The sequence below is a fragment of the Neoarius graeffei genome, chromosome 8, assembly GCF_027579695.1.
Source record: "Neoarius graeffei isolate fNeoGra1 chromosome 8, fNeoGra1.pri, whole genome shotgun sequence".
NCBI classification, from domain to species: domain Eukaryota; kingdom Metazoa; phylum Chordata; class Actinopteri; order Siluriformes; family Ariidae; genus Neoarius; species Neoarius graeffei.
The window spans coordinates 27,190,976-27,263,064 of record NC_083576.1 but is presented as its reverse complement, the minus strand read 5'-3'; the positions used below and the strand labels follow the sequence as shown (position 1 = coordinate 27,263,064).

General features: G+C 43.5%; 2 protein-coding genes across 4 annotated transcripts in view; both read right to left on the bottom strand.

Annotated features, from left to right (window-relative positions):
• Window positions 1-5,453, bottom strand: part of nup62l (nucleoporin 62 like) — a 40,519-nt gene extending 35,066 nt beyond the window's left edge. For 2 of the 3 annotated variants that reach the window (XM_060927502.1, XM_060927504.1), the window contains exon 1: window positions 5,273-5,373. The gene's annotated coding sequence lies outside the window, so the exon portion shown is untranslated. The other variant, XM_060927503.1, reaches the window with a different exon arrangement.
• Window positions 5,454-29,960: 24,507 nt separating this feature from the next.
• On the bottom strand, window positions 29,961-69,311 carry cnga2a (cyclic nucleotide gated channel subunit alpha 2a). Its single transcript, XM_060927501.1, has 6 exons — window positions 69,205-69,311; window positions 68,919-69,029; window positions 68,496-68,666; window positions 35,427-35,534; window positions 35,023-35,129; window positions 29,961-31,381 (listed from the first exon to the last, which is right to left on the bottom strand). The coding sequence occupies exons 1-6, from the start codon at window positions 69,309-69,311 to the stop codon at window positions 29,961-29,963; spliced, it is 2,025 nt and encodes a 674-aa protein (XP_060783484.1).
• Between the last annotated feature and the right edge of the window lie 2,778 nt (window positions 69,312-72,089).

The following is a 72,089-nucleotide window of genomic DNA, read 5'->3' as shown; positions in this document are numbered from 1 at the left end:
CCGTCTAAGGGCCCGAAGATCACGGGCACCCAGTATGGTTTTCCGGCCTTGACCCTTACGCACACAGATTCTTCCAGATTCTCTGAATCTTTTGATGATATTATGCACTGTAGATGATGATATGTTCAAACTCTTTGCAATTTAACACTGTCAAACGCCTTTCTGATATTGCTCTACTATTTGTCAGCGCAGAATTAGGGGGATTGGTGATCCTCTTCCCATCTTTACTTCTGAGAGCCGCTGCCACGACAAGATGCTCTTTTTATACCCAGTCATGTTAATGACCTATTGCCAATTGACCTAATGAGTTGCAATTTGGTCCTCCAGCTGTTCCTTTTTTGTACCTTTAACTTTTCCAGCCTCTTATTGCCCCTGCCCCAACTTTTTTGAGATGTGTTGCTGTCATGAAATTTCAAATGAGCCAATATTTGGCATGAAATTTCAAAATGTCTCACTTTCGACATTTGATATGTTGTCTATGTTCTATTGTGAATACAATATCAGTTTTTGAGATTTGTAAATTATTGCATTCCGTTTTTATTTACAATTTGTACTTTGTCCCAACTTTTTTGGAATCAGGGTTGTATTTCAGATTCATATGTTATACATCACGCCAATATTCTTGTGTCACATATCACAACTCTGGCTGCAGAATGCCAGGACACTGTAAAAACACACACTGGCACCGCTTTATTTGTTTCAGTGTAAAACAACCAAAGCTGGAATATTAAAGAATATTTTTATTATGGCTATATTATGGAATATCTGTGCAAAAAGGGTTTGTCTGTTTTTTCTTTCAAAGTTTATAAGAAAAAAAGTCACTATCAAGGAGATGGAAATTGCAGGAAACTTGCTGTTCAGTACAAACATGAGAATCCTTCCAATGTTAAACACCTCACGGTTAATCTCACCACAGCAATATTTAAATATTTTTCTTAAATATTATAAGAACATTCCATATTTAATCCATTTATTATTAAGCGTAGACTACATGGAGCCATATACACCAATCAGCCATAACATTATGACCACCAGCAGGTGACATGAAATTATTGTACCATAACTGGAACCAGGATGCTCAAATCATTTCAATCATGATATTTTTATTTTGGGGGGGAGAGAAGAAAAAAAAAAAAAGAGACCAGAGCTTAAGAACAATTTAGGAAGAAAAATCAAAAAGAAAAGAAAAATAAAACCGGGAGAAAATCTCGTGAGTGGCCAGTGGATGGGGAGAAGTTTAAGTTTGTTTCTCTCTCTTTTTTTTTTTTTAAAGTGTTAGTCAACAGGCTTTCAGACAGGACAGGGAAACAGAAAAACTCCTTTGCACCGTCTCCTCCAGCACTGTTTGCCTCAGTCAGCTTCTTGGAAAGGGTTGGGTATTCCATTACTCCAGAAATAACATTGTCCGTGTCCACGAGTTGCTTGATTCCTCTCAAGGTAATCCTTCAAGCAGACCACCAGAGAAATGAACAAAACTACACTGCACTTCCGCAAATTGTTTGAGTACTCCCCCACAGACTCTTCTGCCATCGGCCCACTACTGATTCCCCGTGCTCATTCATAAAAGAGCCCGCCTCTTGACAAAACGTCATCATGTCAATCGGTGTCAAAAGATGCTGAAATGCCAAAAAACACCCCAGCAACAAAAGGCAGGGAGTAAAATGAGGACAGAAATAAATGCAAATGGTATTGTGATTAATATTTTTATTAATAAAAATAGGTTCTTGCTACATTATAGAGAATATTACACAGGTGTGTAAAGAGATCAAGTTTATCTTCAAGTGGTGAATATATTCATGAGTGAAACCACTTTCAACACAAGAAGATAAACTTCATATCTTTGTGCAACCATGTAAATGTTTTTTACATTATATGGACACGTGTGCGCGCGCACAAAAAAATAAATTCCTCTCCATTTCAGCCAGCATTAATTTTTTCAGCAGTTTTTGCTACAGTAGATCTTCTGTGGGATTGAACCATATAGGCTAGCCTTCATGCCCCATGCGAATCCATGAGTTTTCCACACCCATGACCCTGTCACCAGTTCACAGGTTGTCCTTCCTTGGACCACTTTTGGTAAGTACTAACCACTGCATACTGGGAACACCTCACAAGATGTGCCATTTTGGAGATGCTCAGACCCAGTCATCTCACCATCACAATTTGGCCCTTGTCAAAGTCACTCCGATCCCATTTTTTCCTGCTTCCAACACAACTTCAAGAACTGACTGTTCTCTTTATGCCTAATACATCCCACCACTTGACAGGTGCCATTGTAATGAGATAATGTTATGGCTGACACCTAATTCTATGGGTTTTTTTTTTTTTATTTTCACACTGTAGAATGATGCTATGCTGAAGGCATCAAAATGATGAAATAAGTATGGAATTATGTGGTAAACAAGTCAAAACATTTTATATTTCAGATAATTCAAAGTAGCCAGTGTCCAAACTTTTGACTGGTGAGAGGGAAAGTACTGTATGCAAAATACAGATATGCTGTGGCAAAAAGATGCCTTCAAAAATGAAATTAAAAGTTTCTGCATTTAAAAAAAAAATGTATATTATATATAAATTTTTTAAAAGGAGCAGTGAACAGTAATAAATGAAAGCATTTGGGGTGACGCCCTTTACTTCAAAATAAAGAACGAGAGAGAGAGAGAGAGAGAGAGAGAGAGAGAGAGAGAGAGAGAGCGAGAGAGAGAGAGAAATCTCACGTGCAATGGTCAGTTTTATCAGAAAATGAGCGCGAAGTTTTACTGAGCATCCAACAGAACCAGCCACAGATCTTCTGGACAATTTGACACACTTGCTTCTTGTTTTTGCAGCAAAACAGGGTTTTTTTGCACTAAATGGTACCCTCACATAATATTCTGCTTTCTTTCTTTACTGAGAGCCAAACTTTTTTTGTAACTTAATTTTGGAAGTCCAAGAGTGTGCTAGTCCCAATATACAAGAATAAGGGAGATGTACAGAGCTGCAGTAATTACAGAGGGATAAAATTGACAAGCCACACCATGAAGTTATGCGAAAGGATATTGGAGGGGAGATTGAGAAGAGAGGTAGCAATCTGTGAACAGCAGTACAGGCAGTGTTGCCAGATACTGCTGACGTTTTCCAGTCCAAAATATGTTCAAAACCTGCCAAAATGCACTTAAAACCGCCCAATCTGGCAACACTGAGTACAGGTTTATGCCAAGGAAGAGCATGTCGGATGCAATTTTTGCTTTAAGAACGTTAATGGAGAAGTACAAGGAAGGCCAGAGAAAGCTACATTGTGTGTTTGTAGACCTGGAGAAGGCATACGATCGAGTGCCAAGAGATGAGTTATGGTATTGTATGAGAGAGAGTGGAGTGAATGAGAAGTATATTAGAGTGGTGCAAGACATGTACGAGAACAGTGAAACAGCAGTGTGGTGTGCAGTTGGAACGACTGAATGGTTCAAGGTGAAGGTGGGACTTCAAGGATCTGCTTTGAGTCCTTTCTTGTTTTCCATAATGATGGATAGCTTGACAGACGAAGTGAGGCAAGAGTCACCATGGAACATGATGTTTGTGGATGAAATTGTGATGTGGTGAAAGTAGAAAGGAGGTTGAGCTGGGTTTGGAGAGATGGAGGTATGCATTGGAATGAGGAGGAATGAAGGTGAGCAGTAGCAAAACAGAATACATGTGCATCAATGAGAATGGGGATGAGAGCGTAGTGAAGATGCAAGGAGTAGACATAAAGAAAGTTGGTGAATTCAAGTACCTGAGGTCAACTGTGCAGGAAAATGCGGGCTGCGATAGTGAGGTGAGAAAGAGAGTGCAGGCAGGGTGGAGCAGTTGGAGAAGGATTTCAGGAATCATTTGTGATAGGAAACTCCCAGCAAAAGTGAAAAGTAAGATGTATAAGAACAGTAGTGAGGCCAGCTATGATGTATGGATTGGAGACCGTACCCTTAACGAAGAGGCAGGAGGCAAAGTTGAGGATAGGAGTGACAAGGAAATGTATATCAGGATAAGGAACGAGCACATATGGAGAGCTTGGGAATTAAGCTAAGAGAGATGAGACGAGACTGAGATGGTATGGGCACATCCTGAAAAGAGATGCAGAGCATGTTGGAAGGAGAATGTTGAGGATGGAGCTGCCAGGCACACGAAAACAAGGAAGGCCAAAGAGGAGATACATGGATGTGGTGAGAGGACATGAAAGTGGCAGGTGTGGTAGAGAAGGATGCGGAAGACAGGGAGCAATGAAGATGAAAGATCCGCTGTGGCGACCCCTAATCGGGAGCAGCCAAAAGAAGAATTTTGGAAGTCTAATATTTGTATAGACGAAACTATGTAGAAGTCATAAAATACATTTATACAAAAAAAAGTGCTATAATTACAAAATTGGGTGCCCTACTGTCGCTCTACAAAATCACGAGATAACAGCGTTCCGCGAAAATACTAAACATTTCATCATTTAACACAATATCGTCCGGTGGATTGACGCACCAAAGCTCTTTCCGTTCCCGGTTGTAATCAAACAGATCGTTCATTCTGTCTTAGATGCGTTTTTGTTTGTAACAAGGCCATTTATACACTCGTTCATGAAGAAAAATAGAAAAACCCGAGAAGTGACTAAAAAGAGCAGAATTTTTCCCTCACCGGTGTTTTCTACAGTAGCGTTACTGTCCGGTTAAATGACGCATGCGCCGTGTTCTGGACGGAACAGAACCAACACCAAAACTCTGTACAGTTCTTTTAACAGTCAGTTGATGTTTGATAATACGGAAAAGTCTTTAAAACAAGAAGAGCAGAAGCAATTAAAAAGACTGATAGACAACTGTTTCCCCCCACAGATGCTCATTTCAGTTGAAACTTATTTCATGACAGACTGGGCAGAGAAATGAACATTTACACATATTTAAACTTCATACTGTGTCATTCCACCGGACTTGATAGTAAATCTTTTTAAATCTCAACACCGATCCTGCTGCTCTACAGTGGGTCTATCAATTAACTTTTACACTATTTGTAAGTCCTAATGATGAGAATACGTCAACGGATAGCGCACCAACTAGTTAACTAGTTCAGGAAGTATAGAAATACAATCGGACCAAACGCACTAACCGTGTCGTGTGAAATACCTTAAATATAAACAAGACTCAAAAACGACTCGAGCTCGTAATAACTGCAGGAAAATAATTCATCAGGTCACAACACCGACATGTTTCGCTTGATCAGCTAGTCACGCGTTTGCAAAACTGTTTGGTTCTCTGTAGCTAATTAGTAAGATACAAACCTTCTGACGTCACTCACTTTCCACGGAAACAATATATAATGCTATAAAAATAAATTCAACTCAAATGCATAATAGACATGTTTTTTTTTTTTTAAATCACTCGAGTTACCTTAAAAGAAATGCGCTGCCATTCCCAATTCAGAGCAAAGCGCGGAAAACATACGTCAAAACTCCGCGTCGGCTGTCAACAAAGGGCCCCAAAGTGTCTCTGATCTGTCCAAGCAACTTGCCTGTTTAAAATCAGAGACTTGAGTGACAACTTTGTAATATCTGGGAGAACTCTGGACATTTTTGAACGGCTGCTTTCCTGATATGAATTTTTTTATCCGCGACGGGGTGTTTTACGTACATTAGATTAGTTTTTTTTATTTAGTATAGCGCTTTTGAATGGTCTCTTCTGATTGGTCAGAATGCGTTGATTAATCTTCAGCCTTGACAATAGTTTTAACAAGAAGAAAAACAACAACTTTATTTATCACACGTATACTTAAACATAGTGAAATTCCTTTCTGCATTTAGTGAACACACACATGCGCACGCACACATACACAGAGCAGTGGGCAGCAGTTGGGGGTTTGGTGCCTTGCTCAAGGGCACTTCAGCCCAAAGCCGCTCCCTGTTAACCGAGCCGCATGTCTTTGAACTGTGGGGGAAACCGGAGGAAACTCACGCAGACACGGGGAGAACATGCAAACTCCACACAGAAAAGCCCCCATTGGCCACTGTGCTCGAACCTAGAATCTTATTGCTGTGACGCAACAGTGCTAACCACTACACCACTGTGCTGCCCAGTTCCATCAATTTTAGAAATTTGGTTCGTGGACTTTATCAAAAATATTAATAGTTGTATTTTATTACCTAATGGTTCCACTCCCAGCTTCAAGATTAAATGTAGGAATCCGTCAAGGATGTCCCATCTCACCATATTTGTTTATCTTAGCTACTGAAATGCTAGCAGTCTACCTTAAAAATTTTAATGACATTAAAAAATTAATGTATTAGGTACAGCTATTATTATTAGCCAATTAGCAGATGACAACAGTATTTTTAAAAGCTAGACATCAAATTTCAATAACTATTGAGAAAAATAAAAAAAATTCTCTCAACCTTCTGGATTAACATTAAATTTTAAAAAATGCTCATTGTTTGCTATACATGAAATGCAAATGAAAGCTATGTGTAATATCCCTATTAAATCAGAAATCAAATACCTGGGAATTCACCTCACAAAGGACCATAAACTAAGTCAATCATTGAACGTTGAAAGCAAACTAAAAGAATGTAAAGCAAAGTTGAATTCTTGGCTCCAAAGAGATTTATCAATACTAGGCTGAATTTATCCATCCATCCATCCATCCATCCAGCTTTATTTATAAAGCACTTTAATAACCGCAGTGGACCAAAGTGCTGTTACAGTAAAATAAATAAAAGACATAAATAAAAGAAAAAAATACACAAAATAAATTAAAAGGCATAAAAGAAGGAGAACAACATCACATCACATCACATTATCTCTAGCCGCTTTATCCTTCTACAGGGTCGCAGGCAAGCTGGAGCCTATCCCAGCTGACTATGGGCGAAAGGCAGGGTACACCCTGGACAAGTCGCCAGGTCATCACAGGGCTGACACATAGACACAGACAACCATTCACACTCACATTCACACCTACGGTCAATTTTAGAGTCACCAGTTAACCTAACCTGCATGTCTTTGGACTGTGGGGGAAACCGGAGCACCCGGAGGAAACCCACGCGGACACGGGGAGAACATGCAAACTCCACACAGAAAGGCCCTCGCCGGCCCCGGGGCTCGAACCCAGGACCTTCTTGCTGCGAGGCGACAGCGCTAACCACTACACCACCGTGCCGCCAGGAGAACAACAACAGCCCTATAATAAAAACAAATAAACTAAACATCTGACATGGTGTTAAAAGCCAAGGAAAAGAGATGGGTTTTAAGAAGGGATTTAAAAACAGTCAAAGAAGAGGCCTGTCTAATGTGCAAAGGCAGATTGTTCCATAATTTAGGAGGTGCAACAGCGAAAGCATAGTCCCCTCTAAGCTTAAGCTTAGTTTTAGACACACTCAGGAGCAGCTGATCAGTTGACCTGAGAGAGCGGGTGGGAGTATAGTGGTGTAACAGCTCAGAGAGGTAGAGTGGTGCAAGACCATTAAGGGATTTAAAAGCAAATAAAGGAATTTTAAAATAAATCCTAAACTGCATGGGTAACCAGTGGAGTGAGGCTAAAATGGGGGAAATATGCTTATATTTACATGTGCCAGTTCACAGATGCGTGGCAGCATTTGGACTATCTGGAGACTGGCAATGGAGGACCCACTAGCCCCCATATAAAGCGCATTACAGTAATCCAGCCGAGTGGTGACAAAGGCATGGATTACTGTCTCAAAGTGCTGCTTAGAAAGAATTAGCTTTATTTTGGCCAGCTGCCTCAACTGGACAAAGCCCGATTTGACAACTGCCCTGACCTGACTGTCGAGCTTAAGATCAGCATCCAATTTAACCCCTAGGTTGGTGATGGTTGGCTTAATATAATTGGCCAAGGACCCCAGATCTACAGAAGGGGTCCCAGTGGTGCCACCAAACATCACCTCTGTCTTATTTTCATTAAAATTTAAAAAGTTAAGAGCCATCCAGGCCTTTATGTCATCAAGACACTTGAGCAACGGCATGACAGGGTATGCATCATTCCTTTTAAGAGGGACATAGATCTGACTGTCATCCACATAACAATGGAATGAAATGCTGTGCCTCCTAAAAATGGAACTGAGCAGGAGCAAATAAAGAGAGAAGAGACCCCACACGAAAGAGGAGTGGAGGAGGATACAGAATCCCTGAGGCTGACACAAAACGTTTGCTCTGCCAAGTAGGATCTGAACCACTCCAAAGCTATGCCCCTGATGCTCACCCACTGCTCCAAACGAGAGAGTAAAATTTTATGATCCACTGTGTCAAATGCAGCAGTTAAATCTAAAAAAACCAAGAATAACACAGTCACCGGAGTCAGTAGCTAAAAAAATAAAATGTCATTAAAAACTCTTAAAAGAGCTGATTCCGTGCTGCGTAAGGTTTTAAAACCGGATTGGAAAACCTCTAGAATATTATGTTCTTCCAGAAAGGCCATTAACTGACTATAAACCATCTTCTTGAGAACTTTTGAAAGAAAAGGCAGTTTGGAAATAGGCCTGCAATTAGCAAGAACTGCGGGATCTAGAGCAGGTTTTTTAATCAGAGGTTGGACTACTGCATGTTTAAAACTTTCAGGGACCACACCCGAGGACAGACTGCTATTAATAACTGCAAGGACAGATGGCCCTACAGTGGAGAAAATCTCTTTAAATGATCAAGGAGGGACAGCATCATTTGGAGAACCTGAGGGCTTCAAATGACCAACAATCTCCTGGAAAGAAAACAGAGTCACAGGCTCAAACCTGTCATAAACAGCAGAGCAAGGGACAGAGACTGAAGGCCAATTTATGCTGACAACGCAGTCCTCGTAGATGGCGTCGCAGATGGCGTCTGCGTAAAGGCCAATTTATGCTGACAACGCAGTCGTCGCAGATGGCGTCTGCGTACCCTTCGCAGACACTCTGCGCGCACCTCCCAAAAATTGTGACCACCGCAGAAGCCTCGCAGACAAGAGGGCTCTGATTGGTCCACTCTACATCCGCTGTACACGCACTTCCGCTTCCCTATTTTCCCGGTTTGGTTTGTTTTCACTACCGCCATTTTTAAAAACACGAGCAAAGATGGAGCAGCACAAAGAGCGGTTGATTGAGGAAGTACGTACATCTATACAACTCCAGTTCTAGTCATTATAAGTAACCGGAGGATAAACACTCCACTAACCACACCCACCAACTACTCCTCGCGATTTCGCGACTTTGCGCCCCCTTGTGTTGTGGCGGTGAATAACATCGCACACGCCTATTACTCCCCGCTCAACGATAAATTACAACTGTCTCTGAAAAGCTATCTGCGAAAGCCTTGTCGCAAGAGCATGCAGAGGCCCTGAGGGTTCATAAGCAGAAGGCAAGATAAAAGCCCTAGTGGAAGTAACCTTATTAATAAAAAAGTGAAGAAAGGTTTCACAAACAGCAGGGGAGGGCTCCATGCACATAGTCTGCGGGGCATTAAGAACCGAGTCAGTGATCTTGAACAAAACACGAGCCTTATGACAATTTGACAGAATAATATCAGAAAAAAAAATTCTTTTAGCATCTTTCACAGTTGTCTGATAATGACGCCAGCAGTCCCTTAACATTTGAAATGACACCTGCAGTTTGTGCTTTTCCACTTGCGCTCAGCTCTACAGCACTCATGTCTGACAGCACGAGTCATGTCATTCAGCCAGGGCTCAGATTTAGTTTTAGGCTGCCTGGTTTTTAATGGAATCGAAGTATCTAAAACAATTTGGCAGATAGAGTGAAACCATAAGCTAAGCTCCTCTGTATTGTAGGTACAGTCCATCTAAGAACTACAACAGTCCCTTTAAGGACTACAACTCCCATCACCAGCTTCCGCGTTGACCTGCGTCATACGGGGGCTGGATCACTAACGTCACATCCTCCATGAAAGCATAAGAAACCCGGAAACTCGTAGCTCCTCCTCTTTTGGCACCGTGATTTCAACAAGGACACAAGGAGGACCTCTCTCTCGTCATGGATTTCAAGCCATCCAGACACAAAGAGATACCCCGCACCAGAAAACCCAAGAAAGACGTCTTTTTCTCTGCAAGATCCATGATTCAGCGCGATTTCTTTTTGTTTACCCTTGGCCACGGTAGACTCCAGAATCGCGCGATTTTTAAACTCAGCTTGAGTTACAACCGGTTTTTATTTCTATTATCAAGTACGTACAAACTGCCGCCAAGCAGTTAATTTAAAAGTTAGGAGCGACCAAAATTCCTCCTAATTAAAGCGCTGTGCACGTTATTCTGATCAGAGACTTTTCATCACAAACGACCATCGGACCAAGAAATTCTCTGCTCTTTCTACAAAAGCAACTCACGTGCTTCACAACGGAAACCCCAAAGTCTCGGAACATCTCTTCATAATTTTGCTAAAGGCAAGATACTGAGTAAGACTTGGCATTTGGGCAAAACCTAGTCTTAGGAATTAGCTTTTATGAAGTGTGAATTTAAACTCAGGAACAGTTTAAATGTGTACACTGTAAACACGCAGCGTGTTGAATTAGTTATTGTTTTGATCTCTGTTTTGTTTAATAGATAGGTTGCATGTTCTTTCTTTCTAATACTTTAATTTCATTATTTACACACATCTTGACCTCATCAAGATTTCAGTGGATTCAGTACTGTTATAAGCTAGTGAAATTAGCCTACGGCTAATTCTTTTGTCCCATTAGCATCCAGGGCTAATTGTATTGTCTCAAAGGAGAACATGTGGCGGCCCTCCTCCACAGGCCTCACAAACACACCTTAGCTAGCATTCCTTTGTCTTAGCTAGTGACACAAGGCTAATCTGTGTCTCCACGTGGTCAAACACACCTCAGTTAGCATCCCATGCTAGCCTTTCTTTTGCTAGGCCATAGGCCTTACCACGTGGTCACCAGACCTTTCACACACAAACACATGCTAGCTAGCATCCCTTTGTCTTAGCTAGCGACACAAGGCTAATCTGTGTCTCCACACGTGGCCAATACATCTTAGCTAACAACCAGAGCTAAATCCTTTGTTCTCAAACCCCACATGGTGACACACCTTCCTTAGTTAGCAACACAAAGCTAATTCTTTTGTCTTAGCAACCAAAACTAACTCCCTTGTTTTCACTTATGGCCCTTTTCCACTACCCTTTTTCAGCTCACTTCAGCCCGACACGGCTCGCGTTTCAACTACCTTAGAGCAGCATGACTCAGCTTGCTTCAGCCCTACTTAGCACCCAAAACTCGCACGGTTTTGGAGTGGGGCTGAAGCGAGCCAAACCGAGCCGAGTAGGGCTAGGGGCGTGAGGAGACACTCCCCTGTGCACTGATTGATGAGGAGGAGTGTCCTCACATGCCCACACACGCCCCACGAGCACGCTGGGATCTGTAAACACCGTAAACCCGGAAGAAGAAGAATTACGAATTACGATAATTTCTGAAGCCTTATGCGCCTCGCCTCATCTATACGCTCTTGCCAGTATCTGTTGGCATTGTCGGTGACAACAAGCCACAGCACCAAGACCAGCAACACTAACAACTCCATGTCCTCCATGTTTATTGTTTACTATCCGGGTCGTGAGACTACCGCTTAAAAGGTCACTGATGTCACTGTTTGTGCCGCCTAATGACATCACGTGACGTCCACCCACTTTCGCTAACTCCACCCAATGTGTCCACCCACTTCCAGCCAGCATGGTTCAGCGCGGTTGTAGTCGAAATGCAACGCCAACAGCCCCACTCAGCTCGACTCAGCCCAACTCAGCACGGCACGGCTCAGCCCAACTCAGCCGCGTTGGTAGTGGAAAAGCGGCAATAGAAACACGTGGTCAACTCCCACACACACACACTACATGTTTCATGCTTAATGTTTAATTTCTTTTTTTTTTTTTTACACACACACAAACACACACACGCTCATCAAGTATATATCATATTTGTATATATTTCAACTTCCATTATCCATTTTTTTTATCTGTTATAATAAATTCATTTATTATTGAAACTGTGTTTATTTGTGTTCCGATATTTCTGAAGTCATACAATCTCAAAATAATTCAAAGGTGCATATGATTTATGTGATATGGTAAGTGATCATAATAATTTGGAATATACCATAATTTAGCTGTTTGGTAATTTATTATTAAGCACCAAAATTAATGGTATTATTTAATGAGACTGATTCCATGAGTGATTTAATGATATGAGACTGATTCAATGAAAATGATCCAATGAGACTGATTCCATGAGTGATTTAATGATAATATGAGACTGATTCAATGAAAACGATTCAAATGAGACTGATTCAATTTAATTATTAACCTTCAGAGTTAATCATATTGATCACTCAATTACCCAAATGCACCTACAGTATCGTTACACATAGACTCGGGAATGGCACAGTTCTGATTAAAAACAGCCGAAAACTGAACAGCAGTGAAAGAGTTAATTTTCCATTCTTTTTAACAGAGCCAAGGCCAGGGAGCAGACGAACAGGCTAAACCGACTGTCTGCTAGCTGCACAGAGTCGTCACTCAGGGTCCACTACATCGAGACGGTGTCTGTTCCGCGAGCTCAACAAAAAAAGTAGAAATTCTCAGAGAGTTTGTTCCAGTAACCTAATCAATATAAAATTAGATCATACTGACTGTACAGCCACTGCCAGCACCTTTGATCTAAAGGTGGGGCTATTAAATATTAGATCTCTTACATCTAAAGCGCTAATGGTTAATGAACTTATTACTGATCAGGAGTTTAATGTACTGTGTTTAACAGAAACATGGATTAAACCAAATGAATATATAGCATTAAATGAGGCTAGTCCTCCTGGATACAGTTACATACACCAGCCTCGTCTAACTGGCAGAGGAGGAGGCGTCACGGTTATTTATAATGATTATCTAGGTGTAACACACAAACCTGGTTATAAATTTAATACATTTGAAGTTTTTCATACTAATATAATATATATAGCCTCGAAAAATAGGTCTACCCAGTTAATTCCGTTACTTATTATTTACAGGCCCCCAGGGCCATATTCTGAGTTTCTTTCTGAATTTGCAGATTTCATCTCAGACCTGGTTATTTCCTTAGACAAAGCTTTATTTGTCGGAGATTTTAAAATTCGCTTCGATAACCCAGAAGACCCTTTGAAAACAGCGTTTGTGTCCATTTTAGATTCAGTAGGGGTTAATCAGAATGTCATAGGACCGACCCATAACGGTGGTCACACCCTCGATCTAATACTAGTATTCGGGTTAAACGTAGAAAATACTTCCACAGTCTGAAGTTCTCAGATCATTATCTCATCTCCATTCAAAATATGTCTGAGTAATAATATATGCACCTCACCACGCTACTGTATTAAACGTACATTCACGTCAACTACTGCACAGAGCTTTATAAATGATCTCCCAGAGCTGTCAACTTTGATTGGGTCACTGTCAGCCCCTGCAGAACTTGATCAGGCAACTGAATGCTTCGAGTCAACATTCTGCCATACCTTAGGTAATGTAGCTCCTCTTAAAAGGAAAATGGTCAGAGACAAAAAAATTAGCACCCTGGTATAATGATGACACTCGCACATTAAAACAGACCACTCGAAAATTGGAACATAAATGGCGTCAAACAAAATTGGTAATGTTCAAATTAGCATGGAAGGAGAGCTTCCTGAAGTATAGAAAAATTCTTCGTGCTACGAGATCAACATATCTCTCCTCCCTAATGGAAGATAACAAAAATAGTCCGAGATTCCTATTTAATACTGTAGCAAAATTAACCAGGAATAAGTCCACTATAGACACATACATACCTGTAGTATGTAGTAGCAATGATTTCATGAATTTTTTTCATGACAAAATTGAGAATATCCGACAAAAAATTCAAACTACTAATTTAAGGTCAGACAATGTAAGTGACCCTGTAGTTAACAATATAACTGTATCAGGTCATCACTTAGAATGTAATTGATTGATGTAGGCTGTACAGTCAGTATGATCAAATTTTATATTGATTAGGTTACTGGAACAAACTCTCTGAATATGTCTACCTTTTTGTTGAGCTCGGGGAACAGACACAGTCTCGATGTAGTGGACCCTGAGTGACGACTCTGTGCAGCTAGCAGACAGTCGGTTTAGCCCTCACTCACCTGGAGGAGAAAGATTCATCTGTGAGAATGCTGTTCATTGACTTCAGCTCAGCATTCAATACCATAATACCCCAACAGCTGATCTGCAAACTGGACAAGCTGGGCCTCAGTACCTCCCTCTGCAACTGGCTACTAGACTTCCTCAGCAAGAGACCACAAGCAGTACGTGTCGGCAACAACACCTCAAGCACCATCACGCTAAGCACAGGAGCTCCACAAGGCTGTGTGTTCAGTCCTCTGCTCTTCACCCTGCTGACACACGACTGCAAAACAACCTACAGTACCAACCACCTGGTAAAGTTTGCAGACGACACAACTCTGGTGGGTCTCATCACCAACGGCAACGAGACGCACTACAGGACTGAGGTGGACCTTCTGGCCAAGTGGTGCAGAGACAACAACCTCCTGCTGAACGTCAGTAAGACAAAGGAGATTGTTGTCAACTTCCAGAGAGGCCACAGCCAACACCTGTCACTGACCATCGATGGTGCTGCTGTGGAGAGAGTGAGAAGCACAAAATTCCTTGGAGTGCACATCAGCGAGGACCTCTCCTGGACCAACAACACCGCAGCACTGGCCAAGAAAGCCCAACAGCGTCTCTACTTCCTGCGCAAACTGAAGCACGCCAGTGCCCCACCACCCATCATGACTACGTTCTACAGAGGGACCATTGAGAGCATCCTCTCCAGCTGCATCACTGTATGGGGCGGGAGCTGCACTGACCACAACAGGAAAGCCCTGCAGCGTATAGTGAACACAGCTGGGAAGATCATCAATGCACCCCTCCCCTCCCTGCAAGACATATACACCACCCGCCTCACCCGCAAAGCTCTCACAATCGTGAGAGATGAGACTCACCCAGTACACAACCTGTTTAGCCTCCTGCCCTCTGGAAAGAGGTACAGGAGCCTACGGTCCAGAACCACCAGACTCACCAACAGCTTCATCCACTAGGCCGTCAGGATGTTGAACTCCCTCCCCTTTCTCCCATCACTGACAGCTCCACCCACCAGACAGCAAAGAAGTTAGGATCTTCCCCCCCGCATGGGAAAGACTCTGACTCAGGAACACCCCCCCCACCATACACACACAACACACACACACGGAAAGACTCTGACTCAGGAAGCCCACACACACACACACACACACACACACACACACACACACACACACACACACACAGAAAGACTCGAACTCAGGAAAGACTCTGACTATAGAACTGCACTATGTGACTTTTGCACCTTTACCTGCACTACCTCACTTTTTTTACACACCATACACTGTTTCTTGTTGCTGCTGCCCTCCACGGAAAAGACTTCTCATTTGCACCTTTACCTGCACTACCTCACTTTTTTTTACACACCATATACTGTTTCTTATATTTTAAGTTCGTTTCTTAGACAAGGATTTTTTTTTTAAGCTTGTTACCTGGTTAACAGTTTCGGCGAGAATCTCCCGCCTTCTTCAGAAACAGTCACCAGATGTCGAGTGGTGACGTGCCTTATCAGCTGATGTTGCGTTACGGAGGCGTAAACGTCCCGCCCAATTTGACAGGTAGTTCACACCTCCTGCTGTCAGGTTGCTCCTCCAGGACGGCGCTCCAGGTGTGCGACAGCGCGTACGCTCCCTCATCCCGGTTCATCATCCTCTGCGCCCGCTTACGTATCTCCACTGCCTCTAAAATCCAACGCTGGAATCTATTTTCTTCAGCGCGAATGACTCTGGCCTCTTCCCAATTCATTATGTGATTTTGCCGTTTGCAGTGGTCTGAAATGGCTGATTTTAGGTTTTCTTGGTTTGCTTTTTCTTTTTCGGATCTTGTGAGTCTTTTTGTTGTTTCTTTTTCACACTCTATTTGGTGTTCTTTCCTTCGAGTATGGAAGCATCTGCCCGTTTCACCAATATAGACTTTATTACATGAACGGCAAGGGATTTCATAGATGACGTTGCATTTGTTGTCCAGTTGTATTTTGTCTTTGGGGTGAACTAGCAGCTGTCGGAGGTTCTTGTATGGTTTGACCGGGGTGTTGATGTATTTCCTCATGGATCGTTGGATGCGTTCTGTGACTCCTTTTATGTATGGTAGTGTGACAAAGCCCCGGTTTGTTTTTTCGGTGTTTTTTCTTGTTTGTTTGTTTTTTCTTTTATTTGTGTCTGTAATTTCCCTTTCCGAATGTCAAATTGGGCGGGACGTTCACGCCTCCGTAACGCAGCATCAGCTGATAAGGCACGTCACCACTCGACATCTGGTGACTGTTTCTGAAGAAGGCGGGAGATTCTCGCCGAAACTGTTAACGAGGTAACAAGCTTTAAAAAAAAAATCCTTGTCTAAGAAACGAACTTAAAATATCTGTAATAGTTAGACATAATGAGCATCCACTACATATTAAAAATAAGTTATGGAGAAGATTATGCCAAAGAGGTACGCTACCTGGAAAAGCTAGGAAAAAAATTGGCGCGACAAAGAAACCATCTCCGCTTCAATCTCCGCTGCCGAGACGAAGGCATCGTCCCAGCAAGCCTCTACATTAAAAATCCAATTCCAACAAGAAACGCAGAAAGGACCATCGAAAAAGCGCGAATGACTCTGGTAATAGAAAGAATCAGATGCACGACTAACAAAATCAACAATTTAAACACAGAAATAGCACAAAGAAAACAAGATTTCAAACGCCGGTTCAAATTCAGCAGTGAAATGGAAAAAAATATGGAAGAACATCTGAATGCAATACAAGAACAAGAGTTTTCAAAAACAAAAACACGCCATATTAAAAAACTGAACAGACTTATCAATAAGAAACAAAATAAATGGACAAGCAAACAAACGAAAAATGGATTTGCAACCTGTCTAAACACACACTAACAACAGCAGAACGCACTATACTCTCATGGGGACTAAACTATGCCATCACACCAAATAAAATCCCGCATGAAGAATTCATATTAGCCACGGAACTAGCGTGCAATATGTAACAGGACCAAGGACAGAAGGCCGCATTAAGGAACGAAATAGCAGGTATCCTCCCCTCAGCTAAACCGCCACCCAGAAACATAACCAAACAGGAAATGGAAGCCATCAGAACATTTACAAAGAACAAGAAAATAACAATATTACCGGCTGATAAAGGGAGGACCACGGTTATCCTGGACACTAATCAATATGAAAAACAAATGAATGAAATGCTCACGGACCCAAACACATATGAAGTATTAAAAAAGACCCGACGGAGGAAAAGAAAAAAGACTAAAACTATTACTCAAACCGTTACTGGACGACAACAAAATCGATAAACAAACATACAACCACTTCATCCCCACAGCAAACATCACCCCCCGGATATACGGCACACCGAAAATTCATAAACCCGGAGCACCACTAAGACCCATAGTAGACAGTATAGGATCAGTTACCTACAACCTTTCCAAGACACTGGCAGACATAATCAAACCACTTCTCGGACTTACGGAATACCACTGCAAAAACTCAAAACAACTGGCGAAAGAATTAAAGGAAATCAAGATAAAAAAGGATGAAATGTTTGTATCACATGACGTCATATCCCTCTTTACAAAAACACCGGTCACAAACACTCTCAACATAGTAGAAAACCGGTTAAAAGCAGACAGACAAAAAACGCACAAAACTTACAGTACAGGACATAACAAAACTATTACATTTCATTTCCACTTCCACATATTTCCAATTTAGAGGCATAATCTATAGACAAAAAGAGGGATTTGCAATGGGGGACCCGCTATCTGCCACTCTATGTAACTTCTTTATGGAGGATCTGGAAACCCGAGCCATAGAAACAGCACCGGACGACTGCAAACCCATTTTCTGGAAACGATATGTTGATGACATTCTTGAAATAACCAAAACAGGCCACACACAACAACTCACGGATCATTTAAACTCCATAGACAAGACAGGCAACATCAAATTCACACACGAAGAGGAAACGGACAAGACAATAGCTTTTTTGGACTTAAAAATACACCACACAGAAGAAGGGAACATTAGAATCACAACATACAGAAAACCTACACACACCGACCAATATCTTCTCTGGACATCTGAACATCCCATCGCACACAAAATGTCAGTCATCAGAACACTATACGACCGAGCACAGAGCATCACAGCGGAGAAAGACAGACAGGAGGAGGACCAACACATCCAACAGGCATTAAAAAACTGCCAATATCCACCGTGGGCAATTCGGAAAGGGAAATTACAGACACAAATAAAAGAAAAAAACAAACAAACAAGAAAAGACACCGAAAAAACAAACCGGGGCTTTGTCACACTACCATACATAAAAGGAGTCACAGAACGCATCCAACGATCCATGAGGAAATACCACATCAACACCCTGGTCAAACCATACAAGAACCTCCGACAGCTGCTAGTTCACCCCAAAGACAAAATACAATTGGATAATAAATGCAACGTCATCTATGAAATCCCTTGCCGTTCATGTAATAAAGTCTATATTGGTGAAACGGGCAGATGCTTCCATACTCGAAGGAAAGAACACCAAATAGAGTGTGAAAAAGAAACAACAAAAAGACTCACAAGATCCGAAAAAGAAAAAGCAAACCAAGAAAACCTAAAATCAGCCATTTCAGACCACTGCAAACGGCAAAATCACATAATGAATTGGGAAGAGGCCAGAGTCATTCGCGCTGAAGAAAATAGATTCCAGCGTTGGATTTTAGAGGCAGTGGAGATACGTAAGCGGGCGCAGAGGACGATGAACCGGGATGAGGGAGCGTACGCGCTGTCGCACACCTGGAGCGCCGTCCTGGAGGAGCAACCTGACAGCAGGAGGCGTGAACTACCTGTCAAATTGGGCGGGACGTTCACGCCTCCGTAACGCAACATCAGCTGATAAGGCACGTCACCACTCGACATCTGGTGACTGTTTCTGAAGAAGGCGGGAGATTCTCGCCGAAACTGTTAACGAGGTAACAAGCTTAAAAAAAAATCCTTGTCTAAGAAACGAACTTAAAAATATCTGTAATAGTTAGACATAATGAACATCCACTACATATACTGTTTCTTGTTGCTGCTGCCCTCCACGGAAAAGACTTCTCTATGGAACTACACATGTGACTTTGCACCTTACCTGAACTATCTCATAAGAACTGCCTTGGGCCCTGCAATATAACAACTTACCATATGCTGCTTCTGAATGCTGCTACACATTATTAACACATTATTATTTATCACATTATTCTACATAATGCTGCTACTGTGATGACCTCAACTGGACTGCCCTGGACTGTGCTGTACTGTACTGTGTGTCTTATATACTAGTCTTGTTCTTATCTTCCTGTCTTTAGCCTAGATTATTTTTCTAAATGTTAAATGTTTCAATTTTTTTTAATCATTACTTTATTATTACTTATTGCTTGTTACACTGTTATTGGTCCTGTCTTGCGCTTTAATGTTTGTCTTGTTAATGTCAGCTATGTTTGTCTATGTCTTTACATGGGATAGAGAGAAACGTAATTTCAATTTCCTTGTATGACCTGTGCATATGAAGAAACTGACAATAAAGCTGACTTGACTCGACTTGACTGTTCATCTGCTCCCTGGCCTTGGCTCTGGATTGTCAGAAATTAACTAGGCCTGTTCTGAGACTATGACCTATGCTACAGGAAATGAGAGCAGCACCTTCCTGAGTGGGATGGATACCGTCCCGCTCTAACAGGCCAGCAGTGGCCTCAAAATTAGCCCAATTATCTATAAATCCCACGCTGTTTTCAGACCACCACCTGGACAGCCAGCAGTTCAGCGACCATAACCTGCTGTAAGCTACATCGCCACGCCGCATTGGGATGGGGCCAGAGCATACTACAGCATCGGACATCGCCTTCGCTAATTTAAACACCTCTACAAAGTTACTCTTAGTAACCTCAGACTGATGAAGGCGTATATCATTAGCTCCTGCATGGATAACTATCTTTGAGAACCTGTGCTTGCCTCGGACCCTAAGATTACCTGCTATGTCCGGCGCCCTGGCTCCCGGTATACACCTGACTAAAGCTGCTGCTGCCCCTAAAGGCTGAGCTAATTTCAAGTGCCGTATGATAGAGTCCCCATAACCAGAGCTCTTTCAGGTTTCTCAGAGGGTGCATCACTAAGGAGAGCAAACCTGTTCGACACATGACGCAGAGAGGAGTGGTGCTCCCGTGGGCGAGCCTCAGCGGTAGCTTTGGCTCTAAGCTTATGCCGCTGAGCCATCACCCATTCGGCCCACTGTAAGGGCTCTAATGCCGGAGTTGGGGGATTACTAACTCCACCGAGGACATCCAGACTTTCCTCTACAGAAACTACACTATCATGCTCACTGACCTTCTCTAAAGCCTGGACACACGCTTCAAGCACTGTAATCTTCTCCGTCAGAGAGCTAACTAATTTGCACTTATTACAAATAAAGCTATCGCTAGCGACGGAGGAAGAATGACTAAACATCCTGCACTCAGCACACTGAACAGGCTGAAGGTGTGCCATGATGAAAAGATTCATGTACCTTAATCAAAGATCTGTTGATATTAAAGCAGATCCGATGTGGATGGCCTCCGCTTGTGGTCTTTGTGTTAGTTTCCACTGTTATGCTGATGACACACAGTTGTATGTTTCTGCAAAACCAGATGAGAGACCCAGCTTAATAGAACTGAGGAATGTGTAAAGGACATTAGACACTGGATGCTTATTAACTTCCTTCTGCTTAACTCTGTCAAGACTGAATTACTTGTACTAGGACCACATGCAGCTAGAAGTAAGTTTTCTGATTACTTGGTAACTCTGGATTGCCTTTCTGTTTCTTCACATGCAGCAGTAAAAGACCTCGGGGTGATTATTGACCACAGTCTTTCATTCAAAACTCACATTGATAACATTACCTGGATAGCTTTCTTTCATCTCAGAAATATTGCTAAGATAAGAAATTTAATGTCACTACATGACACAGAAAAACTAGTTCATGCTTCCGTTACCTCCAGGTTGGATTATTGTAATGCCTTACTGTCTGGATGTTCCAATAAGTGCATAAACAAGCTCCAGTTAGTTCAAAATGCAGCAGCAAGAGTCCTTACTAGAACTAGAAAATATGACCACATCACCCCTGTCTTATCCACACTGCATTGGCTCCGAATCAAATTTCGTATTGATTATAAAATACTATTATTGACCGTCAAAGCACTGAATGGTCTCGCACCACAGTACCTGAGCAAACTTCTGGTCCTTCATGATCCGCCACGCCTACTTAGATCAAAAGGTGCAGGCTATCCGCTGGTACCTCGTATAGTGAAGGTTACATCAAGGAGCAGAGCCTTTTCTTACAAAGCTCCACAGTTATAGAACAGCTTTCCAAGTAGTGTTCGGGAATCAGACACAGGCTCAGCATTTAAGTCTAGGCTGAAAACATATCTATTTATTCAAGCCTTTTGTTAATGGTGTTTATGAGGTAAAGGTGTAGATCTGGAGGGTCCTCAGACATAGAGTGTTTTGGTAAACTGGGATGTATGGATGCTGTCTGTCCCCCACTCGCTTGCTCACTCGAGTTTGTTGACTGTGTAATGGCTGGCTGGTTTATGTCCCAGGGCTCCCTCATGCCTGTTACCTTCTGGCTCTCCCCTTTTAGTTATGCTGTCATAGTTAGTTTTGCCAGAGTCCCTGCTTGTACTCAGTACAAAATTTATACTGTACCTACTTATTCAGGTGACATTGGGCATACCTATGTAGGTGCAATCAGTTAATTATTGAAATTAAGTGATCAATCTCATTAAATCAGTCTCATTAAATTTGAAGGTTAATAATTAAAATGAATCAATCCCATTGAATCGTTTAATTTGACTCATTTGAAGTGAATCATTCAGGTGAATCATTCAAATGAATCATTCAAGTGAATCATTTAATGAATCATTTAGTGAATCATACCATTAAACCTGGTGCTTAATAATAAATTACCAAACAGCTAAATTATGGTATATTTCCAAATTATTACGATCACTTACCATATTGCATAACTTATATGCACCTTTTTGAATTCTTTGAGAGATTGGGGACTTCGGAAATATCGGAACACCAACAAGATGAATACACACAGCTTTGATAATAAATGAATTTATTATAACAAAGATAAAATTGGATAATCAATATATACAAGCATGATATGTGTGTGTGTGTGTGTGTGTGTGTGTGTGAGAGGCCTTGTGTGTGAACAAAAAGCTAGGATGTGGATTTCTAGCTGAGGTGTGGTTTATCAGGCTTGATGGCCTGCTGAGCACGTGGTAGGCCTAGATTAGCTTTGTGTTGCTAAGCAGACAAATGCCGCTTTTCCACTACAAACGCGGCTGAGTCGGGCTGAGCCGGGCTGTTGGAGTTGCATTTCCACTACAACCGCGCTGAACTGTGCTGGCTGGAAGTGGGTGGACACATTGGGTGGAGTTAGCGAAAGTGGGTGGACGTCACGTGATGTTGTTAAGCAGCGCAAACAGTGACATCAGTGATCTTTTAAGCGGTAGTCTCACGACCCGAATAGTAAACAATAAACATGGAGGACATGGAGTCGTTAGTGTTGCTGGTCTTGGTTCTGTGGCTTGTTGTCACCGACAATGCGGACAGATACTGGCAAGAGTGTATAGATGAGGCGAGGCGCATAAGGCTTCAGAAATTCTCGTAATTCGTAATTCTTCTCCTTCCGGGTTTACGGTGTTTACAGATCCCAGCGCGCTCGCGGGGCGTGTGTGGGCATGTGAGGACACTCCTCCTCACCAATCAGTGCACAGGGGAGTGTCTGCTCACGCCCCCAGCCTCACTCGGCTCGGTTTGGCTCGCTTCAGCCCTACTCCAAAACGGTGCGAGTTTTAGGGGCTAAGCAGGGCTGAAGCGAGCTGAGTCGTGCTGGTTTTTGGTAGTCGAAACGCGAGCCGTGTCGGGCTGAAGTGAGCTGAAGCGAGCTGAAGTGAGCTGAAAAAGGGTAGTGGAAAAGGGCCAAAAGGGAAGCTGGCTAACGTGGGCTTGTGAGTGAGCACATGGTGTAGGCCTTTAGGCTTAAGCAAAGATTAGCCTAGCTTGCTAACGACAAAGGAATTAGCCGTGTGGCTAGCTAAAAAAGGGTGTGTTTGTGAATGGCCCTATGGCCTAGCTAAAGTGTGTTTGTTAGGCCTGGTGAAGCCTACTGAGCACGTGTTGCTAAAGACAAAGGAATTAGCTTTGGATGCTAATGTGTGCTAAAAGAAATCAACCATAGGCCAATTTCACTAGCTTATAACAGTACTGAATCCCCTGAAATCTTAATGCGGTCAAGATGTGTAATAACTAAATATGTTAGTAGTAAAGAAAAGCATGCACAGCCTATCTATTAAAAACAATTGAGATTAAAACAAAAACAGAACAATTCAACACGCTGCATGTTTAACAGTGTAACAGATAAACCTGGGTTTAAATTCACACTATTTCAATAAAGCTAAATTCCTAAGACTAGCTTAATTATTATGCCCAAATATATTTTACTCAATATCTTGCCTCTAGCAAAGTTCTGAGAAGATGTTCGCCATTGCAGAGCTTCGCTGTTCATAAAGCACGTGAGTCGATTCCATGGACAGAAAACTTCTCTTGATCCGACGCGTCGTTCGTGATGAAAGGAAAGTCTCTGATTAATGTGCACAGAACTTCAATCAGGAGGAATTCTGGTTGCTCCTAATTACAAATTAAAACTGCATTTGAGCTGCAGTCGTGACGTCACTTCTAATACGAATAAACAGGTTGTAACTCAGGTTGAGTTTAAAGATCGCGCTATTCTGGACTTTTACCTTGGCCAGTGGTTAAGCACAGAATGCGCTGGATGGTAAATCTTGCAAGAAAGAAGTGTTTTCAGGTTTGAGAGCATCTCTTTTATGCGTCTAGATTCCTTGGAATCCGGACACGAGAGACAAAGAGCGGAGCTTCCGCCTGGACTTATGCGCGCATGGCGGACTGACGTAGATGATCCCGCCCACGCGTGACGTAGGTCACGCGGAAGAGGACTGGGAGTTGTAGTTCTTAGAGACAAAATGGCGGCATGATACCTACACCTAACAACCTGTGTTTTCTCCCCCCCCCCAAAAAAAAAAATCTGTCCCTCTGAGTTACATGTTGATCCTGGGATTGAGGTGTTGACCTCTTCTGCTCCTCAGACCTGCCTGATCCATCCTGATGCCCTATGTCTGGTTGGAGTCTCATCACATCGCTCTTGTGGAGGACGGCCCCAGATGGAAAATTGGAAGTCACACTTGGATGATGCTCTGGACACTTGCAGGAATGCTTTTATGGCTGAGGACTACAGTTGACTTGCTAACTTTAGGACTGCAATTGTCATGAACAGTTTTGCACTCAAGTTTCCATTAATGAAGAGTTATAACATCAACGAAACTGACTTCATGTTAAAACTGTTAATGTTATAGTCATGTCGTCTGTTGTCCAGGTGAGGATGGGTTCCCTTTTGGGTCTGGGTCCGCTCGAGGTTTCTTCCTCATGTCATCTGCGGGAGTTTTTCCTTGCCACCGTAGCCACGGGCTTGCTCACTGGGGATAGATTAGGGATAAAATTGGCTCATGTCTTGGGTCATTCAGATTCTGTAAAGCTGCTTTGGGACAATGTCTATTGTTAAAAGCACTATACAAACAAACTTGACTTGAGTTAATAATACGACAGCACCAAGCAGCAGCGCAAGGTTTAACAGTGTTACAAGCAAGAGTAACTTCAAATAATACAGGCGTATGATCAGAAAACACTGCGTCACAAATCTCTAAGTTAAGAACAGGCAAACCATATGATAAAACAAGATCAAGTGTGTGTCCTTCTTCTTGTGTGGGACCAGACACAGACTGCACAAGATTAAAAGAATCAATGAGATGCAAAAAAAAAAAAAAAAAAATCCTTTGCCATTGGCTTATCAGGACAACACACATGAACATTAAAATCCCCAACAATAAGGACACGATCATATTTAGGAATAATTTCAGCCAAAAAAATCAGAAAAGTCATTTACAAAGTCTTTATTGTATTTGGGAGGCTGATAGACCACTGCACACAGCACTGTGTGGGAGTGACCTAGTTCAAACAAGCTCAGTTCAAAACTGGTGAATGAGGATAATAGCGATAGCTGCTTACACTTATAGAGGCTGCATTTATGGAACAAAAATGTAAAGTTTGTCAAGATGCATTTATCCAACTTACTCCAATTCTATTCCAAACAAATTAATAAAATCCATCAACCAAATTAATAATTTAATTTGGAGAAACAAACCACATTATATGAAAAAAGTAATATGGTTAAAGAAATAAAAGATGAAAGCCTAAAAGTTATTGATCTTGCCTTAAAGGCAGACTGCCTTTCAGATTTTTCAAGTTTAGGTCATAAATATTTTTTTCCCTGACACCCACTTATTTTTGTTTAGTGGACTGAAAGCTAATGAATTCAAATCACAGACTTCCAATTTTGTTAGTTTTATAAAAAATAGAACAATTAAGTCTGTCTCATCTGCGCTGCAGAGGATCAGCACGCCTAGGCTCCCACCTTTGCCTGCCACCCAGCTCACCATGCACCCAACCCCAGTGCCTGTCCTTGCGGGTGGTGAGCCCACATGGCGGCAGTGGCTCCATGTAATTTCTTTGGGCTGTGCCCGGCTGGGCCCCATGGGCCAAGACCGGGCTACCAGACGCTCGCCGTTGAACTCCCCTCCCAGGTCTGGCTCCAGGAGGAGGCCCCAGTTTCCCACTCCTGGGCGAGGTGCTGCAGCTCTTTCTTTGCCGATTAATTGGGGTCTTGAATCACTCTTAGTCTGGCCTCTCCCCCGGAACCAATTTGCCTTGGGAGACCCTATTAGGGGCTAATGCCCCCGACAACACAGCTCCCAGGATCCCCGGGACACTCAAACCCCTCCACCATATTAAGGTGGTGATTCTTCAGAGGGGCTGGCCCATTTTGACCTTGGGGTAGACCCAGAATATTGACCCAGAAGAGCCTAACAAGGAATTGCTTATGTACCTGGGATGCACAAAATAACACAGGAGGTCAGCAGGGCAGTGCAGGCTTGCATGCACAAAAGAAAGCTAGCATGGGGAGAGATAACGAATTAGCTGTACACACGTGTGCTCTGTAAACTCCGACATAACATGCTCAAATTGACATTAAAAATAATATAACATACACTGACAATGACTACAAGTGTTCAGACGCAATCTACATCAATGAGTGTTGATTTAGAATGTTAACACGAGCATGAATATTTAATTACATTCGGAGCGCTGTTTACATAGAACTTACCACTCGCTCACTCTCCAGGAACTGTGAGAGAGAGCCAAGCGGTTCTGCCTCTAGAGGTCGGTATTCACGTGAAAAGCTGGGTGCAAGTGGGATCAATATATATACTGTTACAGTTACAAATTTGAAACAGGAGAGAAAAATGGAGGGTGCAAGTGTGTGAATGAAACATGAAAGACTGATTACAGTAATGGAAAGTGAGAAGAAAAGACATTATGTTGAGAAGGAAAGGAAATGCAGGACCAAACTAATAAATATCGGCGGTCAGCGAGCACCCCGGTGTGATCAGCTGTTTGTTTAGCGACAGAATATTGGAACTGTCAGTGTATAAAGTAAACCTGTCAATTGCAGTAATGCAACACTGTGGATGCCAGCTGCCGTAAAACGCAAAAGAAGAAGAAGGTAAACCTGCGCATGCGCACACAGACTTCCTCTGTCTGCTTGACTGTGCGAAGTGAGTGATTTCATGTACATTATCTGCTAGGGAATCCCCTCAAACTAAATAACTTCCCAGCCACAGAATGACTTTTTTTTTTTTTTTTTGATATTACAAAAATAAACATATATCACAATGACCAAATTTCAGAGGGAACTAAATTTCACCGATTTTATGAAATCAAAAGGCTATCTAGCTTTAATGGAACTTTGAAAATAAATTGGGTAAAATCTTGGCTCAAACATGGCAACTCCTTTTGGTATTGTATTCCAAATCACTGATTTCATAAAATTGGAGGATTTAAATTTCTTCTTCTCTCAGACTTTGACATTAATAAACTTCCTGTATCATTATCAGAGTTCCATAAACAAATTTTGTGAAAATGTTGTTTGTACATAACTTCACCCCACACAACCATTCTCTGGAATAATAGGTATATGTTGTACTGGAATAAATCTTTATTTTATGAAGATTGGTTTGAGAAGAATATATGATCTATAGCTCACTTCATGGATGAAAATGGTCATTTATTAGACTATGAACAATTCTGCACTAAGCACAGTTTCAACCCTTCTAAATCAGACTTTGTTAAATTATATAAAGCGATACTCCAATAATTTGTGTTTCTAATGTAAAATATAATACATCAACCTATACAGCCACAACTGTATGCACTATCAATTCAGGGGATTTTAATCTTGGACAAGGAATGTAATAATCATTTTATTAGAAACTATCTAACAGAGAAATTATTCACTGGAAGACAGGACAAAAATGATATCCAGATAAAACATGAAATGTCTTGGGTTCTGTCTGCAATGAAATTCAAGGCAAAGTAAATTTAGAAAGCACTGCATTCTTTTTTTTTTAATTTGCATTTTCCAGACTGCCTCAACTGTTTCTGATTTGAGGTTGTAATTCCTGAGAAGAAATGGCTCAGAGAACCAACTCATTCTCAAACATCATCAAAAGTTCATACTTTAACACGGTTCTGTTCTTAATCAGGTAGTTGGCATGTACACAAGTGTTTCCTCCAAAATTTTATATTTCACCTTTAAAACTTTCATTTTAGACAGAGACTTGAGAATTAACAACTAGAGCATGTTGTATAAAATATAAATATTAAGTTAAAGACAGTACACCTAAAGAGAGTTCCCACGCATAACCTCAAGTACCACATCAGACTAAAGGATGCTCCAAAGGATTATTTTATAGTAGGCATATCCGACGCTCACTGGCCGTGGTGTGAAAATTGCGCATGCAGACGCTCATTTAAGTTTCCAAACCTGTCATTGCTTAACTCTTGAATATTTTCTATCATGAATACTATGATTAAAAAACTTATAATCTCTGCTTTCCAAAGAAATTTATCTCGTTAAGATCTGTTCAGTACTTTGGGAATAACGGAAGGTTGAATTTGGTACAACAGAGTACGCTCTCTGCTCATGGGATGTCGGGAAACTGCCGGTGCTTTTCGAGTCACGGGAAAGCAGTCAGGCTCTCTTCTGATGGTTTTCCGACTGGATTACTCATGAATATCAATCAGATAACTTTTATAGGGATGTTCTCTAGCTCTCACTGTTTCTGATGAAGTATTCAGCAAAATTTTCCATTGGCTAGTTTTGGTGTTATGATTCACGGGAGATTTTGAAGTGAGTTTTCAGAGCTTTACCTCCTTATTTTTTCAAATCAAACTGATTCATGTAAATAAATAATTATTTTAGACTATAACTGTAGTTGTTTTGATGAAAAACATTGAGATATTAGTGGTCGGAATGATATTTTAAAAAAACGGAAGTCAGTAACGCGAATGTCAATTTCAATTCAATTAAATGGAATCCTTTATTGGATGTGGCTCACAGTTTTTTTGAGGTTAGCCTTGAAAGCTGTGAATATTATCATTTATATTCTTTCATATAAACACTAGTAGACCCTACTTTTGAGAAATACAAAAGGCCTACAGAGCACAAAGAGGGTATTAGAAATAGTCTTTGATTACTTTTTTTGAGTTTACCAATTTAACGGTTTTACCTAATTCGCATAATTAATACTAATTAAATACTAATTTGCATTTTTTAAAACTAATTTTTCAAACTTTGTATTCAGTATACAACCAACTATGTACCTGCCAATTTCCATGTAAATATCTTAAAAATTAGAAAAGTTGTTTAAAAAACAAACAAACAAACAAACAAACAAACAAACAAACAAACAAACAAAAAAACATTTGATCTCATTTGTTAATGAGGCCCATTTTGGACCATGTTATCCTAGTAGCCTAATACATAATGGCAGGTTTGTTTTTTTTTTAATTAAGCCATTTTTTCTATCTTTGATTTCAAATATCTCAAGAACGGATAAACACATTTTAATTCTGTAAAAAGTATGTTGTTCTGTATTCAATTCTGAATTAAATGAGCGCAGTTTCAAATAATTTGGATTGAATTTGAATTTTCACCTGATATGCCTATTTACAGATATAGAGCATACAAACATACAAATGAAATTCAAAGCATCAGCAAAATGTAAGTAACATACAAGGATATCTGTTTAAGAATATATTTTAAAGAACATTTTCAAGAGTAACTGTTCCTTTAACTGTTCATTTAAATGATAAATAGGCACCTTGCGCAATTACACATTAGAAATACATTAAACCTATATGTACAGAACTGTATAGCTGAAGTGGCAAGTTGGATGAGCTTCAATGTAGTAAAAGCTGTTAGACTGCTTTCAGTGCTACAAAATAATTTTTGCAATGATAATTCTAATGCTAAAGAGTCATATAAAAACTGTCTGAACTTTAATTTACACAGTCAAGTCTCAGTCAATCAAAATTATGCAACCTACAAAAGCTGTAAAATTGCTCATAAATAAATAATCATAAATATTAATAAAACTGCAGCTTAAATAATTCAATGAAAAATTCTAGCCTACAACATGTAATCTTCTATACATGTGTGTGGTATATTATACAGTATATACTAACATTTAGCAGAATAATATTTTTTAAATATAGTGCTTTTTTACATATATACAATCTTTCTATGGTTTCACAATGGCTTGGTTTTTTGGAGTGCCACTGAAGTCAATGGAAACAGTTGTGTTCACAGCTGAATGTTCACCTCACTGTGAGTGCCGTCGCCATCAGTAGTGCTCTCATTGCCATCAGACAGACATCCACTTCCAGAACCTTGCAGCCTGCACTCCAGAGCAGTGAGCCTCTGTTTGAGCCTCTGCTGAGTGGCTGTGTACTCCCCCAGCAGTCGGGCAAACCGGGTCTGCAGAGTGTCCAATGAGGCCTCAAGCTGCTCCACTTTCTCCTCCATCTGTTCACCTGTAAGCCCCCGAAGTCCCAACTCCTCAAGCAGGCCCTCTTTCCGGAGGATCTCCCGGCCCCTCTCCTCCAGTACTTTCTTGGCATCAGGGTATTCCATCACAGCTTCCATCAGATCATCCTTGGAGAGACAGAAGAGGTCTGAGTAGCCAATGCTGCGAATGTTAGCTGTGCGACGGTTCCCCATTTTGCTGCCTTTGATGTTGAGAATGCTGATCTCACCAAAGCAGCTGCCAGATGTCAAGAGGGCATACTGAGTCATCCCATCATCAGCTACCACTGCTAACCGTCCTTCCTTGATGATGTACATCTCCTTACCAATGTCACCCTTACGACAAACATAGTCACCAGGGCTAAAGACCTGAGGACGCAGCTTTAGGACAAGCTCCACCAGCAGGCCTGCTTCACAGTCCTGAAAAATGCGTACCTTCTTGAGTGTTTCCAAATGTACATTGATTGCAATCTCAGCCCGGAGTTTGTTGGGAAGGTTTTTGAGCACTTCTTGCTCATCAATTGTCTTCTTGTTGGTCCAAAGGTAATCAAACCATTTAATGACCCGGGCCTCCAGCTCTTTGCTAACCTTGCGGAACTTCATATAGTGCTTGATCGCATCGATGCGGGCTTGGAATTCGGCACGTGTTGCATTCATATTGGATATCATGGATCCTACATTGCCAACAATGGTAGCAAAGATGAGGACGCCGACTAGGAAGTCAAAGATCACAAAGATATATTCTTCATCACGTTCTGGTGCAGGCATTTCCCCAATGGTGGTGAGTGTCAGTGTGGACCAGTAGAGGCAGTAGATGTAACTTCTGGTCAGGGTGCCAAACTCTGGATGTGAGATGTTGGGATAGACCCACTGGTCTGACCCAAAGCCAAGAGACTTGGAGATGGCAAAGTAGATGCAGGCATTCCAATGGATGATAACCAAGATGTAAAGTACCAGGTTTCCAATGCGAAAAATGTTTGGGTAGCTGGTGCGAGTCTCAGTGCGGTCAAAGAACTCAAACATGCGAGAAAAGCGCATTAGGCGATTGAAGCGTAGTTCAGGCACATGGATACCAGTGACAATATAGGCCAGATCTGTAGGCAGGATGGACAACAGGTCTAGCTTAAACTGCAGGGTGATGATGTAACTCTCTCTTAATTTTTTGAGGTCCTTCACGAGAAGACCCTGCTCCAGGAAACCTGCAGTGTGGCAATCATCCATGTAAGTGTGTTTCAGGTAATGACAAAAGTAATATCTCAGGCAAGTAAAAAAGGTAAAGCTGTTTTTTGAAGTTTAAACTTATACCACAGCAATGTCAAATGCATGATTCTGATTGGTCAGAAGTGTTGATTGGTTTTCTATAACAGCTCAGATCGTAAAGCCAACAGTAAGGTTCGTGTTAATGTAGTCTTTCAATTCTAAGTACAGTACCATTTCTATAGTAACAAATTACACAGGGAGTTGTATGGCAGATGCTATACATAAACTGATTTAAACAATGTGTGTGTGTTAATATGGTGAAGTCATCATTGAAGAGATATTTATTTAGCATTTTGGGAATGAGTCTCCAGTGTGAGTACTTTGTAAAGGTCAGAGGTAAAGCAGTTTGTTTAAGTTTTCCAACAAAGTAAAGTATTCACAGTGAAAGTCCTTGTGGTTTCTCTCTACCATGACAAGTTGCGATTATTATGATTATTATTATTATTATTATTATTATTATTATTATTATTGGGCGGCACGGTGGTGTAGTGGTTAGCACTGTCGCCTCACAGCAAGAAGGTCCTGGGTTCGAGCCCCGGGGCCGGCGAGGGCCCTTCTGTTTGGAGTTTGCATGTTCTCCCCGTGTCCGCGTGGGTTTCCTCCGGGTGCTCCGGTTTCCCCCACAGTCCAAAGACATGCAGGTTAGGTTAACTGGTGACTCTAAATTGACCGTAGGTGTGAATGGTTGTCTGTGTCTATGTGTCAGCCCTGTGATGACCTGGCGACTTGTCCAGGGTGTACCCCGCCTTTTGCCCGTAGTCAGCTGGGATAGGCTCCAGCTTGCCTGCGACCCTGTAGAAGGATAAAGCGGCTAGAGATAATGAGATGAGATTATTATTATTATTATTATTTTGTCTCATTAACTTTGCAAGACAGAATAAAGAATAGCTGGTGAAGGAAATTGTGTCCCGGACATATCACAACATTAAATATACAGTGGGGCAAAAAATTATTTTGTCAGCCACCAATTGTGCAAGTTCTCCCACTTAAAAAGATGAGAGAGGCCTGTAATTTTCATCATAGGTACACTTCAACTATGAGAGACAGAATGGGGGGGGAAAGAATCCAGGAAATCCCATTGTAGGATTTTTAATGAATTAATTGGTAAATTCCTCGGTAAAATAAGTATTTGGTCACCTACAAACAAGCAAGATTTCTGGCTCTCACAGACTCTCATTAATACAGGTAACGAGTGGAGGACAGAGGAGCCTCTTAAAGAAGAAGTTACAACTTCTTCTTTAAGAGGCTCCTCTGTCCTCCACTTGTTACCTGTATTAATGGCACCTGTTTGAACTCATTATCAGTATAAAAGACACCTGTCCACAACCTCAAACAGTCACACTCCAAACTCCACTATGGCCAAGACCAAAGAGCTGTCAAAGGACACCAGAAACAAAATTGTAGACCTGCACCAGGCTGGGAAGACTGAATCTGCAATAGGTAAGCAGCTTGGTGTGAAGAAATCAACTGTGGGAGCAATTATTAGAAAATGGAAGACATACAAGACCACTGATAATCTCCCTCGATCTGGGGCTGCACGCAAGATCTCACCCCGTGGGGTCAAAATGATCACAAGAACGGTGAGCAAAAATCCCAGAACCACACGGGGGGACCTAGTGAATGACCTGCAGAGAGCTAGGACCAAAGTAACAAAGGCTACCATCAGTAACACAGTACACCGCCAGGGACTCAAATCCTGCAGTGCCAGACGTGTCCCCCTGCTTAAGCCAGTACATGTCCAGGCCCATCTGAAGTTTGCTAGAGAGCATCTGGATGATCCAGAAGAGGATTGGGAGAATGTCATATGGTCAGATGAAACCAAAATAGAACTTTTTGGTAAAAACTCAACTTGTCGTGTTTGGAGGAGAAAGAATGCTGAGTTGCATCCAAAGAACACCATACCTACTGTGAACCATGGGGGTGGAAACATCATGCTTTGGGGCTGTTTTTCTGCAAAGGGACCAGGACGACTGATCCATGTAAAGGAAAGAATGAATGGGGCCATGTATCGTGAGATTTTGAGTGAAAACCTCCTTCCATCAGCAAGGGCATTGAAGATGAAACGTGGCTGGGTCTTTCAGCATGACAATGATCCCAAACACACCGCCCGGGCAACGAAGGAGTGGCTTCGTAAGAAGCATTTCAAGGTCCTGGAGTGGCCTAGCCAGTCTCCAGATCTCAACCCCATAGAAAATCTTTGGAGGGAGTTGAAAGTCCGTGTTGCCCAGCGACAGCCCCAAAACATCAGAGGCTGGGACCAATCTCCCTAGAGGAGATCTGCATGGAGGAATGGGCCAAAATACCAGCAATAGATCTCCCTAGAGGAGATCTGCATGGAGGAATGGGCCAAAATACCAGCAACAGTGTGTGAAAACCTTGTGAAGACTTACAGAAAACGTTTGACCTCTGTCATTGCCAACAAAGGGTATATAACAAAGTATTGAGATGAACTTTTGTTATTGACCAAATACTTATTTTCCACCATAATTTGCAAATAAATTCTTTAAAAATCAGACAATGTGATTTTCTGGATTTTTTTTCTCATTTTGTCTCTCATAGTTGAGGTATACCTATGATGAAAATTACAGGCCTCTCTCATCTTTTTAAGTGGGAGAACTTGCACAATTGGTGATTGACTAAATACTTTTTTGCCCCGCTGTATCTACAAATTTTAATTTTTGATGTTTTTTACTTCATAAAAATTGCAAAACAAATTGCCAAATTGCTGTGGCATAAGAGAAACAAAACACTTCAGGATGTGCTATTGTTGGAACAGAAATATCTTCAGTGTTAACAGCCTCATACCACCCCATACGAAAAAGAACAGTAAAGAACTTATAAGAATTTACCACTGTCTTAGTAGTAAATCCTTATAAATATAAGGATAAATCCTTATAAGGATTTATAAATAAATATATATGCCATGTATGATTTACTCCTGAAAGTGGCCCATTTTGCATTTTCCTCATAAAAACTTTTTATGAAAATCTAGTATGTATGAAGTGAACATTGTGCATGGTTTTTACAGATAATGTGTATGATGAATTACACCGTCTTTGTATGCTTCATGTAATGTTTGTAGTTTTAAATTATATTTTACAGTTTAAAATGTACATGCCTTTTATATGTAAATCCAACACAAACATATGTGGATTTACATATAAAAGGCATATACATTTTAAACTGTAACATATAATTTAAAACTACAAACATTACATGAAGCATACAAAGACGGTGTAATTCATCATACACATTATCTGTAAAAACCATGCACAATGTTCACTTCATACATACTAGATTTTCATAAAAAGTTTTTATGAGGAAAATGCAAAATGGGCCACTTTCAGGAGTAAATCATACATGGCATATATATTTATTTATAAATCCTTATAAGGATTTATCCTTATATTTATAAGGATTTACTACTAAGACAGTGGTAAATTCTTATAAGTTCTTTACTGTTCTTTTTCGTATGGGACACCATTATTGATTATTTTCCCATAACAGCACATTCTGTTACGGTTTATTTCATTTTAATGCAATATAAACAAACATTTGATTGCTGAGCAAAGCTTCTGACCTGTTCTGAGCCTCACACAGGTGTCCAATATGTAGATCAGATCAGAGAGGTAATCCAAAACCAGCCACAGAATGTAGTTGTTTGTTTGAAGTTCATCAAAGCAGGCCCTGTGTTTAAATGAATATGAATGGCTAAATTGTGAGCCCCTAGGGAGGAAATGCCCCTTTGCACAATTGCAGTTATTTACATAAATCATCATTAAAATAAGATCTTAAATTAGGCTTCAATTAGAGTTGCAATTATTAAACCGGTTCATTTTTCATGAAGGAAAGAGCTGCTCAAAAACAATCTGGAAGGCTTTAGAGATTGTGTTCCATCAGCGAATCCATTTCTGGATATGAAGCCTGTATTATTTATGCAGCTTTCATGGGGGGGGGGGGGGGAGTATGGATGGTGCAGTTTACCTTGCCACCAGGAGGCACCAGTTGTAGAGTAAAGCTGTTGCAATGACAAACAGCCAGTGGTAGTAGAGGTCATCTGCTGGAGCAAGAATGAACACGTCTGACTTCTTTCTGTTGACGAATTCCCAAAATGCCTTTGATTGCTTCCTTATTGTAAAACAATAGATTTGAAGGATTTTTTTTTTCAAAAACATGCTTCAAGTCATTCACACTGTCAGCCCTGTGATGACCTGGCGACTTGTCCAGGGTGTACCCCGCCTTTCGCCCGTAGTCAGCTGGGATAGGCTCCAGCTTGCCTGCGACCCTGTAGAACAGGATAAAGCGGCTACAGATAATGAGATGAGATGAGATGCTTCAAGTCCTACACAGTAGTCACTTACAAAGAGCAAAATTGTGTCAGATTAATTTTTTTTTTGATGTTTTTGCTCTTTCATGAATAAGTGCAGGGAAACACTAAAATGTGCAAAGTGTCCACAGGACTATGATTAGGAGCTACTGCTATACTGCATAAAGCTTTATAGCTAACACTATTATGCACTGGCAAATTCACTTAATTTCATACAAGAGTAGCTGTTCAGGATTCTAGAAAGAATTCTGTGATTTAATTTAATTACTCATGACGCTAAAGGCAATTTGATGGGAAACAATATTTTTCTTAGAATTTATAATAATATTAACGAGTGTCTTCAAATGAATGCTGAGATGAAAAAATTACTTTGTTTTATCTGACTTTAGACACAGAAGTAGTATGTATCAATTGTATAGACTAGATTTTTTTGTGCACTGTCACAGGATTGCAAGAACTGTATTGACAATCAAATTGAATAATAAAATACTTGGCAGTGAATTTAACTGTTGATTAGTTGGTCTGTATTATGAAGTATGCTGTGGCATGCATTACGTCACCTCAAAACATTAATCAACAAATACAGTACAGAACTTTTGTACACACAATTCACCACACACACACACACACACACACACACACACACACACACACACACACACACACATTATTAGTGCGAAGAAAAAAAAACTGAGTGACCGATAGTTCTGTGGGTGAAATTGCTTTGTTGATAAGAGAGGTCAGAGGAAAATGGCCAGATTGGTTTGAGCTGCCAGGAAGGATATAGTAACTCATATAATCACTATTTACAACCATGGTGAGCAGAAAAGCATCTCAGCATGCAACAGCAGAAGACCACATTGGGCTCTACTCCTACCAGCCAAGAACAGGAATCTTAGAATCAAGAACAAATTCTGATTTAAAGTGGCCAGTGTGTGTGTGTGTATGTACAATTGTGGTCAGAAGTTTACATACAGTGATATGAATGTCATCTTGGATATGAATGTCATGGCAACATTTGGGCTTTCAGTAATTTCTTTGACCTGTTCTTTTTCTGTGGCAGAATGTACAGTATAGAGCTTTAATTAAAAAAAAAAGACTAGAATTTGGTGCACAAGTTTTAATTTTCTTTGGGTTTTCTGAAATCAACACAGGGTCAAAATTATACATACAGAGTCAAAACTTTACATACACTCACATAGAGTATTGATTCAGAGGTCCTGAAACTTCCAGAATGTCTTTTATCCTCCCAACGCCAAGGTCTCTTAACTTCCTGTTAGTGATCATGACTGACTACAGCTGGTAACCTCTCTGTGCCTTCATAAAAAGTTTTTTTTTTACAGCATTCACTGGATTGACCAACACACAGTAAAATGGGAAAGTCCAAGTAGCTCAGTGCAGATCTGAGAAAGAGGATTCCAGAATGTCTCTTAGAGCCATTTCTAAACAACTGCAAATTCCAAAATCAGTTCAAACAATTGTATGCAAGCTATTGTGAGGTGTAGTCACTTTGCCAAGCCACTTTGCTTCAAGAAAACCCAAACTGTCACCCTCAGCTGAAAGGAAATTGGTCCGGATGGTCAGGAACAACCTAGGAACTACCATGGCACAGCCCTGCCATGAACTGGAAGCTGATGGATCACTGTTTTAAGCTTAATGTTCACAGTTAAGATCACCATGGACTAAGAGGCTGCTATCCAAGAAATAACCCTCTGCTCCAAAATTGACACCTTCAAGCTTAACTAAAGTTTGAAGCTGACCACATGGCCAAAGAAAAAGCCTTCGGGAGGATAGCTGTATGGTCAGATGAGACAAAAATTGAGTTGTTTGGCCATAATGGCCACCATGTACAGAGGAACACTGTACCAGGTGGTGGTGGTGGTAGGATCATCATGCTCTGGGGGTGTTTTGCTGCCAGTGGAACTGGTTCATTGCACAAAGTGAATGGAATAATGAAGAAGGAAGACTACCTCAGAATTCTTCAACATAAACCATCAGAAACTTGAACACGACTTGGGACTTGGGAGTTACAACAGGACAATGAACCCAAACACGCTTCAGATCTGGTTGTAGAGGATAAAGTAGGCTAACATTAAGCTTAAAACAAGTCCTGACTTCAACCCTATTGAAAATATATGGACCGTGCTTATAAGTTGAGTCCATGCCAAGAAAAAAACAAAACAAATTTAATTGAACTCAACCAATTCTGCCATGAAGAGTTGTGAAATATCCAACCAGAATTCTGCCAGAAGCTTTTTCATCCATCCATCCATCCATCCATCCATCTTCTACCACTTATCTGGGTCCAGGTTGCGGGGGTAGCAGCCTAAGCAGAGCAGCCCAGAGTTCCCTCTCCCTGGCCACCTCCACCAGCTCTTCCGGGGGAATACCAAGGTGTTCCCAGGCCAGCCGAGAGACGTAATCTCTCCAGCATGTCCTGGGTCTGCCCCAGGGTCTCCTCCCAGTGGGGCATGCCCAGAAAACCTCCCTTGGGAGGCGTCCAGGGGGCATCTTAACAAGGTGCCCAAACCACCTCAACTGATTCCTTTCGATGTGGAGGAGCAGCGGTTCTACTCCGAGTCTCTCCTGAATGACCAAGCTTCTCACCCTGTCTCTAAGGGAAAGCCCAGCCACCCTGCAGAGAAGACTCATTTCTACTGCTTGTATCCATGATCTCATTCTTTCGGTCACTACCCATAGCTCGTGACCATAGGTGAGAGTGGGAACATAGATGGACCAGTAAATTAAGAGCTTTGCCTTTTGGCTCAGCTCTCTCTTTACGACAACAGACTGGTTTAGCGTCCACATCACTGCTGATGCTGCCCCGATCCTTCTATCCAACTCCTGCTCCCCCTTACCCTCACTCGTGAACAAAACCCCAAGATACTTAAACTCCTCCACTTTAGGTAGCAACTCCCTCCTGACCTGGAGTAGACACTCCACCTGTTTCCAGCTGAGCGCCATGGCCACGGACTTGGAGGTGCTGATCCTCATCCCAGCCGCTTCGCACTCGGCTGCAAGCTGTCCCAGCACATGCTGTAAGTCACAGATTGATGAAGCCAACAGGACCACATCATCCACAAAAAGCAGCGATGTGATCCTGATGCCACCAAACCAGACACCCTCCGCCCCTTGGCTGCACTTAGAAATTCTGTCCATAAAAGTTATGAACAGAACCGGTGACAAAGGACAGCCCTGGTGGAGTCCAACATGCACCGGGAATGAGTCCAACTTACTGCTGGCAATGCGAACCAAACTCCTGCTCCGGTCATACAGGGACCGAATGGCCTGCAGTAATGGGCCCTGAACCCCATACTCCTGAAGCACCCCCCACAGGGCACCACGAGGGACACGGTCATAAGCCTTCTCCAGGTCCACAAAACACATGTAGACTGATTGGGCAAACTCCCATGCACCCTCCAGTACCCTTGCAAGGGTAAAGAGTTGGTCCAGTGTTCCACGACCAGGACGAAAACCACATTGTTCCTCCTGAATCCGAGGTTCGACTATCAACCGGACTCTCCTCTCCAGCACCCCAGCATAGGTTTTCCCAGGGAGGCTGAGAAGTGTGATCCCCCTATAGTTGGAACACACTCTCCGGTCCTCCTTTTTAAAAAGGGGGACCACCACCCCAGTCTGCCAATCCAGAGGCACTGTCCCTGACCTCCAAGCAATGTTGAAGAGGCATGTCAGCCAAGACAGCCCAACAACATCCAGTGCCTTCAGGAACTCGGGACGAATCTCATCCACCCCCAGAGCCCGGCCACCGAGGAGCTTTTTAACCACCTTGGCAACCTCAGCCCCTGTGATAGGTGAGTCCTCCCAAGCACCCTCAGACTCTGTGTCCTCCTCGGACAACATGAAGGTGGGATTGAGGAGATCCTCAAAGTATTCCTTCCACCGTTGCTGATGTCCCCAGTTGAGGTCAACAGCACTCCATCCTCACTGTAAACAGTAGGGACAGGGCACTGTTTTCCTTTCCTGAGCCGCTGGATGGTTTGCCAGAATCTCTGTGAGGCCAACCGAAAGTCACTTTCCATGGCCTCTCCGAACTCCTCCCACACCTGAGTTTTTGCTTCAGTGACTGCCAGAACCACATTCCGCTTGGCCCATCGGTATCTGTCAGCTGCCTCTGGAGACCCACAGGCTAACCAAGCCCGGAAGGACTCCTTCAGCTTGACGGCTCCCTTCACCACAGGTGTCCACCAGCAGGTTCAGGGATTACCGCCACAACAGGCACCAACAACCTTGCAGCCACAATTCTGCACGGCTGCCTCAGCAGTGGAGGTGTGGAACATGGTCCACTTGGACTCAATGTCCCCATCCTCCCCCAGTATGCAACTGAAGCTCTGCTGGATGTGACAGTTGAAGATCCGATGGACGGGAGCCTCCGCCAGATGTTCCCAGCATACCCTCACTACTTGTTTGGGCCTGCCCAGTCTGTCCAGCCTCCTCCCGCACCATCTGATCCAGCTCACCACCAGGTAGTGATCAGTTGACAGCTCTGCTTCTCTCTTCACCCGAGTGTCCAAGACATATGGTCATAGCTCAGATGAAATGACTACAAAGTCAATCATCGATCTGCGGCCTAGGGTGTCCTCATGCCACATGCACTTATGGACACCCTTATGCTCAAACATGGTGTTCATTATGGCCAAACTGTGCATGGCACAAAAGTCCAACAACTGAACACCACTCGGGTTCAGATCAGGCAGGCCATTCCTCCCAATCACACCCCTCCAGGTCTCACGGTCATTGCCCACTTGAGCATAGAAGTCCCCCAGTACAACAATGGTGTCCCCTCATGGTGCACTGTCTAGCACCCCACTCAAGGACTCCAAGAAGGCTGGGTACTCCGAACTACTATTTGGTGCATAAGCGCAAATGATAGTCAGCGACCGTTCCCCGACCCAAAGGCAGAGGGAAACAACCCTCTCATTCACTGGAGAGAACTCCTATGTTAGCGCGCCAAACTGGGGGGCTACCAATAGCTCCACCCCTGCCCGGCGCCGCTCACCCTTGGCAACTCCAGCATAGAAGAGAGTCCAACCCCTCTCCAGGAAATTGGTTCCAGAGCCCAAGCTATGCATTGAGGTGAGGTGAGCCCAACTATATCTAGTCGGTACCGCTCAACCTCATGCACAAGCTCAGGCTCCTTTCCCACCAGAGAGGTGACATCCCATGTCCCAAAAGCCAGTTTTGTCAGCCGGGGATCAGTATGCCAGGGCCTCTGCCTTTGGCTGCCACCCGATCCACAGTGCACCGGCCCTTACAGCACCTCCTGCGGGTGGTGGGTCCACAGGAGAGTGGTTCCATGTTGCTCATTCGGGCTGGGCCCGACCAGGCCCCATGGATATAGACCCGACCACCAGGCGTTCACCGACAAGCCCCTCCCTCAGGCCTGGCTCCAGGGTGGGGCCCCGGTGTCCCTAGTCCAGGCGAGGGTACTCGGATACCCATTTTTTCTTTCTTACAGAGAGCTTTTTCATGTTAAACAAAAATGTTTGGTCAAGGTGAATCTTGCAAAGAGACATTTTACCCAAATATTAGGTGTGCTGTATGTAAATTTGTGACCCTGGATGTTGATTTCAGAAAACCCAAAGAAAATTTAAACTGGTGCACCAAGTTCTAGTGTTTTTTAATTAAAGATGTATGCTGTACATTCTGCAACAAAAAAAGAACAGTTCAAAGAAATTACTGAAAGCCCAAATATTGCCATGACATTCATATCCAAGATGACATTCATGTCACTGTATGTAAACTTCTGACCACAACTGTATGTACACATGCGCACACACACTACCAGTTTAGATGCACCTTGTTTACTATTTGATCTCAAACACATTAAGAAGGCAAGAAATTGCACTAAATAACTTTTGACAATACACACCTGTTAATTGAAAAACATTCCAGGTGACTACCTCAGGAAGCTGGTTAAGATAATGTCAGTCGTGTGCAAAGCATCATCAAGGTAAATAGTGGATAATTTGAAAAATATAAAATATGAAACATGTTTTGTTTTTCCATGTCACGTGCCAAATGGCTGTAGGTGCTGGCTCAACCCAAAAAGCAGACTCATGTGCACAGGAGTGAAGAAGAAAGGTCTTTAATCTTTGAAATGTGAAGCACTGGAAGAGGGGAGCAGCAGCCAGGAAAAAATCTAAAATGGAGAATTATGGGAACAGGAGCTAGCACCAAACAGGAAGAGTAGAAGTCCCAGACAAGCGTGGAAGCAGAAAAAAAGTCACTGAGACCAGAACACAACCCCGCAGTGGGAAACAAGAGCTCACAGTGCAAAAACAAAAATTAAGAATCCAGAGCACTCCCGTGGTGGGAGAAATGGTCTAACAGTCCCAAAAAACAAGAGGCAAAAGTAATCCAAAAGGAATCCCAAAGTGCATAGCAAAGTAGCAAAACAACAGAGTCCAAAGCAAAACTGGGGTGGAAAAAAAACAGGCAAAATAACATAGCATGAGACAAAGACAATCCCGTGCCAAAAGAATCTCCAAGCAGTATAACAGAACCGTGGACGAACTGATGAGAAACAGATATGCTGGCCACAGCACAGGGAAGGCTAAGGGAAAACCAGGGAGTGGAGTAAAAGACCGGCTCAGGACCTAGATATTCCCGGCTGGCTTGTGACAGTACCCCTCTCCTATGGACGCCTCTGGGCATCCCAGACGGAGACTCTGGGTTCTTGCTGTGGAAGTCCCTGATGAGTGAGGGGTCCAGGATGAAGTGTGCTGGGACCCAACCCCTCTCCTCCAGGCCATACCCTTTCTAATCGACCAGGTACTGCAACCCCCAACCTCACTGACAGGCCTTTAGCCGCTTCTTGACAGTATAGGCCTCACCTCCATTGTCCAAGACAATAGACTGGGGCTGGTGTGCGGTGTCAGTCTGCCTTCCTCTTATATAATTGGCTGGGGTGTAGCAGATGATGCCTGGCATGTGCCCTCACCCTGCGACAGTGTCGAATGAAGGCTTGGGCAGAAGCGACAGATGTTTCCTCCTCTTGATCAGGAAAGAGAGGTGGCTGGTACCCGAGACAACACTGAAACAAGGTAAATCCAGTAAAGGATGAAGGGAGGCTATTGTGTGCATATTCAATCCAAGGCAGGGCCTGGCTCCAGGAAGATGCATCGCCCAACATCAATCACCATAGGGTGACCTCTAAGCTCTGATTTATGCACTCTGTCTGTCCATTAGTCTGAGGGTGGTAACTTGAAGAAAGACTAGGGGTGGCTCCAATGAGTTTACAGAATTCCAAAAGTGAGCACAAAACTGTGCTCCTGTCAGACATGATGTCCAGTAGCAGGCCGTGAATCCTGAAAACATGATTAAATAAGGAGTTCAGTAGTCTCTTTAGCAGATGGCCACTGCCATCTACTGAAGATGGGGAGAGAGACAAAATGAGCTGTTTTAGAGAAACGATCAACAATAGTCAAGATACAGGTGTTATCCTTGAAACTGGGGAGGCTAGTGACAAAATCCATGGCGGTGTGGGACCAGGGACGATGAGGTAGCAGTCTTAATAGTCCAGCCATGGACTGGTTACCAGTCATGTTTCTGGAACACACGTCACAGGCTGCCACAAATGTCTTGAGGTCCTACTGCCTAGTTGGCCACCAGAAATGTTGCCTGAGAACGAAGAGGGTTGGGACCACCCCAGGGTGAGAAATGAACTGTGCCCCCACTGAAGCACCTGGGAACGTACACAAAGAGGCACAAACAGAACATTAGGTGGTCTGTTACCTGGACCTGGATCGCTGGCCAGAGCCTCCTGGACAACCTTCTGGATGTTGAACCGGGCAGAGGCCACTAGGCAGTGGGTAGGAAGGATAGGTTCTATGGCATCTTGCTGAGAGTCAGGTGAGAACTGTCTGGAGAGGCCATCTGGCTTGGTATTTTTGAAGCCCAGTCTGAAAAAAAGCACAAAGTTAAAGCGTGGAAAGAATAAGGACCACCTGGCTTGGCGCAAGTTAAGTTGCTTAGCAGATTTGATGGACTCAAGGTTCTTATGGTCAATCCATATGATGAAAAGGGTCTCAGTTCCCTCTAACCAATGTCTCCCCTCCTCAAGAGCCAACTTGATGGCCAACAGTTTCCGCTCACCTATGCTATAGTTGCGCTCAGCTGAAGTCAAGCAGTGTGAGAAGAACGTGCAGGGGTGCATCTTTCCATCCTTAGATGATCCCTGGGACAGGACTGTTCCTACACCTATGTCCAAGGCATCCACCTCAAGCACAAACTGGGCTACAGGGTCCAGGATGATAAGGACACGTGCAGTGGAAAGCTTGGTCTTAAGAGATATGAATGCATTCTCAGCCTGGTTGTTCCAGAGAAAGGGGTGCTTGGAGGATGTGAGCTCAGTAAGAGGGGTAGCAATGGAGCTATAATTCTTGATAAACCTTTGATAAAAGTTAGCAAACCCCAAGAAGCATTGCAGTTCCCTGTGAGAGGAGGGGATGGGCCAGTCCAAGACTGCCTTGACCTTGGCCGGGTCCACTTGGACCTTACCTGGGGAGATAATGAAACTCAGAAATGAGATTATGCCCTTATGGAATTCACATTTCTCAGCCTTCACGAAAAGTTGGTTCTCTAGTAGCCGCTGCAGAACCTGTCTGATGTGGGACCAGTCATTGAGGTATATGAAAACGAACAGGGGTGGGTTTCCCAAAAGCCTCTTAATATGAAGAGCATCTTAATGAGGTGAGAGAGTGTTCATTGTGATGCCCGCTCTACCAATTAACAATAATATTTGTGCTATGATGCTTTTGGGAAACCCACCCCTGGTTGATGAAATCTCATGTCATTCACCAGTGCTTGGAAGACAGCTGGTGCATCAGTGAGCCCAAATGGTAAGACCAAGTATTTGTAGTGCCCAGAGGGCATATTGAAGGCTGTTTTCCACTCATCCCCCTCCTTAATGCGCACCAGATGAGAGGCGTTGTGGAGATACAGTTTGGAGAAAAATTGGGCCCCTTGCAGCAGCTCAAAAGCCATGGACATGAGAGGTAGTGGGTTTTTTATGGTGACCTCATTTAAGCCTCGATAGTCAATGCAAGGCCTGAGAGACTTGTTCTTCTTGACCATGAAAAAGAAACCTGCTCCCCCTGGAGACAAAGAGGGATGAATTATGCCAGCCGCAAGAGACTCTGATATATGCTTGTCCATCAGTGGCGGCTGGTAGTCTTTCAAACAGGGGAGGCTGGTCGGTTACGATATTTCCAGATTTTAAAAGAAAAAACATCAATTTTGCCCATACTCTTGCCTCTGATCTGGCTGATTGTTGGCAGCGTCACAAACTGTGAAATAACAGGTTCTTTTGGCCCATTAGCCTACTGTCCAATATACATGATGGTGGTGTTGGGGGGGGGTATATTTTAACATTTTATATTTTAAAATTGTGGCATGTTGTTTAAAAATTTATCATTATTGAAAGCAGCTCTTTGTCAGGAACCTCAGCAGTAGAGCTGGGTGCCACACATTTCATTCAATGACACTTTCCCTATATTTTACTTATTTTGACTGAGAAATGTTTTATTGACAATTTTGATAACCCTTCACTTTTAATCCAGGTCTGTAGTGTGAAATGTTCTCGGCTGTGTTTTTGTTTAAAAATGTTTTCCAAATTGTAGCTGTGTTTAATTCATATCCAGAAAAATATATATTCCAATATAATATACTCAGCATAAACATTTTAAATAGATTCTATATTTTTGGTCCATCCATGACATATTACTAAAGTAGCCTATTTACTGTTGTTGATGTGGGCCACTTGCTGTTAGCCAATTCACTTTCTCATACCACGAGAGCTGAAAGGAACGAGTATTATTCCCTACCTTTTTCACCAAGTCAATTTGAGGCATTGGTCTACCCTGCTCTTTAATTTTAATTTTTTCCTCGAAAGGAAGACTGGAAAATGGCTTTGCCAAAATTAAATCAGCAATGCTTGGCATCCGTGTGCAGCTTTCTTGCTAGCTGACTAGCCCCCTCAAGTTCAAGTTCAGTCACTCAAATAAACGAAATTTCTGGAACTAAGATAGCAAACTTGACAACACTATATTTACACTTTATTTACAATGAAAATATATACAAACTAAAAAAGCTGGTAGAAACCATATGTAATGAATGAAATCGAAATGTAAGCTGATCTCTTACAATACACCACAGCACTTGCGAATCCGCATGGGACTGAACTGAAATTCACCGCTGCCTGTCTATAGTTGAAACGAGCTGTCAATCAAAGAAAATATCCGGCCGCTTTCACCAATCACCAGTCTCCTCGCGGAAAGCTTTGCCATGTCCCTCCCATGTGAGGCTGGGAGTCTGTAGGTGGGCATTTTTGCAGTATTTGTCCAATAACCGTCTTGCATTTTGAGATTGAAAAGCGCATAGCTCCCAAATGCCATTGAAGTCCACTGAGGCTGGGAGTCTGTGAGACTCCGTGGGCGGGCGTTTTCGCAGTATTTGTCCAATAATCATCTTGCATTTTGAGATTGAAAAGTGCAGAGCTCCCAAATGCCATTGAAGTGCACTGAGGCTGCGCTGCATCGCGCTGTCACGAGGGGGAAAAACTCACGCACACATTAAAGTTATGAGGGAATGATTTCGCACTGTAGTGGGTTGAGCACATATATTTCTATGATTCTGGATCTGAAATAGCAATGTTATAAGGTCGGCTATAACATAAGCCTAGCGCAATTCATCCTACACGATGTTCGTCATTTTTAGAGGAGGCTGAGCCTCCCTCGTTGTCTTAGAGCAATCGCCCGTGTTGTTCATGGCCTCTTTCTCGGGGGGTGAGAGGGAATAAATGTGCTCCCTGGGGGGAATAGTACCAGGAAGCAGATCAGTAGCCCAATCATAAGGTCAATGTGGAGGTTGAGAGGTGGCCCGGGCCTTAGTGAACACTTGACTGAGGTCCCAGTATTCCACAGGGACGTTGGAAAGGTCGACGGACTCATCAGGACTGGTAACTTGGAGGGTGAGGGGAGTCTTGGCAGAAGACGGGCAGATAGCCAAGCAGTGGGTGCTCCAAGAAAGGACTGTACTGTTACTCCAATTCAGATGTGGATTATATAGGTGCAACCAAGGAAGACCAAGGACAATTGACTCATAAGAGTTATTCATGTGGAAAGAGATTCCACATGGTTCCCCAAGACCTTAAGAGTAAGCAGCTCTGTGATGTAGGAGACAGGATTGAGTTCAATGCTGTTGAGTGCCCTGGTAGCTAGGAGGTAGTCTAACTTTTGCAGGCTGACCCCCAGCTCCGCAGCAAATGAAGCTTTGGTCTGCCCAAGAGTCAATGAGTGCCTTAACCAGGTGAATCCTGGTCTGAAATGTGACCTTAGTGGGAAACACCAGCCTCTTGGCAGGGGAAAATTGTGTCAATACCTGTATTGCTGCTGATACTGGTGGGCAGGCCCTTTTAACAGGCAATGAAAGATGAAATGTCCAGGTTTGCCACAGTAAAAGCAGGACCTGGTTTCATGGCAGCACCTTCTCTCCTCGGGGTGACACGGATTCTGCCTAACTGCATGAACTCCAGTTCAGGGGAAGCAGCAGCCTCAGACAAGGAAACAGCAACCTTAGGTTCAAATCTGAGGCACCTTCTCAGGTTCTCTTGGCATAACCGGGTATCCACCCATCTGGCAAGGTCCACGAGGCCATCCAGAGTCTCAGGGAGGTTGTGAGGGATGAGCTCATCCAATTAAGAGCTGTTAAGTCCATGAAAAAAATGCATTGTACAGGGCACTGGCATTCCAGTCCACAGCTGCAACCAAGATACCAAACTCAATGGCATCATCATAAACCGGCCTTGCTTGAGCCCCATTAGACTTGAGACTCCTTGCCTTTGGGCAACCAGTCGAAAATCTAATGCATCTCTTCAGAGAATTCCTTGTAGTTAGAACAACAGGGGGCCCCTGCATCCCAAACCACTCTTCCCCACTCCCAGGCCCTTCCATTCAGAAGTGTGATGACATACAGTGGTGCTCAAAAGTTTGTGAACCCTTTAGAATTTTCTATATTTCTGCATAGATATGACCTAAAACATCATCAGATTTTCACACAAGTCCTAAAAGTCTCAGTGTTTAAGTCTAGGCTGAAAACATATCTGTTTAGTCAAGCCTTTTGTTAATGGTGTTTGAGGTAAAGGTGTAGATCTGGAGGATCCTCAGACATAGAGTGTTTTGGTAAACTGGGATGTATGGATGCTGTCAGTCCCCACTCGTTTGCTCACTCGAGTTTGTTGATGGTGTAGTGGCTGGCTGCTTTATGTCCTGGGGCTCCCTCATGCGTGTGTTACCTTCTGGCTCTCCCCTTTTAGTTATGCTGTCATAGTTAGTTGCCGGAGTCCCTGCTTGTACTCAGTGCAATATGTATACTGTTCCTACTTATTCAGGTGACATTGCACATACCTAACAACCTGTGTTTTCTCTCCCTCCCCCTCTCCCCCCTCCCCCCAAATCTGTCCCTCTGAGTTACATGTTGGTCCTGGGATCGAGATGCTGACCTCTTCTGCTCCTCGGACCTGCCTGATCCATCCTGGTGCCCTGTGTCTGGTTGGAGTCTTATCGCATCGCTCCTGTGGAGGACGGCCCCATGAGGACAGTTGAAAGTCACACTTGGAGGATGCTCTGGACTCTTACAATAATGCTTTTATGGCTGAGGACTACAGTTGACTTGCTAACTTTAGGACTGCAGTTGAACAGTTTTGCACTCAAGTTTCCATCAATGAAGAGATTATAACATCAACAAAACTGACTTCTTGTTAAAACTGCTAATGTTATAGTCATGCTGTCTGTTGTTGCCCAAATGAGGATGGGTTTCCTTTTGAGTCTGGTTCCTCTCAAGGTTTCTTCCTCATGTTGTCTGAGGGAGTTTTTCCTTGCCACCGACGCCACAGGCTTGCTCATTTGGGGATAGATTAGGGATAAAATTAGCTCATGTTTTAAGTCGTTCAAATTGTGTAAAGCTGCTTTGCGACAATGTTTATTATTAAAAGCACTATACAAATAAACTTGACTAAAAGTAGATAAAGAGAACCCAGTTAAACAAATGAGACAAAAATATTAGACTTGGTCATTTATTTATTGAGGAAAATGATCTCGTACTACATATCTGTGAGTGGCAAAAGTATGTGAACCTCTAGGATTAGCAGTTAATTTGAAGGTGAAATTAGAATCAGGTGTTTATCATCCCACTGATTGAAATCAGATGTGAGTGGGCACCCTGTTTTATTTAAAGAACAGGGATCTATCAAAGTCTGATCTTCACAACACATGTTTGTGGAAATGTATCATGGCACGAACAAAGGAGATTTCTGAGGACCTCAGAAAAAGTGTTGTTGATGCTCATCAGGCTGGAAAAGGTTACAAAACAATCTCTAAAGAGTTTGGACTCCACCAATCCACAGTCAGACAGATTGTGTACAAATGGAGGAAATTCAAGTCCATTGTTACCCTCCTCAGGAGTGGTCGACCAACAAAGATCACTCCAAGAACAAGGCATGTAATAGTCGGTGAAGTCACAAAGGACCCCAGGGTAACTTCTAAGCAACTGAAGGCTTCTCTCACATTGGCTAATGTTAACGTTCATGAGTCCACCATCAGGAGAACACCGAACAACAATGGTATGCATGGCAGGTTTGCAAGGAGAAAGCCACTGCTCTCCAAAAAGAACATTGCTGCTCGTCTGCAGTTTGCTAAAGATCACGTGGATAAGCCAGAAGGCTATTGGAAAAATGTTTTGTGGATGGATGAGACCAAACTAGAACTTTTTGGTTTAAATGAGAAGCGTTATGTCTGGAGAAAGGAAAACACTGCATTCCAGCATAAGAACATTATCCCATCTGTGAAACATGGTGGTGGTAGCATCATGGTTTGGGCCTGTTTTGCTGCATCTGGGCCAGGACGGCTTGCCATCATTGATGGAACAATGAATTCTGAATTATACCAGTGAATTCTAAAGGAAAATGTCAGGACATCTGTTGATGAACTGAATCTCAAGAGAAGGTGGGTCATGCAGCAAGAGAACAACCCTAAGCACACAAGTCAAATCAAGTCAACTTTATTGTCAAATATGCTATACATGCTCGACAGACAGCACAGATGAAATTTCAGTCCTCTCTGACCCACGGTGCAAACAGGCAATGCAATAAATAAAAATAGAATAACTGAAACAATATAAACAGTATAAACACTCAAGATAAGAAATAGACATACAGTAGACTAAACACTCACAGGTGTGTGTGTATATATATATATATATATATATATATATATATATATATATATATATATATATATATATTAGTGCTGTCAAAAATGTCGCGTTATCGCGTTAACTTGACTCAATTTTAACGGCGATAATTTTTTATCATGAGATTAATGCTCTGTGACATGATGTAGGTTTTTCATAAGCTTTTGAAACTGTCAGGAACTTGGAACAGAGACTTTGCTTAGAAAAACGATAGCAGCTAGACTGTAATGCCACGCCCCGCACAGGGTGGCGGTACTGAGCGATACAGTTGTAAACAGCCAACAAAGAAGAACCCAACTGAGCAGATAAGTTGAAATGGAAGCAGGACGAACACTTCTAGATGGAAAGTTTCAATTTAAAACATTAAAAGATGGCTCGGTAGATAAAACTAAAATAATTTGCACTTACTGTCGATGTGAACTTAGTTACCATCGGAGCACATCCAGTTTGAAATACCATTTGATGGCCAAACACACCGGTGATTCAAATTCGATGCCTCCTCCGCGCCACAACCAGGCAACAATGGATGGGTTTCGACACAGGCACATGGATGCTGCAACTAAAAACAAGCTAACTGCAGCCATAGTGATATGCACTTTATTTTTCATCCCTTGGTTTTCTCATCTAATATGGAAGTTATGGATGTCAGTGGCTGTGACAAGATGTGTTATGCTCTGCAATAAAAAAAAAAAAACATTGGTACAAAGCAAGCCCATTCACTTTTTTATGCTGATAAGAGAATTACAATGGTTTTTCATGTGACAAAAATGTGCGATTAAATTGCGATTAATCGTGAGTTAACTATGACAGTTGCGACATTAATCGCGATTAAATATTTTAATCGCTTGACAGCACTAATATATATATCAGAGGTGGAAAGAGTACTAAAATATTATACTCAAGTACAAGTACTGTTACTCTGATGAAATTTTACTTAAGTACAAGTAAAGTTACCAGACAAAAAATCTACTCAAGTAAAAGTAAAAAGTAGATCATTTAAAATGTACTTTGAGTAAAAGTAAAACGTTACTTTTAACAATGGGTGTTTTCTGCCTCCATTGTGTTGTGCAAAAATGAAAAAGAAGAGGAAACAAGGATATATGTACATCTCAACCCAGATGTTTTATTTAAAGGAAGTGTATCAAATTGAATGCTTAGGATAATGCTGCATTAAAACTGAGACAAACAAAAAAGGTCAATACACACAGTCATGTCGTTTACATCACCCTGACCACACACAAAGCATTGTACACGAAATATGAAAATGAAATGTTGCACCGAAATCTCGTAGCTTGCCTGTGTGCACTGTGTGTCATTGAACAATTCAATTCAAACATTATTTGTTTTGCTTAGTATTCCTTTCTGGCCTGTTGGATGTAGAATGGTAGGAGGACTGATCATGTCAGGTTGGCTAGCTAACTTGCTTGCATGATTAGCCAACCAAATAACAGACTAGTTACCGTTATGTTACAGTACCAACAGGTTGCTACTTCAACATTAGCAATGCCATCCACTATTTTTGGAATATAACCAGCCTATTGTCGGTTTTACTATGGAAAGGAAACATTATGATCAGGGGCGCAGATACGTTTTTTGAACTGGGGGGACAAAAAACTGGGGGGGGACAAAAAACTGGGGGGGACAAAGCTGCCAGCAAACCAACCCCAACCCCGATATGCCTGTCAAACTTGTTGTGAGTAACCATAGCAACCAAGCTCGAGCTCGCAACCTGTGCAGTCTGCGCAGCTCAACCAACCGAATATCAGTCTTTGTTTTGTTTTATGTGAGTTGTTGCAACTATGTATACACTGCTGTGCACCTCAATAAACCGAATGGTAATTAGTCTTTTGATTTTTCCGTGAGGTTTGCTTTATGCAAAGAAAGACAGCATAGACGTTTTTTCCTCCCTATAAGTGGGGGGGGGGGACCAAACGAGGTGAATTTAAATCTGGGTGGGATGAATCCCACCCGTCCCACCCTCTATCTGCACCAGTGATTATGATGCCAATGACAATACTTACCTCAACATGCTTGCGCAGATTAGACGTCGAATTTTTGTATGCCGCAATGGTTGTCTTCTTGGGCACACATAATCTGCATTGCATAATGAAACTGTCACCCCTTTTCTCTACGAAGCTGAAGTGATCACGTATGTAGGGCCAGGGGTGCACTTCATTACTGGAAGAAATTGCGTTTTCTGCAGGGTCGTCCACCACAGGTTCCTCGGTCTCCTCCATGTCCGCAGAGGCACTTTATCAACACCCGTGGCCCAGGGGCTAGGCCCCTCATAGGCTACCTGTCAACCCTACCTTTACCGTTGGCCAGGAAAACAAACACTCTTATTTTATTTGCAATACGTGTCAAGCATTTACAGTGTAAGTGCGTAATTAGCCTAGAAGCCTACGATAGGTTACGTTTGGCTCAGCGTGGCTGCGCAAGGCCCACGCTCACATCGCTCAACACATCTGACCACAGAGGGAGAGAAGAACGCGCGCATTATCATTACAGAGCCGGTTCTGATTATTACCACGGACAGGACAGTGATACTGCGTAACTTTCACGCAGGGGCATGGCCAGAGATAACCACACAAGCCTGCGTGCGCTATAATGTAGACCTATGTGTTGTACACATAAAACACACACACCTACAGACAAGTCCTTTTAAAAAATAAAATACATAAAAATAGCTCGGCGGCATGAAAACAAACATTCACTGCAAGTCAAGGTACTTGGCTCGGCGGCCACATGAAACGTAAACACCATGGACAGCAGCCAAACTCATAACTCTACAGACCGAAATACACGAAACCAAGTCCTACTAGGGTCTATTTTACCGATCTATGTTCAAGCATCATGCAAGTCTTCCTTCTCCTTGAATGAGACCGTGCATTCAACTGCCTTTTTGACATGACTGCATCAAAATATCACTTGCAACAATATTTCACGCTAGGGCTGTGCCGATAGACGATGCCATCGTCCATCGACGATGGTGGTCATCCATCACGATGGAGAGCCACCATCGTGATACCACGCCCCCTCCTGTCATAATCATGCATATACGGTATCATCTGGGCCTATTTAACCTAAAAAGTTAGTTTTTTGTTAGTTTAGTTAGTTAGTTTTGTTTAATATATAAATATATAACATATTATAAATACATAATTATATAAATCATTATAAAGTAATATCCTATTACCGCTTGTTCACGTAGGCTATGGTGCAGGGACGTGCTAGTGAACATAACATGTGGTTACACAAATACAGTATGCTACTAATAATAAATTTTGACTTCATTTTTTAGCCTACACTATACTTTTAATGTAAAATTTGTCATGTTGTTCAAACAAATAGCCACTATTAACAGTCAGGAAATATTTCACCTTATCAAACGGCAGTGAAGCGCAGACTTCGGCATTAGTCAAATAACTTTAATCTGGTAAATAGGCCTATACTTTCAGACTCAAAATGGTCCACTCTAAGCCATAATGTCAAACCAAATGGAAGAATGAAGGTGATTCTGACAAATGTAAAGACAGTAAAAAAAAAAAACAATATTAAATCATGATTTTAAAAGCTGGTGCAATAATTCAAACACTAATAAATTGGAAAAATTAGCGCTTTCAAGTGCGCACTAAAGGCCGAAACGCATCTTCAATTGATATAGTGTAAATAAACAATGAGTAACAGCTAAAGTGTAGTTTCTTCTCATAGTTTGAATACTAGTCTTTCACTGTTAGAGCAGATTAATATCTTACCGTGATCAGTGAGTGCTCGGGGAGGTTCATTTCCACCTGCGCTTTGCGCAGCTCATTTCTCCGAAGCCAGCTGTGCGCAAATGCAGTGTTGACTGCTCGGCAAACTCCAAACGCTCGGTCTGTACTGGCCCTCTGTTGCGCAAGCGAGTTGGTTATGGCCAGGTTCAAATTGTGCCCAAAACAACTTAACCACGGCCATTTCAATTGCCTGATGGCTGTGACAATATTCGCCCCGTTGTTATACAGGCGATCTTTTTCTCCTCTATTTTCCATTCGGCAAGTGTCTCGCGCAATGCGTCTTCTAAATTGTCCGCTGAATGTGTCTCTGGCATGAAACTCGTCTGCAGGCATTTGGACTGCATTGCCCACTCTCGGTCCACATAATGTACGGTAGCTGACATATAGGGCATCATGTTGCAGCTGGACCACATATCCGTTATCAAGGCCAAATATTCCACATCACCTAGCGCTTTTTTTTTCTTAACGTGCCAAAGCCTCGGATGAGTATCTAATACTTTTAATAATAATAATAATAATATATTTAATAATATGGTATTAAAATCCCCCCCCGCCCCCGCCCACGATTTGATCGTCCATCACGATCACGATGTTTGCACTGTAAACATCGTTGATGCCAATTAAGGGGACATCGCACAGCCCTATTTCACGCACTCCATCAAGAAAAAAGTTAAACATGATGAACACGGGCATACTGTTTTGAGCATACGATTTTTTTTAAAAGAAACTAGCTACATCAAAGTCCTTCAATAAACCCATCCTTTAGCGCAAATGAGCTTAACCTAGTTCAAAGCATGACGCTAGCAGTAGCTGCATAAGGCAAAATCATGTGGGCCTTTCGTCAACAACAAGCCACGGCGGGCAAACATTAATAATCAAGCGTCCTTACCTTAAAACGTTGTCTTGACCACAGAACTTCTCAAGTATTTCACTTAAATCCACACGGGTTAACAACACACCCAACACAGCTAGCGAGAAATGTGGATCTGCGCTAGCTTTGTATTGCTATTCCCCTCAGTATGCTTACTCTGTCTGCTGCCCGAACTGTGACAATTATAGGCTACAATCTTTTCATCAATTTCTTCAGTAGATGCCGTTTTAGACATTTTATTATCCCCATCGAAATATGCTATTATACTAACAGGATTATAACTCAAATCACACGACACGTATTCAAATCACAACTGATTTATTTTACTGTTGGACAGATCATAGCATATCTAGCCTAGCTGCACATAGCCTAGCTGCTGGTAGGCTGATAACTGATAAGTAGCTGATATTCTGAACAGATTGGTGATCCTTACCTTAAAAAAGTCTGTGACTTTAGGCAACGATTCTATCATTGCCTGCATCTCTCTCTTTTTTTTCCTTTTATGCGCCCCGCTAACATGTGAACGCTTTATCTTTCAAAGCCTCTAAATTTGTGTCTCTGTAGTCTGCAGTCTTTGGCGCGCTTTCGTGCGTGACGTTATATTTTGTTCCATTTTATTCTGGTACAGTTGTGGGTGTTCGTTTCGCGAACCACATCCACCATGTCTCTTACAGCAGGCTACTGTGCGCTCATTTATTTCTAACCTTATTTCTATCCGTACATTAATGTAGGCCCACGATTCCGACAGTTTATTATTTTATTAATATTACAAGGCCCCTGATTGGCTGTGGCCCAGGGGCGTGAGCCCCCCGAAGCCCCCCCTTAAAGCGCCGGTGCATATCCGCCATCGTCTGTGTGAGACTCGCGCGCGACAACTGTCCTTCCCGTGTTTCATTTCCAGAACGCATTTCCCCTTCTCCGTTTTAGCCTTTTTTTTATTTTTTATTTTTTATTTTTTTTACTCAGTAACGGTTGTGATGTAAAATGTACCGAAGTACACTACTTAAAAGAAAACATACTTAAGTAAAAGTACACTCTTTAAAAATTACTTGAAAAAGTATAAGTACACAAAAAAGCTACTCAAGTACAGTAACGCGAGTAATGTAATTCGTTACTTTCCACCTCTGTATATATATATATATATATATATATATATACACACACACACACACACACACACACACACACACATATATATATATATATATATATATATATATATATATATATATATATATACACACACATACATACATACATACACATATACACAGACATACACATATAAATTGGAGCAAAAGGACATAAAATAAACAGTCAAGGGCACTTGAGGTATAGCAGTTAAACATGAAATAAGCAGTATAAACAATAAACTAATAGCTGTTAAGGTGAGGTAGTGTGGAATAGTGCAAATGAGCGAGGTAAAGTGAAATGTGCAGTCCCTGAGTTCAGTGTGCGAATGAATGTTGAGAGTATGTGTGTGTGTGTGTGTGTGTGTGTTGAGGGGGAACTGTGAGGGTGACATGATGTCAGATGCTGAAGGGGGCAGGGGTGTGTGTGGGCAGAATCTGTGGTGGGGGCAGAGGGGGGAGGAGGGGCAGAACAGGGAGGGAGTTGAGCCTCCTGACCGCCTGGTGAAAGAAACTTTCCTTGAGCCTGCTGGTTTTGGCCCAGAGACTCCGCAGTCTCCTCCCCGATGGCCGCAGGCTGAAGAGGCTGTGAGATGGGTGGATGGGGTCACCTGCAATCCTGATGGCTTTGTGGGTGAGGCGGGAGTTATAAATATCCATAAGAGAAGGGAGAGAGACACCAATGATCCTCTCAGCTGCTCTCACGATGCACTGCAGAGTCTTGCAGGAGGACATGGTGCAGGCGCCGTACCACACGGTGCTGCAGCTGGTCAGGATGTTCTCGATGGTGCCTCTGTAGAATGTGCGCATGATGGAGGCTGGGGCTCTTGCTGTCCTCAGTTTGCAGAGGAAGTACAGATGCTGTTGGGCTTTTTTGGCCAGTGATGTGGTGTTGTTGCTCCAGGAGAGGTCTTCAGAGATGTGCACACCCAGAAACTTGGTGCTGCTCACCCTCTCCACTGCAGCACCATCGATAGTTAGTGGAGCATGCTGGGTGTGCGCTCTTCTGAAGTCCACAACAATCTCCTTTGTCTTCTCCACGTTCAGGTGGAGATTGTTGTCCTTTTACCACATGGCCAAGCGGCTCACCTCACTCTTGTAGACTGTCTCATCACCATTGTTGATGAGACCCACCACAGTCGTGTAATCCGCAAACTTAATGATGAGGTTGGAGCTGGATGTTGGTGTGCAGTCGTGGGTCAGTAGAGTGAAGAGGAGGGGGCTCAGCACACATCCTTGGGGGGCCCCCTGTGTTCAATGTGATGGTAATGGAGGAGTTGCTGTCGACCCGTACAGCCTGTGGTCTCCCTGTCAGGAAGTCCAGCAGCCAGTTGCACAGGGAGGTGTTGAATCCCAGCTGGTCCAGTTTATGAATGAGCTGCTGAGGAATGATTGTGTTGAATGCTGAGCTAAAGTCTATGAACAGCATTCTGACATACGAGTCTTTTGTCTCCAGGTGGGTGAGGGCTAAGTGGAGGGCAGTGGAGATGGCATCATCGGTCAAACGGTTGGACTGATATGCAAACTGGAAAGGTTCCAGGGCGGGGGGGAGGGCAGACTTGATATGCCGCATGACTAGCCTCATGAGGATGGGAGTGAGTGCGACCAGGTGGTAGTCATTGAAGCAGGAGGGAGATGGCTTCTTTGGGACCGGGATGATGGTGGTGGCTTTGAGGCACATGGGGACAACAGCTTGGCTCAACGAGATGTTGAAGATGTCTGTAAAGACATCTGTGAGCTCCTCGGCACAGTCTTTCAGGACACGATCAGGAATGTTATCAGGACCCAGGGCTTTCCGTGCATTTGTTGTCCTGAGAGCTCTCCTCACACTGTCTGGAGACAGCGTCAACACCTGGTCACCAGGAGGTGGTGGGGTCATCTGTGCCATGGTGCTGTTGTCTGCCTCAAAGCGAGCGAAGAAGTCGTTCAACTGATTCAGCAGAGAGGTGGAGTTATCACAGGTCTGCAGCGAGGGCTTGTAGTCTGTGATGGTCTGAATCCCCCGCCACAGGTTCCTGGTGTCTCTGCTGTCGTTGAAGTAGTCAGCAATGTTCCTGGAATACTGTCTCTTGGCCACCCTGATGCCTCGTGACAGGTTGGCCCTAGCTGTCCTCAGGCCCACCTCATCCCCAGCTCTGAAGGGGGTGTTCCGAGCCCTCAGGAGCCTGTGGACTTCCCCTGTCAGCCATGGCTTCTGATTTGCCCAAATGGAGATGGTTCTGGTGACTGTAACATCGTCCATGCTCATGTAGGCAGTGACAGTCTCCGTGTACTCCTGGAGATCTGTAGTGCTGTTGTAGGTGGCCGCCTGTCTGAACATGCTCCAGTCAGTGGTGGTAAAACAGTCCTGGAGTGCCTCTGAGGACTCCTCTGGCCACACAAGTACCTGCTTTGTAGGTGGTTTGGTGACTTTAACCAGAGGCCTGTATGCTGGCATTAGCATAACAGTGGAGTGATCTGAGGCCCCAAGGTGGGGGAGGGGGAGGGCTTTGTAGGCGCCTCTATGCATGGTGTAAGCATTGTCCAGAGTATTGTTTCCATGTGTGGGAAAGTTGATATGTCCATAGAGTTTTGGGGTTTGCATGGTTGAAATCCCCAGCCAGGATGAGGAAAGCATCTGGGTGGGCTGTCTGCTGCTCACTAATGTGCTGATAGAGTTCATTCAGTGCTTCACTCCTCTTGCTATTGGAGCCGGGAGGGATGTATATTGCTACCAGCAATATGGCTGTAAATTCCCTCGGCAGGTAGAATGGCCGGTACTTAATAATGATAAACTCCACCAGTGGTGAGCAGTGTTTGCAGACCACAACAGCATCACGGCACCAGGCATCACTGATGTAAACACAGAGTTCTCCACCGCTAGTCTTCCCCCCCTCGACTAGCGCTCTGTCTGACCGGTAGCATGTTAGCCGGGCTAGCTGAATGGCACAGTCCGGGACGCTGTCGTCAAGCCATGTTTCCACAAACACAAGGACACAACACTCATTCACAGACTTAGAAGATGAGCGGAGTAGGCAGACAAAATCCAGCTTGTTGTCCAGCGAGCGTACGTTGGCCAGAGTGATGGTATGGATAGCCGGCCAGTGAGGGCTAGCCACTAGCCTAACCCGGATACCTCCACGCTTGCCCCTCTTCTGCTTCTACATGTTCCGCCAGTGGCGCCTCCACTGTGGGCTGGATGCAGGAGTGGGGGTCGGTGGTTGAGCAGGCCTCCAGAGCAAACCGTAGTTGCATACCACTTCCGCGTCTGCTGGATTTATATCCGTGAATATAGTTCGGTGGATGTTGAGCAGAAACTCACGGGAGTATGTGCGCCTTAAGACTGATGGATGCAACAAGTCGTTCTACCAAAGAATGGTTAAAGAAGAATAAAGTTCATGTTTTGGAATGGCCAAGTCAAAGTCCTGACCTTAATCCAATCAAAATATTGTGGAAGGACCTGAAGCGAGCAGTTCATGTGAGGAAACCCACCAACATCCCAGAGTTGAAGCTGTTCTGTATGGAGAAATGGGCTAAAATTCCTCCAAGCTGGTGTGCAGGACTGATCAACAGTTACCGGAAACATTTAGTTGCAGGTATTGCTGCACAAGGGGGTCACACCAGATACTGAAAGCAAAGCTTCACATACTTTTGCCACTCAGAGATATGTAATATTGGATCATTTTCCTCAATAAATAAATGACCAAGTATAATATTTTTGTCTAATTTGTTTAACTGGGTTCTCTTTATCTACTTTTAGGACTTGTGTGAAAACCTGATGATGTTTTAGGTCATATTTATGCAGAAATATAGAAAATTCTAAAGGGTTCACAAACTTTCAAGCACCACTGTAGGCAACTCTAGAGCTTTTGGAAGGAAAAGCAGAGGCCTGGAGTTCCACTGACAAGGAGCACTGGGAAAGGAATGAGCTGCAGGTCCCAGGCTCCCCATCGTAAGGCAGGCAGGCGTGGATTTCGGGGGGGGGTGCAGCATCGGAATGGCTGTAGGGAGAACGGGTGTGTTAGGACTAGGACTGTTTTGGCCTCTAGAGGCCGCTGTTATTTCCTTTTCATGTCGTGTTCATTTTGGCCTCTAGAGGCCGCCACTGTTCCTGTGTTTTGAGTTTGTGTTAATTGCCTAATTATCTTCACCTGTGTCCTTAATTAGTTTGTCTATTTATACCCCTGAGTTCAGTCCTCTTGTCACGGAGTCTTTGTGCTGTTATGTTTATCTCCAGTTTCCTTTGTACTGTGTTTTTTGATCTTCTGAGCTTTGGTATTTTTGCCTTTTCTTTTCTGGTTTTTTGGCTTTTGTTTTGTACTTTTGGATTTTTTATTTTTTCCCTTATATCTTCTGAGCGTTTTTGGATTATTCCTTTTTGGATTTTTTTTGTGTATATATTGTAAATAAACCTTTTGATACTTTTTTCTACTTCTGCCTCACGCCTCTGCATTTGAGTCATCCCCCTGGTGGCCTAGTGGGGGTTTGCTGGATTATCACACCAACGAACCAGGTTCGAATCCCAGCAAAACCCTAACAGAAAGACTCCGTCATGACCGACTCAGCAGAGGCTGCTTCAACTGTCTACCCGGCCAACCTTCAGGGAATTATGGCAGCTTTGACACGCTTCGGAGCGACCATGGACGCTCATGGACGTACGCTCACCAGCCAACGTGAGGCCCTCGCTCGCCACGAGGAGCTGCTTCAGCAAATTGGGAAAACCCTGGCACAGCTGACATCTCTGCCTGCATCTCCTGCTCCTGATCCAGTTCCTGCTCCTGATCCAGCTCCCACTCCTGCTCCAGTGCCTCCTGCAATGCTGCCTTCTTCACCTCGCGAACCCAGCCTTCCTGCACCACAGAGGTATGACGGCAAGCACAGTGAGTGCCGAGAGTTCCTTACCCAGTGTCAACTCACCTTTGAGCTTCGGCCTACCCTCTCTCCCGGACTCCCTGGCCAAGGAATCTACATCCCGGTCTCCATCTCCTGGGGTGAGTCTGTCCACTCTTGTCAAGCTTTGATAGACTCAGGGGCGGCTGGGAACTTTATGGATATTCACTTCGCCCAAAGCATCAATATTCCGACTGCACCTCTTGAAGTCCCACTGTCTGTGTCTGCCCTCGATGGCCAAGCGTTAGGTGATGGAAGAGTCACCCAAGTTACTTCTCCAGTTTTCCTCCAGTCTCAAGGTCACAAGGAAGAAATATCCCTGCACCTGATTCATTCACCTGAGTTCCCAGTTATTCTAGGCCTTCCTTGGCTTACTCGCCACAACCCTCGCATAGACTGGGTAACAAGCCAGGTTGTGGAATGGGGCCCTGCATGCCATGCCTCTTGTCTGCTCTCTAGCTCTCCTGTGTCTCCTGCCGAGCCCCCTGATCTCACCGAGTTATCTCAAGTTCCCACAGAGTACTGGGATCTCAAGGAGGTATTCAGCAAGAGCAGGGCCGCCGTTCTTCCTCCGCACCGGGCCTACGACTGTGCCATCGACTTGCTCCCTGGGACTACCCCTCCTCGTGGCAGACTGTTTTCACTCTCTCAGCCAGAACGCAAGGCCATGGAGGAATACCTCAAAGATGCCCTGGTCTCTGGGTTTATTCGACCCTCCACTTCACCTGCTGGAGCCGGCTTCTTCTTTGTCGGCAAGAAGGATGGGGGGCTCCGACCATGTATTGATTACAGGGGCCTGAATAAGATCACTGTGCGCAACCGATATCCCCTTCCGCTGATGTCCACAGCTTTCGACCTGCTCCAAGGCGCCACCGTCTTCACCAAGTTGGACCTACGGAACGCATACCACCTCATCCGTATCCGACAGGGAGACGAGTGGAAGACTGCCTTTAACACCCCGTCTGGGCACTACGAATACCAGGTGATGCCCTTTGGACTCACCAACGCACCAGCTGTTTTTCAGGCCCTAATCAACGACGTCTTAAGGGACATGATTAACCTATACGTTTTTGTCTACCTCGACGACATCCTTATCTTTTCCAAGACCGTGCAGGAGCACCGCCACCATGTCCGCCAGGTTCTCCAGAGGCTGCTACAGAACAATCTGTTCGCCAAGGCCCAGAAATGCGAATTTCATGTTCCCGAGGTCTCCTTTCTGGGATTTATTGTACGGACAGGCCAACTCCAAATGGACCCTGCCAAGACCCTGGCCGTCCGGGATTGGCCTACTCCCAAGTCTGTTAAGGAGGTTCAGCGGTTCTTAGGATTCGCTAACTTCTACCGCAAGTTCATCAGGAACTTCAGTTCTGTGGCAGCACCCATGTCAGACCTCACCAAAGGGACAGGTGGATCTTATGGCTGGTCTCCTCAGGCAGAAAAGGCGTTCAAAGACCTCAAGGACCGCTTCTGCACGGCACCCATTCTGGTTCTCCCGGACACCTCCCAACCATTCATCGTGGAGGTGGACGCCTCGGACAGTGGCGTCGGCGCGGTGCTCTCTCAACGTTCGGAAGGAAAGCTGCACCCCTGCGCTTACTTCTCCCACCGCCTAAGTCCTGCTGAGTCCCGGTACGATGTGGGGGATCGAGAACTGCTAGCGGTCAAACTGGCCCTTGAGGAGTGGAGGCACTGGCTGGAGGGAGCACAACATCCATTCCTGGTTTGGACTGACCACAAGAACCTGGAGTACCTCCAGCAAGCCAAGAGACTGAACCCTCGACAGGCTAGGTGGGCCCTGTTTTTCAGTCGGTTTGACTTCACCCTCTCATACCGCCCCGGCTCCAAGAACACCAAACCTGACGCACTGTCCAGACTGTTCTCTGCCACTAACAGGGAGAATGAAGTCGGGCCTATTATCCCTGTGTCCCGGATTGTGGCCCCTGTCCGCTGGGGTATTGAGGAGGCTGTCCGACGAGCCCAACGCCAGGACCCCGGTCCTGGGACGGGGCCACCAGGCCTCTTGTACGTCCCACATCAAGCCCGGGCCAAGGTTCTCCAGTGGGGTCACTCTTCCCCTCTCACCGCCCACCCGGGAGCTCGGAGGACCCTGGACTTCCTGAAAAGACGCTTCTGGTGGCCTAACATGGAGAAGGAAGTAAGGTCATTTGTCCTGTCCTGTGAGGTTTGCACCAGAACCAAGAACCCACGACAGCGTCCCCAGGGTCTCCTGCATCCTCTGACCATTCCCCGGCGTCCCTGGTCCCACGTGGCAGTCGACTTTATCACGGGTCTCCCTGAGTCACAAGGTAACACGGTCATTTTGGTCTTAGTTGACAGATTCTCCAAGGCCTGCCGCTTCATACCACTGTGCAAACTCCCCTCTGCTCTTGAAACTGCGAAACTTTTGTTTAATCATGTCTTCCGAGTCTTTGGTCTTCCACAGGACATCGTCTCAGACCGAGGGCCCCAGTTCTCCTCCCGAGTGTGGCACGGGTTCTGCAAGGTCATCGGAGCCACTGCCAGCCTCTCCTCTGGATTTCACCCACAGTCCAATGGTCAGACGGAGAGGCTCAACCAGGACCTGGAAACCACCCTGCGAGGCCTGGCTATGGATAACCCGACATCGTGGAGCACCTGGCTGCCATGGGCGGAGTACGCCCACAACACCCTGCAGTCATCGGCCACCAAGCTGTCGCCATTCCAGTGCCAATTCGGGTTCCAGCCACCTCTGTTCCCGGACCAGGAGGAGGACGCGGGGGTGCCCTCGGTCAACCAATATGTGAGACGGTGTCGCAAGACCTGGAGCAAGGTCAGGAAGACCCTCATACAGACCTCCAGAACCAACCAGACTCAGGCCAACCGCCATAGAAGACCTGCACACGCTTTCCGCCCTGGGCAGCGTGTTTGGCTGTCCACTAAGGACCTTCCACTGCGGGTGGAGAACCGCAAGCTTGCTCCTCGCTACATTGGCCCCTTCAAGGTGGTGCGCAGGGTGAACCCTGTCTCCTACCGGCTCCAGTTGCCCCGGACTCTGAGGATCAACCCCACTTTCCATGTTTCCCTGTTACGGCCCGTACTGACGTCTACGTATGCCCCTGCCCCTAGGAACCCCCCACCCCCCCGCATCTTCCAGGGGCAGACTGTGTTCACTGTGAATCGCCTGCTTGACTCCCGCCGGGTCCGCGGCGGGTTGCAATATCTGGTGGACTGGGAGGGCTATGGTCCTGAGGAGCGCTGCTGGGTTCCTGCTCGGGATGTCCTTGATAAAGAACTATGTCGGGACTTCCATTCGGCCCATCCGGATCGCCCTGGGAACGTCAGGAGACGCTCCTAGAGGGGGGGGTCCTGTTAGGACTAGGACTGTTTTGGCCTCTAGAGGCCGCTGTTATTTCCTTTTCATGTCGTGTTCATTTTGGCCTCTAGAGGCCGCCACTGTTCCTGTGTTTTGAGTTTGTGTTAATTGCCTAATTATCTTCACCTGTGTCCTTAATTAGTTTGTCTATTTATACCCCTGAGTTCAGTCCTCTTGTCACGGAGTCTTTGTGCTGTTATGTTTATCTCCAGTTTCCTTTGTACTGTGTTTTTTGATCTTCTGAGCTTTGGTATTTTTGCCTTTTCTTTTCTGGTTTTTTGGCTTTTGTTTTGTACTTTTGGATTTTTTATTTTTTCCCTTATATCTTCTGAGCGTTTTTGGATTATTCCTTTTTGGATTTTTTTTGTGTATATATTGTAAATAAACCTTTTGATACTTTTTTCTACTTCTGCCTCACGCCTCTGCATTTGAGTCATCCCCCTGGTGGCCTAGTGGGGGTTTGCTGGATTATCACACCAACGAACCAGGTTCGAATCCCAGCAAAACCCTAACAGGGTGAGCTAACAGACGCAGAGGCCAACTGACTGGAGATTGAATTCTGAAGGCTGTCCATCTGAGAGGAGAGTTTCTGCAATGTCTTTGTGATGGGCATCATACTCTGGTGGACAGCCATGATCTCCTGCTGATGGTAACCCAAAATAGAGCCTTGTTTGGTCAATGCTGCTCTGACCGCATCCAAGTATGCTGGGTCCACTCCTCTTGGTGAGATTGTTCTGTCACATGCCAAATGGCTGTAGGTGCTGGCTAGACCCAGAAAGCAGACTCATGTGCACAGGACTGAAGAAAGGTCTTTAATCTTTGAAGTGTGAAGCACTGAATGAGGGGAGCAGCAGCCAGGAAAAAATCCAAAACTGAGAATTAGGGGAATGAGAGCTAGGGCCAAATAGGAAGAGTAGAAGTTCCACATGAGCGAGGAAGCAGAAAAAAAGTCACCAAGTTCAGAATGCAACCCCACAACAGGAAACAAGAGCTCACAGCACAAAAACAAAAGTCCAAAGTGCTCCTGCGGTGGGAGAAATGCGCTCGCAGTCCCAAAAAACAATAGGCAAAAGTAATCCAAAAGGGAGAGGGGAGTAATCACAGAACACACAGCAAAGTAGCAAAATAACAGCATCCGAAGCAAAACTGGGTTGAAAAAAAAACCGAGCGAAATAACGTAGCGTGAGGTGAAGAAATATTGCTAAGATAAGAAATTTAATGTCACTACACGACGCAGAAAAACTAGTTCATGCTTTTGTTACCTCCATGTTGGATTATTGTAAAGCCTTACTGTTTGGATGTTCCAATAAGTGCATAAACAAGCTCCAGTTAATTCAAAATGCAGCAGCAAGAGTCCTTACTAGAACTAGAAAATATGACCACATCACCCCTGTCATATCCACACTGCATTGGCTCCTAATCAAATTTTGTATTGTTTATAAAATACTACTATTGACCTTTAAAGCACTGAACCGTCTCGCGCCACAGTACCTGAGCGAACTTCTGGTCCTTTATGACCTGCCACATCTACTTTTTTTTTTTAAAGATTATTTTTTGGGGCTTTTTCCACCTTTATTAGATAGGACAGTGTAGAGACAGGAAATGAGCAGGAGAGAGACGGGGAGGGATCAGGAAATGACCTCGGGTCGGAATCGAACCCGGGTCCCCGGATTTATGGTATGGCGCCTTATCCACCTGAGCCACGACGCCCGCCCGCCACATCTACTTAGATCAAATGTTGCAGGCTATCTGCTGGTACCTCATAAAGTGAAGGCTACATCAGGTTACCAGAGGACTAGCCCCCACTGTAACCCTAGCTATGTAATAGGCTAGAGGCCGAGGGCTACAGAAATGGAGATTGGCGCTGCCCTATGCGCCACAGGCATGGGAAGGACTTTGGCTTGGATTGACATCTGGGGATAGAGCCTTTTCTTACAAAGCCCTCAGTTATGGAATAGCCTTCCAAGTTGTGCTCGGGAATCAGACACAGTCTCAGCATTTCAGTCTAGGCTGAAAACATATCTGTTTAGTCAAGCCTTTTGTTAATGGTGTTTATGAGGTAAAGGAGTAGATCTGGAGGGTCCTCAGACATAGTGTGTTTTGGTAAACTGGGATGTATGGATGCTGTCAGTCCCCCACTCGCTTGCTCACTCGAGTTTGTTGACGGTGTAGTGGCTGGCTGCTTTATATCCCAGGGTGCCCTCATGCCTGTGTTACCCTCTGGCTCTCCCCTTTTAATTATGCTGTCATAATTAGTTTTTCCAGAGTCCCTGCTTGCACTCAGCACAAAATGTATACTGTTTCTACTCATCAGGTGACATTGGGCATACCTAACAAACCTGTGTTTTCTCTCTCTCTCTTTTCTCCCCCCGTCTGTCCCTCTGAGTTACATATCAATCCTGAGATTGAGATGCTGACCTCTTCTGCTCATCAGACTTGCCTGATCCATCCTGATGACTTATGTCTGGCTGGAGTCTCCTCACATCGCTCCTGTGGAGGACGGCCCCATATGGACAGTTGAAAGTTGCACTTGGAAGATGCTCTGGACACTTACAGTCATGCTTTTATGAGGACTACAGTTGACTTGTTAACTTGAGGACTACAGTTGACTTGTTAAGTTTAGGACTGCAGTTGTCATGAACAGTTTTGCACTGAAGTTTCCATCAATGAAGCATTTATAACATCAACAAAACAGACTTCATGTTAAAACTGTTAAAATCACATTGTCTGTCATCACCCAAATGAGGATGGGTTCCCTTTTGAGTCTGGTTCCCCTCGAGGTTTCTTCCTCATGTCGTCTTAGGGAGTTTTTCCTTGCCACTGTCACCACAGGCTTGCTCATTGGGGATAGATTAGGGATAAAATTAACTCATGTTTAAAGTCATTAAAATTCTGTGAAGCTGCTTTGCTACAATGTCTATTGTTAAAAGCGCTATAAAAATAAACTTGACTTGATGACAATCCCGCACCAAGAGAATCTCTGAGCGGTATAATATAGAGCCATGGATGAGCTGATGAGAGACAGGTATGCTGGCCACAGCACAGGGAAGGCTCAGGTAAAACCAGGGAGTGGAGTAAAAAGACCTTGATGTTCCCAGCTGGCTTGTGACATTTTAAACACTTTTTTGTTCACAAAATAATTATTTGTTCCATATGTCACAGAAATATATGTTTGGCATGATTAAAACAGGCTGTTCTGATTGCTCCTTGTTTTGGTTAGTTAAATCCTTGAGATTTATCTTCGCTTGCACATTCTGCTCTCTGCTGAAAGGAGGTTATGTTGACCAGTAACATCTTTCTTCTTTCATAAGATTATGATCCTGACGGCTGATGTAATGGTACGTAACATTTCTCTTCTTTCATAAAATAGTGTCATAGAAACCAGTCATGTAATGCTTCATCAGCCACTGACGTTACTCTGTCACACACAGACACTATTTTCAAACACTTAAGTCATTAAGAATCATCCAATTATATAGCTACAACATACTCTTGAATGTAAACATATACTTGTGTTTGTCCTACAATAAACTGAAAAACATCTCTGAAGAGCTGTGTCTACATCAGTGACTGTTGACTCCCGGATATCCATGAAGCAGAATCTCTTAGGCAGCAGAGGGTCTACATTCCTCAATCATACTTTGTCAAGTCAACCTCTTTCAGTATAGCGAGATCAAAAGCTATCAGTTTTCTGGGGGCTTATCCGGGATCTCCATGTGGAAGGTAAGAGAAAATGTTTTCATTAAGTCCATTGGGTTCTATACTTCCATCTGGAGATCTAAAATTCAGTTATCCCAATCACACACACATGTGCATCGTATATATAGTGCTATGGTGTTTCCTAGGGCCGACTGGATGAAGTAGTTTTGGTTATCCCAATCACATGTATACATTGATCTGATAGTCCTATGGTGTTTCTTAGGACCGATTTGATGAAGTAGTTTTCGTTTATCCCAGTTGCACACAAAATAATCATGAGTTGCAGTTTTACACCAAGGGTAATAATACATTGAACTCTCAAGGGAATATAAGAATTCAGAAAATAGCTAATTCTTGAAATTGCACAGCAGATAGTTAAATTACAAAGTTGCTGAGCCTCAAATGCAATTTTGCATTTGTTTTTTTTTTTTTGCACTACATAAGCTGCGATTTCCATTTGAGAGCTATAACGTTTCTGGTATTTACGCTCATTATATTGCTCATTACATTTAGACAGTTTCTGAAATACTCTAACTAGCCAACAAACATTCCACAGTCAAAGTTACCAAGATCATATTTTTCTCCATTCTCTGAAGCTCTGCAGTGTTTTATTTGCACTGCTGGTACATGATTGGCTACAGGAGTACAGGTGTTCCTATTAAAGTGGCTGGTGAGGGTGTATTTGTAACTGTGCAACTGTCTGTTCTGTTTTGAATCTTGAACTTAAATAGGGAAACTCTGAGATGCCTAGCTCGGTTTCTCACTTGGTCTTGATGCTGGTGTCTTGAAGATCAGGATGATTGCTGCTGATGCGGCTATGTGTGATGCGAAGTTCAGGCCCCCGGAAACGCTCCAGAAATGAGTCGGGCCTTTCTTCCTCTTCCTGAAGACTCTTATGGGCCCATTCTCGGAGTGTCAGCACCATACTCACCAACCTGGAGTACATTGGTGTTTCACTTTAACATATTGCTCCATGTATAATTTTTATTGTTCATAGTATAGCCAACATTAACCTATAAGCAGTTTATTGCATGACCAAATGTGCTTTACAAACACTTTAAATTAACCAAGCTAACCAGTTTTCAAAAGTTTCTCCAAAGTGGTAAACAAATGTAAATTTTCTGAGAATGATTTACCTCCTGCTTGAAGGCAACACTGAAATTCAGCTATCTGAGCAGGGCTCTCACCTCGACAGGGCTCCTCTTCCACGGAAGGAGTTCTGAGAGTTTGGACCACAAGGCTCCAGTGTGGCCATCCTCTGTAACTCTGAGGATGTGTCATCACATATAGAATGGCGGCTTTAACACACACAAACTGTAGTTAGTATACACCGTGTTATGTTCGACAGTGAAACAACAGCAATAATGTCTAGGAGAACTCAAGGCAAGTAGATTTGGGGTATAACGCAACACAAGTCCAGTCACCTTGACGTATTTCCAAATGAAGTGGTTAGGCTAGCAATTTGATTCTCACCGACTCAGTGTGCTGTCTGCTCTCTCTGAATCATCCTCCATTGACGTCTTCACTGAGAGCCTGTGTGCTTTCAAATCTGCACTCTCCTCAAGCACTTGTCCTGTCATGCTGTACCAGAACTACACAGTTTAGCATAAAATGAATTCATTAGGGAAGTTAGGAGCTATAAGAATGAATAACATTCGGTTTCAAAATCTGAGTTTCACCCATTCTAGCAGTACATTTGTGTTCCATTCTGTTGGGTTTCTGTGTGTTGAGTATCATGACTTTGTGTTTAACTGCTGGTTAGTAGGGTGACTGGAAAAGGGAGGGAGATGAGCCTGTTGCTGGGCACTCTATCACAGAGACAACCAAACATTCACACTCTTCAATGGGCAATTTCAAGTAGCCAGTTGACCATTCTGCATGTCTTTGGACTGTGGGAGGAAAGAACATGCAAACTTTGCACAGAAAGGCCCCAGTTGGCCATGAGGTTTGAACTCAGAACCTTCCTGTGAGGTGACAGTGCTAAACACAGCACCACTGTGGCCCCATTTCATAGTATCATGTGACATAATTCAGAAATCAAGCGCAACTTGATTTAAGTCTTAGAAACCAAAATATTTAACTTAATAAAATTGAATGGTCTAACTGGAGTCACAGCAGTTTATAGAAGAATGGAAGAACATAACTGAGATTAGAAATCAACATTTAATGTACTAACCCCATTTCCAGAAAAGTTGGGATATTTTCTAAAATACAATATGTTAATTAACAAATCTGTGATTTGTTAATTAACATGAATCTTTATTTAACTGATAAAAGTACAAAGAAAATATTTTCAATAGTTTTACTGACCGGGGCGGCACGGTGGTGTAGTGGTTAGCGCTGTCGCCTCACAGCAAGAAGGTCCTGGGTTCGAGCCCCGGGGCCAGCGAGGGCCTTTCTGTGTGGAGTTTGCATGTTCTCCCCGTGTCCGCATGGGTTTCCTCCGGGTGCTCCGGTTTCCCCCACAGTCCAAAGACATGCAGGTTAGGTTAACTGGTGACTCTAAATTGACCGTAGGTGTGAATGTGAGTGTGAATGGTTGTCTGTGTCTATGTGTCGGCCCTGTGATGACCTGGCGACTTGTCCAGGGTGTACCCCGCCTTTCGCCCGTAGTCAGCTGGGATAGGCTCCAGCTTGCCTGCGACCCTGTAGAAGGATAAAGCGGCTAGAGATAATGAGATGAGATGAGTTTTACTGACCAATTTAATTGTATTTTGTAAATATAAACAAAGTTAGAATTTGATGCCTGCAACACACTCAAAAAAGTTGGGACAGAGACATTATCATCATTGTATTACATCACCTTTTCTTTAATAACACTATTTCATCTTATGGGATCTGAGGAAACTAATTGTTGCAGTTTTGCAGTTGGAATTTTTGTCCATTCTTGCTTGATACAGGACTTCAGCTGCTCAACAGTCCGTGGTCATCATTTCTGATTCTTCTCTTCATGATGCGCCATACATTCTCAATAGGAGACAGATCTGGACTGGCAGCAGGCCAGTCAAGCACATACGCTCTGTCTACAAAGGCATGCTGCTATAGCCTTTACAGAATGAGGCCTGGCATTGTCCTGCTGAAATAAGCATGAACTTCCTGGGAAGAGATGTTGCCTTGATGAATATGTTTCTCTAAAATCCCAATATATGCACTATATCAATGGTATCTTCACACACATGCAACTCTCCCATGCCGTGAGCATTGATGCACTCCCATACCATCACAGATGCTGGCTTTTGCACCTTTCTCTGATAAACTGGATGGTCATGTTCACCTTTGGCACTGAAAACTCGACAGCTGGTTTTCCTGAAAACAAGCTGAAATATGGATTCATCTGACCACAGCACACATTTCCACTGTCCTTCCGTCCATCTGAGAGGAGTTCGGGCTCAGACAAATCGGTGGCATTTCTGTATAGATTTGATGAATGGCTTCCTCTTTGTGTAATACAGTTTCAGGTTGCATTTCTGGATGTAGTAGTGGACTGTGTGAAGTGACAATGGTTTTCCAAAGTATATCCAAGCCCATGTGGCTATATTTAATCACATTAAAATGACGGCTTCTCAGACAATGCTGCCTGAGGTCTCAAAGGTCACACACATTCAACACTGACTTCCAACCTTGTCCTTTATTCACTAAGATGTCTCTGAATTCCTTGAATCTTGTCACAATATTATATACTGTAGATTGTGAAAAACCTAAAACCTTGCATTGAGAAATATTCTGTTTGAATCAACTAAAAACTCTCTCTTGAATTTTGGCACAAAGGAGTGAACCATGACCCATCCTTGTTTGCAAAGACTGAGCCTTTGGCACTGCTCCTTTTATACCTAATCATGTTATCAGTTAACCTGCTGATTGTGGAATCTTCCAAAATGGTGTTACTTGAATATCGTATAAACTTTTCAGTCTTATTTTGCCTCTGTCCCAACTTTTTTAAGTGCATTTGTTGCAGGCATCAAATTCTAACTTTGTTTATATTTACAAAATACAAATAAGTTGGTCAAGTAAAATTATTGAAAATCTTTTCTTTGCGGTGGCATGGTGGTGTAGTGGTTAGTGCTGCCGCCTCACAGTAAGAAGGTCCGGGTTCGAGCCCCGTGGCCGGCGAGGGCCTTTCTGAGCGGAGTTTGCATGTTCTCCCTGTGTCCGCGTGGGTTTCCTCCGGGTGCTCCGGTTTCCCCCACAGTCCAGAGACATGCAGGTTAGGTTAACTGGTGACTTGAAATTGACCATAGGTGTGAGTGTGAATGGTTGTCTGTGTCTGTGTGTTAGCCCTGTGATGACCTGGTGACTTGTCCAGGGTGTACCCCGCCTTTCGCCTGTAGTCAGCTGGGATAGGTTCCAGCTTGCCTGCG

Bases quoted from the DNA above. Each gene is read 5' to 3' on its own strand.
- cnga2a (XM_060927501.1), bottom strand. From the start codon at position 69,311: ATGACAGGACAAGTGCTTGAGGAGAGTGCAGATTTGAAAGCACACAGG. The intron at 35,535-68,495 runs GTGAGAAACCGA...ATTCGTCAACAG, and splicing joins GACACCAGCATCAAGACCAA to AAAGAAGTCAGACGTGTTCA. The intron at 35,130-35,426 runs GTAAACTGCACC...ATTTAAACACAG, and splicing joins TGGTGCCTCCTGGTGGCAAG to GGCCTGCTTTGATGAACTTC.